The sequence below is a fragment of the Trachurus trachurus genome (genome assembly GCF_905171665.1).
Source record: "Trachurus trachurus genome assembly, chromosome: 21".
NCBI classification, from domain to species: Eukaryota; Metazoa; Chordata; class Actinopteri; order Carangiformes; family Carangidae; genus Trachurus; species Trachurus trachurus.
In genome coordinates, this window is record NC_139899.1 from 19,496,713 (window position 1) to 19,556,715 (window position 60,003).

The following is a 60,003-nucleotide window of genomic DNA, read 5'->3' on the forward strand; positions in this document are numbered from 1 at the left end:
CGACGAGATGATCCTTCATTTTTAAAACGTGGGAGATCACAGACGTGAGGACAGTATCAACATGTCGTTAGCTGGCTGTCCTGGTGTGCACTCTTTTATGCAGTAAAAAAGAAAACAAACAAAAAAGAAAAAGAGAGAAAAAGATTATGGGTTAAATCCCGCCTGAGGAGACATTATTGGTGGTGCATCTTATGCACTCTGCAGCTCTAAGTACACAACATCCAGTTAGTGATGCTTCCCAGTCTTCTTGCTTGCTCTCATTGGCTGTTGTGGGTGTTTCCATCGGAAGCAGCCAATCTGGAATCAACTGGAGATCTATCAAGGCTTCGGCTCAATCAGGAGCAGTAAAATAATCATTGATCCAACACACTTGAGGATTATTTGGACAAATAATCATTGGGGACAAGGATTGGACAAAACCGTCCCAAAATCAGGCCAAAAAACTGTCAGTGTGTGTCGCCAGCCTTACCGACTCCATGACTGTCATCCTAATGCTGCTGCTGCTAACGCTATGTTAATGTTTTAGTATGGTTATATTTCTGTCACAGTCTCACGGCCACAGTGGATGCCTAATATCTGTTTAAAGTTTGGGAGCACACATAAAGAATTTGGTTTAATATGTCGCAAAATAGTGCCGATCTAGTGCACAGACTGAATGTAACCACTGTTTATGGGTGTTTGAGAGAATCCATGTGAATATTGTGGATATTTCAACCGTGTCACGAAGCCCTCGTCCAGTCTTTAATAAGTGCCGTATGCAGTTTGTGATTGATGTTTATTCCCCCATCAGTTCCTGATTATAGAGGGAGCGGGCGGATCAATACAGTGTCAGCAGTAATGCAGGAGTTGTGCCAGACCCTTGCGGTGGAGAGGGAGCTCAGCCAGACGGCAAAGCTTTCGATTTACCAGCCGACCTACATTCTGACCCCTCGCTCGATGGCCATGAGCCGTGGATAGTGACCGAAAGAATGAGACCGCAGGTGCAAGTGGCCAAGATGAGTTTCCCGCCGCAGGATGGCTGCGTGGGTTTCAGCCTCAGAGATGATGACTGTTGTGGGCAAGGAGCTCCGACGTCCAGGGTCGATGCTGAGGGTAGAGCCACCGCTCCTTCGTGTTGACAGGAGACAGTTGATGCATCCTGGGCGTCTTCTGTTGGAGATGTTAGGACATGCCCGACTGGAAGGAGACCCCAGGGCAGACCCACAACATGCTGTAGAGATATACAGTATATAGTACAGGACAGGTGCATCTCAATAAATTAGAATATCATGGAAAAGTATATTTAGGTCAGTAATTACATTAAAAAAAAAGTGAAACTAATACATTATATAGATCCATTACACACAGAATGAAACATTTAATGTCTTTATTTAATTGTAATGATTAGGCTATGGTTTACATTTAAAGGGATAGTTCAACATTTTGGCAAATTGGCCCATTGCCATAATCCCTATAGTTTTAGGAGTTGGTTTGTTACCTTTATTTGTCGGTGCAAGCTATTTTTAGAACGGCGGAGCAGAGTCGTGAGCTGCTCAGAGCTACGCTACGGAAGCTAATGGGATTTCTTGGTTTCCCTCATCAAACTCATCAAATACACAATCCAACAACTCCAAAACGCTCTCGTGGACAAGTTGTGACCTGCACATTCACCACGCTATGAGATAATAACGGAACGTTATGAGACAGAGTTGTTTTCGAGGCAAATGCAGAGACTGCTTGCCGTAAAACTGCTCCCGACGGGAACGCGCATCAGCGGTTTTGCATGAATTTACCTCAAAAACAACTCGGTACGAGATAATAACTGAACATTACGAGACGGAGGTAAATTCATGCAAAACCCCTGATGTGCATTCCCTTCAGGGCAGTTTTTCGGCAAGCAGTCTCTGCATTTGCCTCAAAAACGGCTCTGTCTCATAATGTTCTGTTATTATCTCATAGCGTGGTGAATGTGCAGGTCACAACTTGTCCACGAGAGCGTTTTGGAGTTGTTGGATTGTGTGTTTGATGAGGGAAACCAAGAAATCCCACTAGCCTCCGTAGCGTAGCTCTGAGCAGCTCGCGGCTCTGCTCCACCGTTCTAAAAATAGCTTGCACTGACAAATAAAGGTAACAAACCTACTGCTAAGAGAGAAGGATTATGGAAATGGGCCAATTTGCCAAAATGTTGAACTATCCCTTTAATGAAGATCTAAAATTCAGTATCTCAAAAAATTTCAATATTACAAGCCAAGGCCAATTAAAAAAAACACTTTTAATATGGAAATGTTGGCCTTCTGAAAAGTATGCCCATCTAGATGTACTCAGTACTTGGTTGGGGCTATTTGACTTTGACTACTGGAAATTGACTTTTCCATGATCTTCTAATTTATTGAGATGCACCTGTACCTCCCTTAATCTCTGAAGGGAATGCCCCGGGAGTGTTTCTTGGAGTAGGTTCATTGTCTTTCTTCTCTAACCTGCTGCCAATGTGGCCTGACCCTGGGATGTCAGGAAACAGACGGGTGCAGGAAGAGTGAGACAGAGACAACAGGGGATGGACAAGCTTCTCTCATTCACCACTTGACCTTGTGAGTTGTCCTGGATATTGGTGTTTGCTCTCAGGCCAGTATTAGCGTTATGTGCTGCTTGACGTTGGGGTAACCAAATACACATTCACAGACTTCCAGTTAAACCAAGTCGCACTGTGGCTGATTTCCAGTTTCCAGTTAGCAGCGTGTCGCAGCTGGTTCAGGTCCGACAGTCACCACTTTCATTTAGCTCTGCTGCATTTTCAACCCAAACAAAACAACAAACACCTCGGGGGAAAACAGATGTTTGTTGTTTCAATCACAAGAGTAAAAAACACAGTGATCAGTGGGGAAAACAATGATATAGCACCACACACACACACAAAAAGCTAAAGTAAACACTTCAAACATCTGCCCACAGCAGTAGGATGGTGTATGTGACACACATCAGTCCTTCACTGACTCACACTGGCTCCCTGTTTCTTTTAGAGTTGACTTTTAAAGTCCCTTTAATCACCTATAAAGCTCTCAAGGGTTTAGCACCTTCAGACATTTTTTTTTGGATCTTATCACCCACTAAAGGCCCTGAGCTGCTCCAGAGCTGCTCTTTTGATTGTGTCTTTTGAAAGCACTCCACAGACAAAGTGGTGGAGGCTGCTTTTATGAACTGAGCACCAACCTGTGGAGTGATCTGCCCGTGAACATCAGACAGGCTGCATTATAAAAAAAGAAAAAAAAGAAAGAGCTGAAAACATACAGTAGGTCTAACAGAAAGCTTTTAGTCTTAATATCCCTTAAACCTGTTTTTTTATGAGTTCTACCCTCTTTTCTCTTTTAATTTCAATATATTTTATGTAACCTGCTATTTTAATTTATCTGCTTTATTTGAGTAAAGTATTTGGAGCTTAGTAGATTAGCAATTATTATTATTATTATTATTATTATTATTATTATTATTATTATTAAGTCTTGGTATTATAGTATGATGTTGTGGCTCTGCATGTGTTGTTATTGGCAAAGACACCGAAGAGCTGCTGTTTCTGACAGGGCTGTGATTTACAGAGTGGTTAGATCCAAAGCTTGGTGTAAAATGCACAAACCCAAACCTCTCTGTGATGTTAGAAGGTAAAAACAAAAACAAATCCTCCACTGTGTTTGTCAATGAAACCATTAACATTTGAAGGTTTTCCTGCTGGAACAACACTCCACTATTGAACTAGATGCAGCTCAGGCCTCGGCCTCGGCTTCTGACTTCAAAGTCACATTTTATCTGTTCCTCCCTCCACCCGCTGAACGTTCAGTAATGACTGTATTTTATGTTCATCCTGTGTTCATTTCTCATCCGCATCCACTTTGCTCTTCCGCCAAACACGTCCTGGCTGCTCTCGGCACACCTGTGGTCTGTAATAGGCAGATTGATTCTGCTGTCTGCGAGCCCCTGCCACCTGCAGAAAACACCACACCAACTGCTGATGAAATGCCACACAGTTACGAAAACACCAAGAAGGACCATGATGTGGCTTTTGTAGCCATGGCGTCCCGAGTTTTTGCTCAGACCCTGTGACAAATAAATGACCCATTATATACTCGGACGACACGAGCTGTGAATGGTGGCGGAGAAGATGAAAACCTTCTTCACGCTGTGCTGAGAGAGCAGCAAAAGTCGGCGTGCTTCCCTCTGAGATGTCGTTAGTGCAGGGCTGAGACGTGAGGCATCAGAAGACAAAGTTTTGCCGTCTCCTCGCTCGTGTTTGCTCAGGGCAGAGAGAGCGGGAATGTGTGCTGTGTGTACTCAGGGAGGGCTGCGTCGGGTCACCACGCCTACTGCAGCACTCACTTCAAACTATGAGACAGAGTCGGCTCTTACAGCACAACTATAATATGTTGGAAGCTCGGATAAATATTTGTTTCGCTACTGTATATTGACCTTGTTGACTGAGTGTTAGTCATGCGTGTGTCAGGGGTATTATGTGGCACAGTGTCTCGGCTGCCAGGAACTTGTGTGTTGTTATAGTCTGCTTTTATATTTCCTGCTTCCTATTGATAATTTGATTTTATTATAAAATCTACATATTCTGTTATTCTGATTTCGCTTTATTATGTCTGAAGTAGGACTGGACAATTATGGTAAAAATCGTAATCACGATTATCAATATTGAAATCACAATTATTTAGATGATTATGTACAGTAGGTATATGGGGGAGTTTAAAGGGATAGTTCAAAATTTTTGGCAAATTGGCCCATTGTCATAATCGCTATAGTCAAAGCAGTAGTTTCGTTACCTTTAATTGTCGAGCGCAGCCGCAAGCTGCTCAGAGCTACGCTACATTTCTTCTTGGTTTCCCTCATCAAAATCATCAAATACACAATCCAACAACTCCAAAACGCTCTGGTGGACAAGTTGTGACCTGCACATTCATCACGCTATGAGATAATAATGGAACGTGACGAGACAGAGCTGTTTTCGAGGTGAATACAGAGACTGCTTGCTGAAAAACTGTCCCTGAAGGCAACACAAATCAGCGGTTTTGCATGAATTTACCTCTAAAACGGCTCCATCTCGTAACGTTCCGTTGGGCCAATTTGCCAAAATGTTAAACTATCCCTTTAATGAACCAGCAACAACAGGCCAGAGGAGCTAACTTACTGACTGTAGTAGAAAAATGACAAAATAATCGTTGTTCTTCAATTTATATAAGTTTTGAGATAATTTGGATCCAAAATCGGAATCATGATTAAAATTCGATTCATTGTCCAACTCTGGTCTGAAGCCCAGATCGCTGACAGTTTGAGGATAATTCTGTCATATATAAATGTGCTTAAATTGACCACTTGGACTTCGATTCAGGTGCTGCATCACATGCAACCTCCAATTAATCCTACAGCCTTGTTTTTTCATGGGCAAGTGAGGATCAACACTGCTCAGAAGCTGCAGTGGTCGAACCGATCCCAAGATTCACTGTGTGCTGCTGGTAATGAAAGCAAACACCTCTAACAGAGAGACACATCGTATTTCAGCCCCGGTGACAGCTCAGCTAATGGTTCAACCACTGTTAAATCCAACAGGAATTAAGCCTGCAATTTTTTATTTTATTTTTTTGTGACAAAAAAGTTACTGTTGTCAATGTTGCTAGGCGACAGGAGCTTTGGTTGGCGATGCAGGGCGCAGCGTCAACCCTTTGTAAAAACCACCAGACCTTCTCTCTCTCTCTTCGTTAGCGCTCCACCACCACAGCTACGAAGGGCCACACCTTTGAAGACTTGACGTTGATGATATCTGACTGTCCCTGCATGTCTGTGCTTTTAAAAATAGTTGAAGTTTTAGGAAAAATAAGTAAGGAGAAGAAGGCATCGTTATATAAGTAACCAAGTGTTTGTTTTCAACCCCACTGGCTCGATGGACGATCCACAATCCACGACCGCAGGCGCTTGTTCCAGGAAAAGTCACCACCTCTGTCAAAGCTGGACTGAAAAGCCAGGAGCCGTCGCAGAGATAGTTCAGAAACAGAGAAACAGAGATATTTTCAGACAGTGTCTCCTGGAGGACATTCACAGAGCGGCGCTCCACTGTTTGCATGAAAACTGAAAGCAGTAGCCGAGCGAGAGAGAGTGAGTTCAAACTGAATAAATCTTCCCATTGGCTTGAGTGCAGCTGCAGTTCAGTTTAAGACGCTATAATCGCTGATGTCACAATGAACCTTTGGGTGCAAATGAAGCTGAGATGATGTCTGCTGGTTCATTAGTGCTAATTCATGTAAAGTGAAGGGAAGAGGCGAGAGGAGAAAGGACAAGGATGAAAGAGACGGTAATGAATAAGGACTGAAGGAGGCTGGTGTGAGCCTGTGCAGATCTGCAGATCCTCTACTTAACTCAATTTTTATCCCTCAACTCCTCGTACACAAGCACAGACTGAATTTTGTCTCTCTCCTCGGAGTCTTATATAAAAATTTCCCTGTATGTAATAGGTTCTGATCTTCGTGGTTGATTTTATTGACAGTGTGTGGGGAAAGCTTATTTCTGTGAAAATCAAGTTATTCACAATTTGCAGCCGCAGGATGTTGAATCGTATCTGTCTCTCTCTCTCTCTGTGTCCATGTGTCGTATTCAAAGCCGACCGTTTCCCTGCATTCGAGTCGCCCTAAGGATTCAGGGCCACTTAGCGTCTTCACAGCACATGATGGGAATGACATTTCCGTTGCTTCGCTCTGCTCCCTGTGGACCGTTAATCTCAGGTGGTGGGTCCTGGGTTGATGGTTCGATGTCTGGTTTCCTCCGGTCCATATGTCACAGTCAGCAAGACACTGAACTCCAACCTGTTCTCGATGGGTGTGTTTGCACAGCGGGGGGAGTCCACAGCCACGCCACTGTCTCCATCCGGCTGCACCCATACACAATATATGACGCATGACATTATATCATGAGCGATGCTGCCAGAGATAAGGGGATACCGTATATTAGATCTTACAGTATGGATATACAGTATGAGTAAATACAGTAAAAAAAATTGTACATATATCAAAAATATGAACATTTATATGGTATAACCTGTAGCAAGCATTTGTTTTAACAATTTCGTCATTTCCACTACTTAAATTGTAACGAACTCGTCCTAGGGATTTTACTCAATCGTCTTCAAATTTATATTTAAAAAAAAAAACTATAGTTTTTGACTTGCTGTATCAACAGATAATGACTGAATGTGAATTTACAAAACATATTCCCACTACTACAAGCATGCATATGTGACAGATGTTGTTGGTTCGGACTTGCCCTAGGCGAGGATTGAACCCGCGGTCTCCCGCACCGCAGGCGACGATGCTAACTGTTTCACCAAGAGGTTGACAATTGCTTGGCAAGTGGGTTAGCACGTCTTTTATGGGTGAGTGAGTTTACTTCCAGTACCGCTAACTGCCACAACCTTTCACTTCTCCTTACTGGTACCTCGTGACTGTGGCACATCCGCGGACCTCCGTTACACATAGCTACATGTATGGGCAAGACATATCACATGTCAGTATTTGAAGTGGCTCCAATCTCTAACAGGTTTTATATATTATTTTTGCGCCTATGTCTATTTAAAGGAGACATATTATGCCCCTTTTCCACAGATTAAAATAGTTCCCAGGTGTCTTAAAGGCATATCTGTGACATGCTTTGGTCAAAATACCCCAAGCATCAAACATCACAGCTCTTTTCATCCGCTCAAAACAGCCCTGTTCAGAACGGCTGGTTTCAGTGCCTGTCACTTTAAATGCAAATGAGCCACTGCTAGCCCCGCCCCTTCTACTGGTACCAGGTAGGGGTGGGGTTATGCAAATTTGAAAACTAGTTACATCACTGGAAGACAACTGAGGGAACAGCTCATAAAACCACGTGGATTTCAACATAGGGAGCCTGAAGATTACAGATTTTTTTGTCAATTCTCGCATTTTGGGGGACAAACACCCAAATATATGTAAAAGAGCCTTCAAAAAGTGATATTTCCATTATATGTCCCCTTTAAGAACATTGATTTTTATTTTATATGTACATATACTTCATATGTAGAAATTCAATTTGTGCACATTTGTGTACACTGGGAAAGCTCTGGTTTTGGAGACATTTTTCTCTCTGAGCTACAGAAGTCGACCTCAGGGGATCAGTGAGGTGAACAACAGACCTCTTTCCTCTGGGCACCGTGAATCTCTGCACCAGATTTCATGGCAGTAACAACGAGCACTGATGAGATGTTTCCGTCTGAACTGACGGACTCTACCATCCCTCAGACGTGTGTGTTGCTGCTCACGTGAATCAAAGCTTTAGTCAAAAGCATCTGCCCAGGGAATCTAACGTGGCTGTGTGTGCTGGTATGCCGGTGAGCAGGTAATTATTACAAGCCATGTTGTGAATTTCAGGGCCAGACAGAGCTTTGCTAATGGAAGCTGAGAAATGTGGGTGTTGTGCTCTGAATGTCAGACTCGGAGCCTAATTGGGAGGTTGTTAAGCTGCTGCGGAGCTGTCAAATGTCTACCAATTACGTACGCTTCTCCTTGTAATCCTGCAAATCATTGTCTTATTTTTAATTAATGCTTATATTGCTGCAGCCAGAAGACAAGCACATTAACCTGGACTTCCACTGCCAATCCATTTGCAATAAGTTATTATCGTCAGGTGCGTTTTATTGACTTTTCCTTCTGTCTGTTTCACATTGTGTAGGATTCCTGAACGTCAGCTTCTCCAGAGACACAGAGGATTAGAGGAGGAAACACTGGATGGGACACTGGGAAAGTTCAGACTATGCCAGAGCTAAAAGAAACAACAACCCATTCGTTAGCAGAAGAGAAACTGGGGCACCTTGCATCATAATGTAGTTTTCTTCTGACTCCCTTCGATGCAACCTCTTTGTTGGCTGTTCTGACTGTCTGGGTCTAAGAGAGGGATCAATGGAGCAGGCCGAGGAGGATCTGAATCTCTCCTTTCTGCTGGAACATGAGAGAGACATGATCCTGAAAGTGCTGCAGAAGGACGAGAAGCTGCGGAAACGAGAGGAGAAGAGGATACGGTGAGGGCTTTGCTGTCGCCATTTCAACTAATCTCCATCTCACTCTGACTTTTCTCAGTTTCTCTTGATGTTCTCTCCTCTTTCTCTTTCTCTTTCTCTTTCTCTTTCTCTTTCTCTCTGTCTCTCTCGCACAGGAAGCTGAAGAATGAGCTGCTGGAGATCAAACGAAAGGGCTCCCGTCGGCCCAAGGAGTTGGACGAGCGACAGTGCGCCCGCTGCCTGAAGGCTCTGGGCCTGATTTTCGATCGCGGGGATCTCTGCGAGGAGTGTCAGCTGCGCATCTGCAGCGACTGTCGCGCCGAAACTCCCAACAGACGCCAGTGGAAGTGCAACGTTTGTGCCAAGATCTCGTAAGTGTTGATGCTCGCCGGGGAATTGAACGGCGTTTAGTGTTTGGGAGAGGAATGGACTCCAGATGGTTTGAATTAGATGGTTAATGACACCACATCTGTCTCCATTTGTCTGGGAGGGCCTCAGGTGTTTCATCGTTGGGATCGTCTCCAAAGCTACAAGGAAAAATCCACCCCAACCTCACAAAAAAACAAAAAAAAATCCACTGCAGCACCATTTATCAGTGCTGTTTACTGTTCCCACACCACCCCTGTTTGATATATGTGCTCCACACACAGTTATGATAATTAGTTTGCTAAATGTATTTATTTAGTTTTTCTCAGAAGTAAAGATAGCTCACATATATTTGGATCTGTACACTCTATGAAAAGTGCATCCCCTCTCTTAGTCACTTGAAATATTCAGTGCATTTCCTCCCAGATGACAGTTGTTTTGCAAAGAGTGATACTGTTGCATATGCATTTCTCCTTTTTTTTTTCTTCACTTCTTCTTCCTGCAAACGAATCGTTCAAGTGTTGGACTTCCACCTTTCCCTCTTCTTGTCTCCTTATGGTTGTTTCAGTGGAAACCCATCAGCTCTGTTTACGATAACAAATCTTTCCATTGCGGCTCTGGTGATTGCTATCTTTGAAGGCATGTTGTTGAGTCACTATGACAACAGGCGACTGTGAGGCGTCATCGCAGATCTTTGCTGTTAATTAATGGCACTATTAAAGCATTTTTAATGAAGTGATGTTTTAAAGACACAACATAAAACTGAAAGTCATCTTGTTTTTAATGATGAAATATTATTAAAAAAGGTTGAGTAAGAAAATAAGTATACATCAATCTTACAGCACTTTTAGTGCAATTAGTTGTCATTTTATTAGGAACCTCTTGTGAAAGCCAGTGCAGTCTAATCCAACAGTAGATACATACCAGTTGACTATCAACAAGGGCAGGTTAAACACAAACACCTCTCTATATACTGCAATACATCCAAAATGATCATATAGTTCAATCAACAACAAAATAATTTCAGTTTTGTCACTCACAGCACTGTCATATGAGATTATGTACTTTAGTTGCAGCTGTGTGTACCTAATAAACCGGAAACCGGCTTTATCCTCGAGACAAATAAGAAATGTGAGATGTTTCCAGCTCAGCCACAGTGGAAACGATTAGATACTAAACTAACCACAATGCTACTCATGAGGCTAAACATTAGGGTTTGATGTGTGTTCTTCAGAGTCATTTAGCAGTGGGGTTTTATTTCTACTCTCATAACACTCATAAATGACTGATCAATGATTGATGGTATTGAAGAGCATGAGCTGACCTTGGTGTTTTGAGAGGCTGAGTCGGCGGTAAGCAGCGGACTGTGTGTTTGCAGGGAGCTGAAGGTGGTGACAGGAGAGTGGTTCCTGGAGGAGCGGTCCAAACGCTTTGAGCCGAAGGTGCTGAGCAGCGACGTGGTCAAGCAGAACATCCTGAGCAGCCCAACCCGTGAGTCTGACCACTGACGCACTCAACATATACCCACATGTAATATACATATATATGAGCTATATATGTTAGGGTTATATACTGTATATAATATATGTACATACTGTATATTGAATGTCCTTATATGAAATATATACATATACATATAATGTAATAACATGTCAAACGTTCATGATATGAAACCTATTGAAAATAGACACACACACACACACACACACACACACACACACACACACACACACACACACACACACACACACACACACACACACACACACACACACACACACACACACACACACACACACACTTATATATGAACTATATGTTAACCAATATACATACCGTATGCACATACATGTATGTTAGTGCGCATGCGTCGACTTGTGTGCCACCAGTTACAAACGCTCCTGATTTTTTTCCACTATTTTTCATGTCTTATTCTGCTTTTTATTTTCGTAATAATAATTTATTTATCTACGTATATCTCACTTTGTGTTGATTTCTCTTAGAAATCAGGAGTTTGTAACAAAGAAAAACTTCCCTCCGGGGATAAATAAAGTGATTCTGAATCTGAATCTGAAGTTTATGTATATTGAACATATACAGTACATGTTAAGTACACAAACTGTATATCCATACCAAAGTCAAATGGTACATGTAAATATAAAAGATGGAGATGTATGTTCAAAATTGATAAGAAAAACATGTATAAGCATATATTATTGATATGTTGTTTCGATAGATTTGCATATACAAATAAAACATACAGGTGTAGGATAAATATTGACCGTGTTAAGTGATTTTTGTTTTGATCACAAGTCACAGACAAGAAATCGACAGAGAACCTGTCGGCTCCTTCTGAGCCGGAGAAAACCGACACCCCGAAGACCCACAGGAGCAGGATACTCGGCGCTATGGACGGCGCCAGGAGAAAAGGGTAAACTGTGAACACGGAGCAGCAGCTCAGTTGACGTTCATGCAAATAAACACTCGTCGTGAATTCAGCAGGGTTTTACTCGCTCAATTATTACGTAACGTGAAAAACAGGAAAAATGAATGAACACAGGATAGAGTTAGCACAAACCCAAATTTTTGAAGAAGCCTGCAGTGTGATGAAAGCTCACTTCAGCACGAAGGCATCAGAACAGATCAAGTGGATGCTCATTTGATTCTTGAGACCCTGAATGCATTTTAAAAGACATTTGGCGAAGCAACATGGAAGTAATTGGATTGTGCCGTCTAACATCACTCCACAACTTGGCTGCACTCTAATGGTTCCTGAAGGCATCACAGCGTTTCAGACAAAAAGCAGACAACTCTGATGAACAATAGACGCTTGTGCTGCTCTGCTCGCACAACGTTCGGCTGCTTCACTTTCAAAATCTCACGGAGCAGCAGCAATTATTTTATCAGAGCGGTGCCTGCTGAGTACTTCCTGTCTCATATATTACATAACCCATCATTAAGAAGAAAACAGTGACTACAAACTGTTCATTCAAACAATAATGAATTAATTCAAACATAAATATTCATCATTTCTTCTGAAAGTGCATCTTGTTTGCAGAAATGTGTGATACAGAAAATTGTGTTTCTGTATTGTTTCATAATATGGAAGCAAATCTGCATGTGAATATAAATCTTTATCAAACTTAGACAGTCCTATAAAAGATAGATAGTCATGGGACCTGTAAGCCAGAATTTAGAAAATAAAGGTGTGTTTCCAGTCATCGATTTCAGGTTTCAAACCTTTATTTATTCTCGAAAGGACATTGAGGTTTTACCCTCATTTGCAATGTCGTCGAGATCACAGCAGTAGCCTATTCAAAGCAAAACACAATGCACAGCATAGGATAAAACACAGTTAGAAAATTTAAAAACAGTTACAGACTGTGGTAAAGAGGTTGGAGATGATATTTTTATAATGTTGATAGGATGGAGGGGCATTCATTTTAAGTGTGAGTTGAAGATCGTTCCAGGAGGCAGGGGCATCATAGCAAAAAGCAGATTTACCAAGTTCAGTTTGTACCCGGGGGGCTTTAAAAGTAAGCCAGTCATTGGAGCGAGTTGAATATGAACCTTGATTTAAATCTAACAGTGTTGTAATGTATGGTGGGAGTTTTTCAGTAATGGCTTTAAAGATGAAGAGATGCCAGTGATTGTTGCGTCTTTCTGACAGGGAAGACCAACCTACTTTTGTGTACAGATTACAATGATGAGTGCTATAACTATCGCCGGTAATGAATCTAAGAGCAGAGTGATAGACCACATCTAGAGGTGAAAGAATTGAAGGGACAGCATTCCTATAAATAATATCAACATACTGTAGTCCAACACTGGCATAAAGACAGCTTCAACAATCCTCTTTCTGCAGATCATAGGGAAAATATATTTATTTCTGAAAAAGAAGCCAATTTTTTGTCTAAGTTTGCTAGTGAGGTTGTCTATGTGAAATTTAAAAGTGAATTTTTCATCAAGCCAGGTACCTAGATATTTAAACTCAGTGACTCTCTGAATAGTAGAGCCATTTAGCGTAGATAGGTGCAGGCGGTTATATTCTGTGTTTTTGGATCTAGTTAATAGCATGTATTTTGTTTTATTTGAATTTAATACAAGTTTAAGTTTGATGAGAGCTTTCTGCAAGATTTGATGGACTGGTCAGCAAACTAATACTGAAAAGAAAAGAAAAATCCTGCAGCTTCTGAGCAAAGTGACCAAATTTCACTAAAATCTAAATATAAGCATGGCTGAAAACAACATGGTTGGTAAGAAATGAAACAAAATAATTCATACACCAGGGAGAAGCGTCTCTAACGAGGGCATGTTTACGCCAGGCTGTAGCGTGAGTGACCATACTGACTGTGGATAACAGCCTGTGTGTTTGTGTTTGTGTGTGAGTGTAGAAGGATGAAGATGGATAAAAAAGGCAGCCGACCCACCTTGAAGCCGGAGAACGGAGTCGACACCGTCAGTGTCAAATCTGCCTCGGATGGAGACGCTCAAAGTCTACGAAGTGTTCACTCTGCTCCGAGTCCACGTTCAAACAGGTGACCATCAGCAGCACAGTGTCAACATTACAACATGTCGATCCTCATTTTTTAACACACAACTACACAATGATTTTCTAAGATATATCACAAAGAAAGCAATAGAGAAAAGCTCTTACTCTATCTCATATATTAGCTCTGTTTGAAGGGTCAAGGTTGTGGTTTTATCTCCACTTTGCAGATTAAGAGACTTTTCTCACTTCCAAATAATTAAGGCATCAAGATTTGAACACTTGATTAAATACAACTCAGAAAGAAACATGAATTAAGGTAAAAAATAGATAAGTGAGAAGGCAGAGTTCAGACACATTAAAGTATCTGTTAAAGGGATATTCATATTTTAGCAGGTGTTTTTACTAACCCACAAAACGTGTTGTTGATAATGTTGTATTTGTTGCTTCCTGGTGTTCAGGAGCAGTGCGACGGCCGTGGAGTCTTCAGGGATGCCCACGGTGCCCAACAACCTGCGATCCCAAGCTTCAGACAGACTGTCCACTCCCAGCGACAACCGGAGGGTCAGGGTCAGCAACCGACACACACACAGACAGACACACAATGCATATCAACACACACACAGCTGCACGGTGGAGGAAACCATCCAGATTACAGTTTTGTTTAAAGGGCTTTACAATTCCAATCAAAATTTGGATGTACTACAGCTTCCGCATTGTTCATTTCCAGGTCAGAGAACAAACGCAGAGTCCCTCTATTTTGATTTAATTTAATTGTAAAGCAAATTTACGACGTTACTTGCGACCACAGAACAATTTTAAGATTAATTTGATTGATGAGCATTGAAAAAATGATAGATTCTTGAACAAAAACAAATATAAACGTCCACACGCTGCAGTTGGGAGTATGGATGGTATGAAATGAACTGAGGTGAACATTGATTACGACTGAAAATTCCCTTTTAAAACAGTTTTGGTTTGTGTTTTGTGTTCGCCAACAGCCCGATGGAGCCGAAAGCGTCGCCAGCTTGCACTCCAGTGACTCCGCCTCCGAGCAGAAGGCCCCAGCCAATCACAGGAGGAGCTCGGGCACCCCCACCATTTCCGTGTCGAGGGCCTCGGTCTCATCAGGTACTTACTACGTTACAACCCAGATACAGCTCCCCGCCTTTTCTGTCTCGTCTTTCCCCCACCCTAAACTGATGAGACTCGACTCCTGCTGTCGTCTCACAGCTTCGCAGCCTCACTCACAAACATTTCGATATCCGAGTCACAGTTTGAGATTGTGTCGGTGGCGGCGGTTTCATATCAGAGGTGGTGTCGGAGTCTAATCATGGGCTGTGCAGAAACGCTCAGCTCCGGCTCCCACCGCTAAGTATCTTGTAAAGGGAACGATTCCACACGCCAGATGTCATGTCTCCACCAATTACACCATTAACTTACACCCCCTGTCACTTTCCGCTGCCGCTCCTTATGTGTCAAAATCTCCACTTTTTTAACTATGATCTCCCCCACTTTGTCTCTGTCGGTGTGAAACCTTTTATCTCCATTAGTAGCAGCTGCTGAGAGGTGTGTGGAGATTTTAAAGCAGCTCTGGATCTTGACTTACCCACAGATGTGTCCGACCAGAAATTCTTAAAACCAGTCTGGTGATGAAATCCTTTGTCTTTTGTTCTATTGTATCTACGGGCTTTGCATATTAAAAAAAAAAAAAAAAAAAAAATCATCACTTGTGCTTGACTTTATGGTTGATGTGCTCCAAAGACACAGTTTGAGTCCTGTGATCCTAAAATCTTGGACAGTTTTAAACCCAGTTTTGGATTTTATTATGAACACTTACGAACATTATTTTACATTTTATGCTTTTATTTGATGGGAATAGTTCGGACTTGGGGATAAGCAATCCCAAATGTGCATTTTAAACATTTAAAGGATTATATTTGTTTTCTGGGAAAGTTAGCCGTGAAGACGTCACGCTCATTTCCCTGTACGGAGCTCGAGACGGAGGGGAAATATTTGTTTAGCGTAAAAAAAGACTGAATGACGAACAGAGAAGAGCTCTTACGGTTATCTCCAAAGTTCAAACACACGTCTTTGAGCTCTGACGCTTCATAAACAACATCTCATTTGTTTACACTGTCTTTTTAAAGCCTGTTTAAAACTAAAAACACGTGCAAAAGTGTAAAGGAAGGATTAAACTGAGTGCATCTGCTGGGATGTAAATTTCAGTCATTAGTATGTCTGACTAAACATACAAATGATAGTTTAAGGTGTTTTTGTTTGTTACCTATAGTAGATATTAAAAAGCTCTTCAAAAAAGCCTTTATAAAGTCATAAATAATCCATTAATTGATGTGTTGAGGTGTTACTAAAGGGTAAATCTGCTAATTAATCCCTTTAATTAGCAAACACAGAGGAAAATCATGACCTAGACCAGTCTTGGCTTTATAACCCTCTTTACCACCTCGTATTCAGCTTTTCTCTCATCAGTCACTTTGGAAAAAATGTTGTTCCCAGAGTTTAATCAAACCACCATCCGCTACAGCAGCTGCTAAGAGGAAGTGAAGCCTTTGTGATTTCGACGAAGCTTAATAATGTTTACTTTGGAAGAACAGGGAAAAGGTTACGGTTGTGCAAGAGCAGCGATGTGGGTACTTATCCAAACCTGCTCATCTAAACCTTCTTATCTGTGATCCTAAGACTCGCACAGTATCCAGTTTATTCTCTCCAGATGTGATTGCAGACAAGTCCTAGCGAACTGCCGCTCACTCTTGATAATTTTGCTGCGTTCACACCAATCTGTAAACCAGAGAAGGAAAAAAAACTGTTCACATCAGTCTCACACCATTTCTGACTTCAGTGACCGTTGGTGCTTCTTGTAACTCATCATCTTCTGTCATTGAGTCTCTCTGCAGCAGCTGCTTTCCCCTCGCTGCAGGGACCCCAGGGCATGATGGGAAACATCAGACTGTAGAGTTGATTGGTTTAGATGTTGGCTCGACAACATGACATTTTGTTCAATTGGAGATAATTTGATTTTGTGTGTGTTTTACTCGGTCAGCGTTCTGTGGTCTGTGGTACATTTATTTATCAGTCCGAGAGGTTGATACAGGTTATATTACAAACACAGTACATCACATAAATATGATATACAGTATGTAATAGACTTGTAGTCAAGACCGCCTGAACCGAGACCAAGACACTACCAAGACCAGAGAGTATCAAGACCAAGACAAGATCAAAACAGACAAAGTCAAGACTAAGACCAGTTGAGCTCAAGACCGAGACCGAGTACGAGACCAAAAAGAACTAGTTACACCATATTTTGCTATTCCGCATGAGTTGTAGAACGCAAGAGGACAAGCGCCAATGTCTGTCACAAAATGCATGTGATTGGTACCACTTGAAGGGGGTGTATAAATGATATCCAAAAAAAAAAGCATGCCTGCCTGGATATTGTAGGCTACAAATCCCTTCGAGACCGTTCTGCCAGTCCGAGACATTGCGAGACCGAGAGACCCAAGACCGAGACCAAACACTGTCGAGACCAAGACAAGACCAAGACCACGAAAAAGTGGTCTTGAGACCAAGACCGGTCTCAAGAAGTACAAGTCTAATATGTAATGTAAAAAATGATTAATACCACTTTTTTCTTGAGAGTCATGAGATGACATGTTGATTGCTGAGAGTAAAAATGACACGTAAAACAAGAAACGCTGACAATCCCAGAACCCACGTTGCATTTTAATAGTCCACAGTGTCCTGCAGGAGGACATGATTGAAGTAAATGATTATTGGAGGCTGAGTAAAAGCAGATGTTTTTGGTTTTCTGACAATTTATTAAATCAGAACCTAATGGATCTAATGGGACGTGAGTGTCCTCGTCCTCCCTCAATGAGTGACGCACTTAATCTCGAACGAGCCGAATGAAACCAGGTCCAAATGTCAAACACTAGTAGCTGCGTTTCTTGCGCATTAGCTGGAAAGTAAATTAAGTTCCTCCTCCTCTTCCCTCCTCCTCCTCCTCCTCCTCCTCTTACTTCCTCTACATCCCCTGTTTCCCTCCCATCTCTCCTCCACACCAGATCACTGCCGCTCAGAGTTGGACCTGTCGGCTCCGGGGTCTGAACCCAGCGACGACGCCTTCAGCCTCAGAAGCCGCTCAGTTCCTGGACTCAATGACACAGTAAGCGCCGTCAGCAGCCCGTCCCTTCCTTCTTCCTCCTCCCCGCATACAGAACTGATCTCTCTCTTACATTTGATTCCTGCAGCAGCTTCACCACAGATAATGTGTGAAATACAGACTGAATATTCACTCCATGCCCCCCCCCTGTTAAATCCATACATCTACTACGCTGCGAGTCCACATTGAGCTCTGTGGCTCTGTGGCTCTGTGATGCATCAGATGTGGGGCTGCATGTTAATTTCACTTCAGAGCCCACTTCAAAGAGCATGACAAGCATCTAAACGGCTGTAGGCTGAGTACAGGTGGAGGACGCGGCCGCGGTGGTCAGTATAGGGCCTGCCTTGTCTCTTGTGTTTACTGAGAGCTCATTTGCATTTAAAGAGCTGCTCAGAAACACAAGCACATGGTTGTACTCACACACACACACACACACATGCTCACAAGATTTTAAGCATCAAACTACTCATTCATTCATGCTGTAAAAGTTTACTGTAAACCCCAATGATACTGTGATTTCACGCGTGACAAATGAGTAAACAAATTACCACGCTCTGTCCTGACTTGTCTGATTGAATTTATGGAAGCTGGCTGCACACGCCCCCACACAGAGCAGCTGTGTTAGAAAAAAGAGAAGAAAAAAAACTGCCAAGTACAAAGACACTAGCCAGCTTCCCAGATCCAGTTTCCTTTTGATTAAATCTGAACACTGTCATCCGCAGGAGTTTTCTGACGAGGATGCGGAGGAAGACATCGATGCCCTGATGTCGGCTCAGAGCAAGACCGTCAGCCGACGCCTCAGCAACGCAGTGTCAACGGTAATAACAACCCATGTTAAAAGCACAGGAATAACAAATAAGGAAGATAAGGGGAAGAACTGTATGTGTATGCTCATATACAACACAAACACGTCGTCCATGCACATACTCTGTATACACATGGACATTCAGCAGCACATGATCTATGAGTCACGACCGTAAGCTCTGGTGTTGACTGTGTAAACACAGTGTGAGCTGTGAGGGGCCAGGGGACGGCTGGTGTCCTGAACACCTGCAGCACAGTGAACGCATCGCGCCCAGGAAACCTGCTGCATTTACATAAACTAACTTGACTTCTAGTATGATAATGTGGAGCGTTGCTGCTTTGTTTATAATGTGTTTTCCAGGGGTATGTAGGTTAATGCAAGAAGTCGTCTGATGTGAAACTTCACTGATGGTTAAAACTTATTTTTTTCTTTTATCGCGCAGTTACAGATACATATACTCACATTAAAGAAACATTCTCTTGATCTGAATCTGTAGCTGCATAGTATATTTTAAGCTTCTCCTTTATCAGCAGTGTATTAAATGAATGTGTTTAATGTGAAATTAGGTCGAGCATATACAGTATCTGACTGCAGTTTTCTGAGCGAGCCTCTCAGCATCTTTCAGCCCATTGTTTTATACGTATTTCCAGCCCACAACTTTATTGCTTTTGCTTACTCTTTACTCTCCTATCATTGTTTCCACCTGCAGCAGACGGCTGCTTTCACAGTTTTTCTACCTGTGCATCTTTCAACAGTTTAACAGACAGTAAATTCATTAACAAAGGAGAGCTTTTGGCAGCCAAAGAAGTAGGTGGTGGAGACCAAAAATGGAGCTAAAAGAGAACACATATTAGATGTAGATGTAGATTTGTCAATTGGGTGCAAACGTTAATATTGCTCCATATCTGCTGTTTGAGAAATAATTTACCGTAAATAAATGTTTACAAATTCATCAAAACAGCTTTACAGGGTGATAATATGTCAGTAATGTATAAACATGCACCATCTGTGCTGTTTTGAATTTTGTGCCTCTTTAGTTTGTCTTGTCAAATCACAGAAGCAAAAGCAAAAGTCATTCATCAGCCCAATAAAAACAAACAAAAGACGTTGATAACATTATGGACTCTCAGGGGAGCTGTAACATGTCAACAGCAGCATCTCTTCCCAGAAACAGTGAGCTCTGCTGCTGAGAAATCGCTCCTGTCTGTTGATTTTCTACAGTCACAACAAGAAGAAGAAGAACTGTGTAATTGACGGCGAATTACGATCCCATCGGTGCCACAAAATCAAAAACTGTTGTCACGGGTAAATTTAACACAGTCAAACTAGATTTTTACTTTCCCATCTTTATACCCGTTGACCTGGTCGTGTGTGTAATGACACGTCACACGTAGTTTGGCAGAAAATCCAGTTATTCAGATCATGAGCTAAATAAATGTCTTGCGTCGTGACTCATGCCACCGTCCGCGCTTGGCCTGCGTGTGTGAGTTTGTAATTTGAGAAGCGTTGAGGTAAACGGACGAGACAGACGTCCTGCCTGTCACATTTATTATGTCATCTCTTAACAGCCGTCAAACTGAGCTGCTGTTGTTAGTATGAATGGAAGTGGAGAGAGATGATGAGGGGTGTTGTACAGATAGTCGAGTCCCTCATTGATTCAGGCTCTAATGTACTCTGCCCACTAAAACATGAGTCACTACATGGAGGGCTTTCAGGGTGACGTGGCGTTAGTGCCATTTACTGTAGTGCTCATAGTGCAGTCTCCATTATCTGTTAGATGGTGTGTGTTGTTGTTTTTTGAAGAGAAACCTTTATATTTATTCTATTTTCATTTTTAAACAAGAAACATTACCCATAATACTATTCTCTAATCCTATTCACATCACAGTGTGAATGTGAGTCTCTTTATGACAGTCCTGTGAAAGACCGATGACCTGTCCAGGGTGTGAGTGATCAAACAAAATGAAATCTATGTTACTGATCTTTACTCAGAGGACAAACAGGGCAGGTCCTCAGTCCTGTAGGTCGTGGTATCATTTGTAGGGTCTTAAAGACGTTTATCCTCTCAACCAAACCAGTTAAAGAGACCCCAAGGAGTTTGCTTTTGGTTATAAAAGAGTCTCATATTAATGTGGATGAATCTACGTTACCCACACTTGTTAATGGGTCCATATTCGATAAATATATCGTTTTGTCTTTATAGTTATTTTGATATTATTATTTAGTGGTCGCTGCCCGGCGGGTCATGGGAATAACGCCACCGGATCACTACTTGGCATCGTTTATGGTCGGAACTACGACGGTATCTGATCATCTTTGAGCCGCCGACTTTTATTCTTGATCAATGAAAACATTCTTGGCAAATGCTTTCGCTTTCGTCCGTCTTGCACCGGTCCAAGAATTTCACCGTGCATGTGGAGGCTCATGGGAAATGTAGTTTGAAAACACTTTGCTTTCCGAAACTCCTCGTAGTCCCTTTAAAAGGAGATGAAAAAACTAATTAATCCAACAGTTGTTGAGATGTTTTAGTTTAGGTTCAACATTGTCATTCCCACCAGTAGCCTGGCTAATAATAATACGTACGACAATATAATATCAGAATCAGATTCAGAATAGCTTTAGTAGCCAGGTAGTTAATAGACCTACAAGGTTTTTAAGTCAGTATAGTGCAAATAAAAACAAAAATCTAAATGAGTAGAAAAGTTAATGGCAACAAAATGTAAAAACAAAAAACAAACTAAAGAAGAATTTAATACTAAGTAATATATACTATCATAGTTGTTATAATTAATATATTTATTATATTAAATGTTTGTTATAAATAGTGAACACCATGGAGGAACTTCACATCTTTCTCATTTTGTGCGTGTGTGTGTGTCCGTCCGGAGCGTCCATGTTGATTTCACAGCTGATTCCAGATGAGTTGTAATCTCTGTGGCTTCATCTGATAATCACCATGGTAACAGTGTGTAATGTGCTCTCTGGCTGTGCTGCGGTAGTCGGGGTTTCTGCAGCTCCTCCTCAGGGGCCGGGGGGTCTGTGCTCAGGGGTCTGCCTCTATCACTAACACATCAAAGAGCTCAGATCTATCTCTCTTTCTCTTTTTCTCTCTCCTCCTCCTCCTTCTTCCTCTTCTTCTCTTTCCCACCTTCCCTCCTTCGCCGGTTTCTTCTTATCGCCCACCGTGTCTTAAATGAATCGGCTGCCAGTCCTCCACCCCTGGCTCAGAGCGGAGGTGGGGGTACCTCAATATCCCCGACTCGGATGCTGAGACTGTGAGTCTCCTCTTCCACCTTTGTGCATGCGTTTATATTTTATATTCACCACTGCATCATAAAACAGCAGAGGTTCAGTAGGATCCACTAATAAATCCTCATTCTTCCTCCAAATACGCCACTATCTTCTGAATTAACCTGCATGTTCTCTGTGTGTTTGTGCCCGTCGTGGCCTTTTTTTTAATGTTATTTTAGCGACATCTATTTCCATTAAGCCTAAGCCCTTCGCATGAAAGTGGTCATTTATCATGCTGGCTCCCTGCAGGAAATAAATTAGGTAGACTTTCCAGTAGAAGAAGCACAGTGTGGCTCAACGCTGCCGTCTTGACTTCTCTATACTCCTCCAAGGACAGGAATATTGTTATCAGTGGATTATACCAGTTAAATCCTGTCCTGAGCTACAACAGTTATGTTTTGTTGAGAAATGCTCTTGTTAATTACCTGCTGTGGTTGTAAAAGTCTTTTATTCATGAGAAAAAAATGGCAGGTTAAATGTGGCCAGAATTTAAAAACTTTTTAATTTGCCTATCTATGAAACTCAGGAGGTGCAGACACACTGGTTGACACTGTTTTACCAAGACAGTGTGTGCAGAGTTAACTGGAACTTGACGGGTTTCACTCCATGGAGTTTGTCGCCTGTTTGCCTCTTGGGTTTTAATTAATCTTCCTATCTGTTCTTCTGATTAGACTCCACACACTCCATGTTCCTTCACTCAAATCTGCCTTTTTTTGTGTGTGTGTGCCTCGCAATCAGGGCTGAGATTAGTCTGCAATTCACTAAACAACAGAAAATTAATCAGCAACTGCGACTTCATTTTCATACTAAAATGAGAAAAATTAGCTCCAAGATAGTTACAGAAGATCAGCTGCTGGTTTTTTACTTTATCTGCAGTGATGGTAAATTTAGTATCTTTTCAGTGTCGGACCAAAATAAGTCATTTGAAGACGACACTTCAGGGGCTTTAGAAAATAAATACATAGATTTCAAAGAGCTGTTGATTAGTAGGTTGAGAAAATAACTGGCACATTGATTGACAAAGGGTTAAATTATGTGTTTTTAATCCTTTCATTCATGCATTTTGAAAATAAATGCCGAACGTTTGCATCATGTGAATGTAAGGGCTCCGTTTCACATCCTATCTGACACATCTGATCCAAACGCTGCCTAAAAAGTCATGACTGATAATAATGTGTTATTGTTTTCTGAGCCCAGAAACACAGATGATGCAAACTCCAAAAGCTGCGATCGGCACAATACAGCGTCCTCAGACATCACAGATTTACTGGATTTCGGTCTACACTGCATGTTTTATATGTTTTTTTTTCTCCCGAGAGCAGCACTCCAGTTAAAGTGGTGTAATATTTTCAGTGGCACATGCTTTACTCCTCATCTTACTGTGTATTGCCACATATTTGATTTAATGCAAATCCTGTGAATGTTTTATTTCTACCATATTTCATCATTGTATCCACTTCACATGTTATTTCCTTTGGTTGTTCTGTGTGTTTTGCTTTTCTCTCTCTTTTACCTCTTCAACTCATCTCTCCCTCGTTTCTCTTTTACAGAGTAGTATAAACAGCATGATGAGCATGTACAGTGAGACCGGTGACTATGGCAACGCCCGGGTGAGCGGCGAGATCCTGTTGAACATCAGCTACAGCTACAAAACTGGTGCGCTCAACGTCCTGGTCAAAGAGTGTCACAACCTGGCAACTGGAGACGAGAGGAGGCAGCGCACTGACGCGTAAGAGTTTGTGTACACACACACACACACCTACACACACACACAAATGCAAACACAAAACACAGACAAAGACAAACAGATTCTAAAGTGTCATTTGATATATTTGTTCATCTGTGCAGACCGAAACAAAACACAGTGCATTCATGTCGGTATCAAATATTCAATATGCTGCTTTTTAATTTTGCATTTCATCACATTTTGGGGAATTTTTTTTTTGAAATACAGACTACAGTACACATCCATAAACATTTATTTTACTGACTTTTTTTTAGTGAATTGTTCATTCTTCATTAATAAAGACAATTAGTGACAACTCATAATAGAAAATTATATAGAAAACACCCACCCGCTCATTAAATGGCAGTGTTTTAATAATGTACACTAATCAAAAGTGTAGATACGTATTTAAATCGTATTATTGCATTACAATGCAGCTACCTCTACTTGTATATCAAACTTTTCATCTAACGCCTCATAAGCCTGAGATGCTTTTAAGTTGAAAGGAGCTATTTTTTGCTATTGCTTAAAAGCATAGCAGCTGTTTATTCACAGCTGTTTACAGGTAGAGATACTAACAACTGTGATGTAATAATTTATTTTCTCTTTAAAAAAAATCATAAATTCTCTTTAAAAAAAAATCATAATTGTCATTAATTGAATTGATAATTAGTATCTGGCTGTTACATGTCCTGCCCCAGTGATGTCTTCATATCAGTGTTTCCATGATTTCACGACACACGTACGAAAGGGAATTGATTTATATTTCTCTCAGGTAGCCTAATAGTGTTATTAGTGCTCATTTCAGAAATCCCTGATTGACTCTGCCAGAATAATAAAGTAATGAAGTGCAGGGACGGGAACAGCCTCTTCCTGTGCTGCACGACTGAGTCACTGTGTGGTTTTCACGGCAGCTATGTGAAGACGTACCTGCTGCCAGACATGTCACGACAGAGCAAGAGGAAGACGAGCATCAAGGCCAACACCATCAACCCGGTTTTCAATGAGAATCTGAGGGTAACTTCCTTGTATGAACTCTACGTTTAGCTGAATTTAAATTGTTTTATTCACTGAACTCACTTCTTTTATATTCCTGTCTTGTGCAGTATGTGATCAGCCACTCGCAGCTGGAGACACGAACCCTGCAGATCTCTGTGTGGCACCACGACCGCTTCGGACACAACAGCTTCCTCGGAGAAGTGGAGCTGACCTTTGACACCTGGGAGTTCGATTCCCAGCTAGAAGAGTGGTATGCACTGCAGCCGAAGGTAAGGGAACCAGAATACATATAAACACACACACATATGAGCACATGAACTCACCAAGGCCGGTGTCTGAGGAATGTGAATGATCTGTGTAGGTGGACAACAGCATAGACTGTACAATGCAGTATAAAGGAGAACTGACCGTGGTGTTGAAGTATATTCCTGCAGAGAAGAACCTCACGCTGCCTCTGGACCAAGTGCAAGGTAGGTACAGTCGTACACCACTGTCATAACCAACATGAATTATGTATTACGCTCCAACATATACTGTATCAAACTGTGCCAGGAGGCAAGAATAAAATACACGTGTTGCACTTTAAATCGTTTTATTCCAAATCGACAAGAAAAAATCAATCAGGCTTTTTCCCACACAATACTGAAGTTATTCTTTTGCTTTATACTCCTCAACTTTTTTGCACACTTTGTCGTGTTGTAGATTTTAATTTTAAATGTATAAAGTCTGAAAAAGGAAATTTAAACTCAAGATATTCAGACCCTGACGTCAGTATTTTGTAGAAGCCCCTCTGGCAGCAGCTACAGCTCAGGGTCCCCTTGGGTGAGTCTGTAAAAGCTTTGCACACCTGGATTTGAGCAGTTTATCCCGTTCTTCATGGCAGATCCTCTCGAGCCCTGTCAGATTGGATGGGAAGTGTTTGAAGTGATATATCCAGGTCTCTCCTTAGAGGTCTTAAGAGCTTTAGGACTGGGCTTTGGCTGGGCTACTCATCAAAATACTGAATAAATTAACGTCTGAATCAATTTGTATTGTCTGTTGTAAATTATACAATAGCCTGTATTTTCTTGCCCACAATTCACCTTAATTTATTATAATAATCTGTTTTAGTTGTGTTTTCTCACATTTGCATGATTTTAAATGGTTATAATAAGTGAGTCTCCTTTATTTTGTGGTTTTCTTGTTTTAGAAAAAAAAAGACCTGCTCATTATCATAAGCACATGTCCACATGAGTGCGTGTGCTTGTCAGTGTACATACTCAGTGCACGCGTCCGTCTGGTCTGTGCATGTCATTTCCAGGAGTAAAGCAATGAAATGTTACATAAATAAACCTGAACCTGTGAATTGACGTCTGTTTGTTCTTCCTCTCCCCAGTGAAGAAAGGATTCCTGAAAGGCAAGAAGACGAGCAGCTTCACTCTGCCTAAAGGGGGCATGGTCGAGCTGCTCGTCAAAGGAGCCAAAAACCTAACTGCTGTCAAGTCCGGAGGCACTTCGGATCCTTTTGTGAAAGGGTGAGAGACGCTCCCTCCCTGGTTGTTACATAACCAAAAAAAACAACAAAAAAACACCGTAGCCAGAACATGGTGCAGTACTGTAAACATTTTCCGCCCTCAGGTACCTTCTCCCCGACAGCAACAAGTCAACCAAGCACAAGACGGCGGTGGAGCGTCGCTCGGTGAACCCACAGTGGAACCACACCTTCACCTACTGCGGCCTGCAGCCGGGAGACCTCAACAACGTCTGCCTGGAGCTCACCGTGTGGGACAAGGAGGCTCTGGCCAGCAACGTCTTCCTGGGAGGAGTCAGGCTGGGAGCCGGCACAGGTGTGTGTCTCTGTTGTTAGTCTGTGATACATCCATCCTCAAGCTCTCTTCTCCTTTCTCTTAAATTTGTTCCTGCACAGAATTTCAAATACGATGGTAAAACGTTTGAACCGTTCTCGGTGGACTTAAGGGGCTTTACAGGAACTCTGAGCAGGTTGAAGGATGCCTGTCCAATTTGTGCTGTAATGCAGCGTTTTATTCAAGTTAAGAGAAGTTGAGTTTCATAATATCTCAGTGAAGCTTAAATCACACATACATACACACACATACACACACATATGTATATGCATTTCCCAAACGATAATCTTGTTTTGTCTGGAAGCCAGAAATCTTTAGCTGCACAACTGAGAGGCTGGTATTCCTCCTCTGGCTATTGAGGTTGGCAGCCTGAACGATATTCAGAGGAAACAGCTTGTGTGTGTGAGAGCTGGGTGATTAGGAAGAAATGGAGAGTGAGGCCTATTTTCTCTTCTATTGTACATATTATGATTATTTAAATGTCTGTTTTCCATAAAGAGGCTCAACGAAGGCCCAAAGTGTTGAGGCATACAGATAAGTTTGGTTCTTCAATTTTGAGTCACTTTAACTTTTTCTTCAAGCCTGGAAATAAAGGAAAGGTTGACAGTTTAACTATTTCTCTTCCCCAGTTTTAAAGAGTGAATGCCTATTTTTCTTCTTAAATTTTGATCTAAAAGGATTTGAGGGTTTGGGGAATGAGTTTGTGCACTTTCTTTCTCGTACAAAAAATATGATGCAGGTTAGCGTGGCTTAGCATAAAGACTGGAAAGGCAGAAACAGCTAGCCTGTCCAAAGCTAACAAAATCTAACACTGCAATTAAAGGTAGGTTTGGGGACCTTATTCTGTGGCATTTTTTTTACTGAATTGCTTGAAATCCTCTCCACACCCCAATTGCTAACAAGTAATTTAATGCTTTTTCACAAAAATGTAAAAAGTCAGTCACCTGTGGAGCGAACAAACCTGGAAAAACAGCATCCAATCATGTTGAACGCGACATTTACAATATGTGCAAAAAAAGGCAAATATCTACAATACCAGTTTAAACCCTGATTTCCAGTTTTCCAAGCTAAGCTAGGCTAACGTAACCTCTGGTTCCAGCTTCATATTTCTCCCTCAGAAAAGACATGGATAAGAAAGTGAATGAGTGAATCTCCAAAAAGGTCAAAACTGTTTCTTAAAATTGTCAGTTTCTTATTTATTCAGTTCATGCTTCACCTGTAATTCATGAATTTTGTTGCAGTCAGATGAAAATCTGATGGTGAAAATGATTTAAATCAAATAATTTCTGAACCCTTGTGGTGTGAAAATGTTTAAGCAGCACTGTGGTTTTGGCTCATATAAAAATGTGGTGCTTTGTAAACTCATAGTTGTGCCTCAGTCGACAATAATACAAACTGTAATTTGTGAATCCATTTACTGGTATTTTTAATTACAGATATCAGTTAATCAAATAGTAAAGAGTGGAGTGCTGAGGTCGTGTCGTGTTTGCCTCCTCTGGCTCTTCTGGTGTTTCTGTGAAAGTAAAACAAATGTTCATGTCACTGTTTCTCCCCCGAAGGAAAAAGCTATGGGAACGAGGTCGACTGGATGGACTCATACGGCGAGGAGCAGCGGGTCTGGCAGCGCATGATTGAAAACCCGGAGGTCCCTCACGAGTGCACGCTGATGCTGCGATCGAGCATGCGCAGGTCTAACACATGAGCGGACAAGAGCACAAAACAGAAGAGGAAGAGGGAAAAAAAGAAGAGAGAGAAAGAGAGACGTGGTGGAGTGGAGACGCCGTCCTTGTCTCTACCCCCGTTCAGATCCGCTCTCCACGTCCAGAGCAGCCAGTCATGCCTTACACACTCATCTACATGTGCCCCCCCCTCCCCTTTTTTGCCCCTTCAATGCATCTAGTCTTGACCAAGCACTGCTGTTTACTGCTGTATATGAAAACAAACAAACATGTATGTACGTAACTTTACTGTAGCCACCAGATAAGCACACGGTGTGACTCCCGGCGTGTCCGTCCTCGTCTCTGTGATTCAGAGTCTTGTCTGCATGTAGTTACACAGAAGAGAGGCGGTATAGACGAGGCACCGATCAATAAAGTAGAGACTTTTAGACATTCCCTTTTATGAGCAAGCTCGCTGCATCCTGCTCCTGAAGCACACACACGGTAACGTAACGCTGAGATTCATCCCCTCATCAACAGCAGCTGTGTACAGAGGTGGAAAGTGACCGGTGCCAGTACGACTGTTACGACCCACTTGACTTATAATTATCGCTGAAGCAGAGAGATTGACGACTCAAGTGAAATAGCAGCACTTTGGAGATTTCTCAGAGCACTTCTACACTGTATGGTCACTGTGGAAAAAAAGAAGTATTAAAGCAACATAGAGTCATTAAAAGTAGAAAAACTTAGGGTGAAAGTAGAGGAATATTACATATAACCTCAAAAAATAGAATAGAAACATGATTTTTCCTATCGTATTTTATAAAATAATGTGATAAATAAATTCCCTGGAGACATACGGAGGTGGTAGATGTCTTCAAACCAAACCACCAACTTTTGAGTAGCTGGGATCATCAAATGTTGAGCATCCAGTTGTGTCGCTCAGTCTGTCCAACATATAATAGCCTACTGGTCCTGGCTGAAATAGATAGTTTTCACTTTTCACCCAGTCAATTAGACCAAAATTTGTACTGGATGAATTGGTACAATGTCGTACAATACAGACATTCATGAACCTGACTTACGTACACTTACGTTCTCTGGTCAAATATCTGAACAACTATTGTATGAATGTCCATCAACATTCATCGTCCCCCAAGAATGAATCATATAACACCTTTACTAATTTCTGTATCATTAGGTCAAAATTTAAACTGTTTCAAAAACTTTAAAAACTAGTGACATCCCATTAGCTGTAAAGCTGACTGAAAACTTTAAAATACCTGTTTAGTATTGTCATTGTGAGCAAGAACAAGTCCTCGAAGAAAGTACTGCAGTAACATGAGTACTCACACTTAGTTACTTTCCACCTCTGGTTGTCTGAAAAAAAAAAAAAAAAAAAAAGAATCAATCTGTGGCACAAATTACAGATTAGATTACACAATTTAGACCAGCTTCAATGTAAATTTACATAACACTGTATCAGTGTGACGATAGAGAAACTGCATGGTACTGTATTAGAGAAAACAGAGGTAGAAGAACAAACAAAGGTTACATAAAGCACTGACAATGACATCACTTTACACTCGGAGCAGCAAGTGTGTTTCCCAGGAACGCCGAGGCGGTGGCTGTGTGTTTCCCAGGAACGCCGAGGCGGGGGCTGCGTGTTATAGAGTGAGTCAGCACTGAGACGAGCTGCCTTCATCTCAAGTGCAGCCTAACGATGAGTCGTGACCGTCACCTTGTCCCCGTCACCGAGGGCTCCGTGACCCACCATCCTGTGATGAATCACGCAGTTCAGAAAAAGAAAAAAAAAACCAACAAAAAAAATAATAAACCCAGATAACAACTTAAAAAAAAGTGGTTTTCAACCCCGTCGGATCATTTCTCATGTGAATGCCTGTCCTGTCCGCTTGTCCTTGGAAAAACGCTCTGAGCTCCCAGGGTGAAACGTTTTCACACCCCACAAATATAGTAATAATGCATAGTGTTCACTATACGATATGTTTTAGATGAGAGACCCGTGCAATACCTGAGTACTGAAGAAACTCTTGATGTACAGCATGTACTACCTGTCAGTGGTTTCCAAGCATCAGATTTCACTGTATCCAAACCTATTTTGTCCCAAATGTGTTACAGGAATATTTTGAAATAAACACATCTTTCCATAGACTGACCGCTTTATTTATTTATTTATTTATTTATTTATTAATTCATTTGTTTGTTAAACTTCTTTTTTTCTTCAAAAGTTTAGTTCCTATTTTACATTTTTATATGACTAAATGTTGTCTTTGTCATCAGTTGTGTCTGTTAAGAAATTCAACTTGGAAAAGTTTAAACCACTTCATTTTTGGGCAGTTGATGTTTGAATCAATCAACCTTCACATTTAAAGACCCATCACTCAGGTTGTTTACAGACTCAGTGATGTGATAGCCAACAATACTCTTCTTGACAGTACATAAATAGTTATAAGGATAAAACTTATATAATGGAGCTGGTGACCATTTATACACAATGCTCAAAAGAGAAACTTTAAAAAGTAAAAAAGACAATCTGACAATATTTCCAGTTTTATCACATGGAGTATATTTTCAGTAACATAATAATAATGTAACTTTTGGTTTCATCTCTTTGTGTGGCCCTTTCACACAGAGGATCATTAGCTTCCACCTGCTCACCTAATTATCCAATATACGATACTAACCCCTGACTTTTATTAATACATGACCAAACCTTTTTATCATTATTATTTTATCATAACTCCACATACTGCTGCTTTTCTATATAACATAACCTGAAGTTGTTCTTTGGTGCATTTTAATGATTTGCACCACTTTTTTTTCTTTTCTTTTTTTCTCAAGCACCAGTGTTGCAGCATGCAACATCAAAGCTAACAATTCTGATTAATGTTGAAGGTCTGTCAGACACATTATGACCAAACAAAGAGCACAACTCCATCACAGCGAGCTGGGTGTTAATTATAGAGGAGAAAAACATCATTACCTCACAGGAGGCTCCACTGGGTGTTATGCACTGGCAAGACAAACACAGTCTACAGGCATGTTAGTACTGTACTGTGTGAGGCTGTAATTAGCCACAGTGGTGCTTTAGTAAAAAAAAAAAAAAAGCTTATGTCAGCTCCACAACATGCTGCAATGCTTAGATGTTGTTAAGCAGGTACAGTACTATGTTTACTGTGTTAGTTTAGGATTTGTTTAACAACAGCGACATCTAAATACAGTTTGGACTGAAGGATTTTTTTTAAATCGTAAAACTGTATTGGACACAGCTTCATGAATTGTACATCTTTTTAGTGATGCAAATAAAATATTTTACATGATATGGCATTTTCTTACATCCTATTCCACCCTTTATATATAATATATAAAAAAAGTTTTCATGTTTGATAAAATGCGAATTGAACATCATCAGAGTTGAGTATTGGAGGACGTCATCTTATGAGCTTAAAGGATTTTTTAAAGTCTTGGGTAGTCAATGTGTAGAAAATGACGGCGGCCTGATTGCACTACGTATGTGACTTCATTTACAACTCTGTCTTCCTTGTGATATAAATAAACTGTATTTATTTATATGTTGCACCACGTTTTGAGAAAAACTACTCGTGGGAGAGCCAAAAAGAGCAAATAAAAAGGACAGAATAGGGGAAAAGAAAAACCAACTAAAAGCCATTCACCTCTGCACTGTAGCTGCTGCCTTTGTATTCTTTGCCATTTATTTTGCTTTGGTTGCTAACAAACTTTGTTAACAAACCTTGTGTGTTACTTTGTATTGAGTATTAATTTGTGCCATAGTGCCATTCTGTCACTGTTCATATTAAGTTGAATGATATCAAAGTACATTAAAGGGATAGTTCAACATTTTGGCAAATTGGCCCATTGCCATAATCGCTATAGTCATAGCAGTAGGTTCATTACCTTTAATTGTAGGTGTAAGCTATTTTCAGTACGGCGGAGCGCAGCAGCTGGCTGCTCAGAGCTACGCTATGGAGGCTAATGGAATTTCTTGGTTTCCCTCATCAAACTCATCAAATACAAAATCCCAAAACTCCACAGCGCTTTTGTAGACAAGTTGTGACCTGCACAACCACCACGCTATGAGATAATGACGGAACGATACGAAACGGAGCCGTTTTCGAGGTAAATACAGGGTAAATACGGAGACTGCTTGCTGAAAAACTGTCCCTGAACGCAACGCGCATCAGCGGTTTTGTATGAATTTACCTCGAAAACGGCTCCGTTTCGTATCGTTCCGTCATTATCTCATAGCGTGGTGGTTGTGCAGGTCACAACTTGTCTACAAAAGCGCTGTGGAGTTTTGGGATTTTGTATTTGATGAGTTTGATGAGGGAAACCAAGAAATTCCCTTAGCCTCCATAGCGTAGCTCTGAGCAGCCTGCTGCTGCGCTCCGCTGTACTAAAAATAGCTTACTGTAAATGACCTTTAATATGAGCATAGTATTTTTATAAATGTGTTTTTATGTTTACTTAGTAACATTCTTAAAAGCCAGGCTTTTATTTTTTATACATTAAGCAGACGGATATTCAGGGCTTTTATTTTGAAAGCGTCTCGCTGAGACCTCGTACACATCCGGTGCTTCGGAGTTTACCGGCAGAAGGAAAAGTGTGTCTTCAATGCTAAAAGCAAGCAAAGTGTGTCTAACCCACATGAAACGCCCTAGCACCTGGCTAATAAGGGGCACAAGGTTTGTTTTGTTACCATTTCATGCTATATTTATGTCCGGCTCGAGTTTGGTTGCCGTGGATATTTTCATGCATAAAGCGTATTGTGGTTAGCGGTAGCTACTATTAGCATCGGCGAGCTGCCGTGTCGGTCTGTATTGAAGTGAGATGAAGCTATAAGCTAACTCGTAGGTTGTTTTATTAATGCAACAGGACGTATTTTGTCTGTTTTATATGCGGTCTGCTAAGGTTAAAAACTGTTTATTGGGTTAAAAACGAACGGTTAAAAATGCTAATTTCATGTCAAATATTGTTTTATATTGCACTCTATGTGAGGTTGTCTTTCAGTTAAAATGTGAATTTTCCCTCATGACTGTAACATCAATCGTAGCAGTTAAAACATATATTTAAATTCATGGAGTAAAACCTGTGAGTCTACAATAAGTTTATTAGATAAAAGGTCAACTTACATGATTGTGATAAAGGCAGTTAAAGGTAATTTCAAGTAAGAGTAAAGGTAACTGTATTTTGTTTTCTTCTTTTCATAGCTCTTACGGTGTGTTTGCATTGAATACGGTCCAAGGAATAAACCATTGTGAACCATCAGTTTGAGAGTCCGACCATCATTTAGCCGGGGATGCTACACTTACACCTACAATTAAAGGTAACGAACCTATTGCTATGACTATAGCAATTATGGCAATGGGCCAATTTGCCAAAATGTTGAACTATCCCTTTAAATCTGTGACCTGACAAGGCACTTACTCTAACTTAACTTAACTTAAACCAGCACTAAGTAACTTTTCAACCTTCATAAAATATTTTCATAACTTTTGTGATGGTACATTGACTTACAACAAGTTGAATGACACCTCTGTCATGGTCTGAGGGGGTCTGTATCTCTTTCTCTGGCACTAAGCAGCTTTGAGGAGCATGGTAGGAACCCGGCTCTCACTTTACTTTCACTTTCACTTTTGCGAGTCACAACAGGGAGGGAACAGGCAAAACGGCACTTTAGCAATGGATTATGTTTGTGTTTTCACTTTGAAATGATCCACTGGAAACAGAAACTTAGTTTTGATGTCTTCTGTTAATTTTAATGCAGGATATTTACAGGGCTTCACGCTAGTGTTCATGGGAAATGGAGTCTTCCTTCAGGCAAAACACTACCGCTTTGGTCCACAGGCGCCGCCAAACTCAACCAAAACTGAAAGTTCTTTAGTACTGCTTTAACTTCAACAAAATATACTGGTAATCCATTAAATAGTCGTCAGGACATTTTACTAAAAGACAAACCTCTTGGTGGCGCTGGAGAAAAGTAAGTGAATCCCCAAAGTCATTCACTGCCCATTAATCTTAGTCTACAAAATTAAGTCAAATGTCAAAAGATCATGAAGGTCATTAGGGTTCATCCTCTGGGGGCCATAACATCTCTAGACAAAAGTTCATCCTTATTTATCCAGTTGTTTGGATTTAGTTGTCTGTTTGGTTCATGAGTTGCAAAGCAAAGCTGAAGACATCATCTTACAAACTAACTATGAGTTAAAAGGGCACTTACCTCCACATGGTTTATCCCTCAGGAACCATGAATGTGAAAATGCAACACATTTCGAATTCCACTGAAGACAAACCGACTCAATTACGGCAAGAAATTTCAGACAAGGAAAGGGTTGAGATCACATCCTCTTGTGGAGATACTGTATTTAATCAGTGTCTTGTAATTTCTGACGTAGATGCACACATGGTTTTCTAAAGAGTGTCAGAGTACATTATAATTAGAGAAATGAGACATAAATATTAGACAGGTGAAAAAGTTTTCCAGTTCATACAGTAAAAAGACTTTTGTACAAAATAGTAAAACATATTTCTGATTTGAAAATATTAATAATTATAATAATAATAATAATAATAAAACACATAAAGAAAGACAAGACTCAGGAATCAATATGATTGTAATGTACTGTATGACCCATTCCTTTTGTAGCTTCTCTCTATAAAGCTTCTTGCTTCAGATCAGCACCATGACTGGCATCCAAACTTTTGATGGCACACACACACACTTTACACACACTTTACACACAAACACACACACACACAGACGCACGCACACACACACACCTTCAGGATACAGGGTTGAATGAGTTCAGGTAGGAGTGTGTGACATGTGGATAGAGACAGAGGATCAGAGCAGGTCCTGTCTGCTGTGACTGGGGGGAGGAGAAGGATTGAAGATGGCTGACGGTCCGTTAGAAGTGCACCGAGAGGCGAGGAGGGAGGGAGGGGAGAGGAACGAGGGGCTTAGGAGGGGTGTGGGTGGGGGGTTGTTTTTATGATTGACAGGTCTGACCCGCCTCCTGCTGTAGCAACATCTCATCCTTGCGGGCGGGGAAAGTGTCGATGGTGGTGAACAGCTCGGCCGCCGTGATCGGGAACGGGTAGCGCTGCTTGTCCATGCCCTGCTTGTCCACCAGCACCATTTGGAAAGACCTCTGCGGGATCTGGAGCAGTAACCTTGGAAACACATCAGCTCAGTAAGCAGCTGTGGTGAGCATGTGTGTGTGTGTGTGTGTGTGTGTGTGTGTGTGTGTGTGTGTGTGTGTGTGTGTGTGTGTGTGTGTGTGTGTGTGTTAGTGTGCGTACCTGAGCTGCAGGGCCAGGCCTGGGGTGAGCAGCCTGTGACGAATTCGTCCAATCTGAGCCGGGTAAGTCCCGACCAGCTCAATTACCGTCACATGCCTCAGGTCCAGTCCACACTGAGCGTGCTGTCGCCACGAGAGACACGGAGGGGAGACAGACAGATCTATGAGCTTTATAGGTTTGGTATCGATTCCCCGGTGAGAAAAACAAAACTGATTGTACAGGGGACAGAAAACTGTGCTGAACAGAAGATATAGAAAACACCAGGGCTGCAGCAGGTAACGATCACTTTCACAATAGATTAGATAGAGATAGATGGATGGATGGATGGATGGATGGATGGATGGATGGATGGATGGATGGATGGATGGATGGATGGATGGATAATGAATGCGTCTTTTTTATCTCCATACATTTCTTGCGACCTTACTGACTACGTGCAACCAAACATTCGACTTTTCGCTCACGCCCCAATAATTTAGCTACTTTTAAGAGTGCTGCATCCATCTGAAAGGCATTTTACAGATTTTGACTTTTCAGAGTCTGTTATAAATCTCTTTTTTGGCCCATTTTGTCTGAGGTAAAGAAGTTGCCTAATAATTATATAACTATAGATAGATAGATAGATAGATAGATAGATAGATAGATAGATAGATAGATAGATAGATAGATGTCTTGGCACTTAAAGGCAAAAAGCCCGCAAAATACTTGTTTATAACACATTTGTCCGTCCTGCTAATAAATATCAAAAAGGTGCAAAGAAGAGTTGTAGTAAGGTCCATCACCGAGACGTTGTGATAAAATAGATTCACAGTGTGCAGGAGTTTATATATTGTTTTGGATCTGCTTGTCCCTCTCCTACGCACCTGTCTGGAAAATAGATGTGCAAAGTATTTTTCTCTTTGAAGGATCTTTTGTATAAAATACTCCTAAATTTTTTAGAGCCAAAGGAAGACATCACTCGTTTTTGTCTGACCAAAATCCAAACGTACTCCATTACACTGACACGATATAACACAAGAGAAAAGCAGCAAGTTTTTCATTTTTGAAAAGCTGGAAAAATGAAATGAACTATTTGACATTTTAGCTTGATAAAAAAAAAGAATGACTCAGAACATAGTGATGAGAGATATCAGAAACCAGCGTCCAGGAGACGTCCCTATCACTCACTGCTCACAGTGTCGCTGTCTTTTACCGCTGCTTTGTCTTTCAGCTGATAACCCAGTCGACTCAGGCCTTTAAACTCAGCTCTGACTAAATGGTTTTTCCGACGACGGGAGCATCATCCAGCTCCAGAGCAGCCTTATCAGAGCCGGTGTCACTGTCATTTTTTCATCGGCTTGACATTTTCTGTGCACAGAGACGTCCTCCCTCCTGTTTATTTGTCTCAGTGCTTTGTCCTACTTGGGGCCGCTAAGCAGGAGTGAAAACCAAACACACAGTCGTCCCTCTTTGTGAGCAGCTTTACACACAAGAGCACAAATCACTGCAGTATTGACCTCTCCCACTTCTTCTGCTTCTTCCCTCCATCTACTGTATCCTCACCCAACATGTTCCCTCCGTGCGTCGTGCCTCACCTGTAGGTTAGTCATCTGGAAGCGATAATTATGATTGGCAGCCGTCGGCGCCGAGATAATGAGGAGCCGCCTCTTCTCATAGAACTGGTCCAGCAGTGCAGCAGCCGTCCGCACTCCCACGTTGATGTTCATGGCTGCGATGACATTAAATGTACAATTAAGTGAGAACATTAAAAAGGCACGACACGCAGTAGCAGACGCAGACTATTTATTACTGCGAGATGCGTGAGTGTTATTTTATTCTTTCAGCTGCTCTGCAGATCAAATCCAATAAGAAACTCATGCCCCATCAGAAGTGTATTCAACAGTGAACTGAACATGCACAATTGAGTATTAATTGCTGATGGTCTGCTGCACAAAAGCTGCAACACTGTCTCTTTCCATGTACTACTTCTTCCTGTCTCACACAGACATTCAATAGAGGGGCGTCCAGTATTGATCTCATCAATCGATACATAGCACCGAGGCCATTTTCACCTCCACTGAGCTTCTCTCTGGGAACCAGTTTAGCACAGGTAGACAAAGTTTATGTAACTTTCTGTTCTGTGTGTCGCTGCTGTGGGAAAAGACTGTAGCACCTATACATTTAAAGTCTAATTAGCCTAATCAGATACAAATGTAAATCTTCATTGAGGAAAACAGTGTGATTTTACAAAGAAGCCAAATAGTGTTACAAGTCGCCAGGTAACACTGCAACAAATGTAAGACTGTCCCCATCGGTACTGATGTAAATACTTTGAGGAATATGAATTATCATCTGACTTTAAACCAAATTAGAGTCGAAAATGAAACCAGATCTGACAGGAGCCTGCGGGAGGAAATGTGGAGAATAATATTCAAATTATCCTCCTAATTGTTTCGGTTGTATAACAACTTTAAGGCAATTCTTCTTTCTTTCTTCTTAAAAATAATGAAAATTCAGAGAAGTTCATGTGAATGAGTTAAAAGCTGCAGATCTGTGGAAGCAACACCACGAGATTGTGGACATTCACACTTTTGGTTACAGTCAGTGTTAAAGGAAGTGTGTGAAATGTAAAACATTAGTTATGGATTAAACCAGAGGGGAAAAATACTTGAATGACTAATTCATTAGAAATAATAATGTTAGAGCTGAGTCATGATGTATAAGTCGTATTCCTCCTCTTTTTTATCACTTCTTCCATCTTTTATTTTTCCTACATTTAGTTTCTGATTTTATTTTATTCTATTCCTGCATCTGCACTTCTACATTGACACAAAAGAAAAATAAATGAATGAATAAAAGCTGGTTTGTGTGTCTGTTGGTGTGTACCTGTGCAGGTGGTGTCTGTGCCGGACCAGGTGAGCCCGTACTGACACACTCTGGCGGCGCTGCCCTGCAGATCGTAGCCGCCGGTGCACTTGAACTCACAGTTGGCTCCGTAGTTGTCTTTATCACTGTCACACTTCATGTAGCCGTTGTCTGGGGGAAACAGTGGGCTGCAGCGGCGCACTGCACACACACACACACACACACACACACACACACACACACACACACACACACACACACACACACACACACACACACACACACACAGGTCAGGAAATACAGCAGGTAACAACAAAGCCTCCACATAAACATGTTCCACAGACTCTCAAATGGAGAGAATCACACGTCAACAGGAGGAATAAGGTTCACATTTCTTAATCAGAGAGAGTAGTTGTGTCTTATTTCTGAAGCTAGATCATTTGAAATGTGTATGACTGGACTAAATAAAGAATTAGTCATAAAAGACTGACATATCCTGTGTCATTCAGAAGCCTCTCACGGATGCAGCTGTGGTCTTTCTCAAGCCAGGAAGTATCACATTATCACTTTATATCTACCACTGATTTGATTCAGTCTGTAATAAAAGCCTGGTGAATATATCATAAGAAAAAAAAAACTGCAGGACGGAGGAGGCCTGACATGAATCTGTTATCTGTTAAATCTCAGGTACAGAAGTTGTATGGAGACATTTTTCCATTAACTTATTTCACTTGCCCATTTGCTTTATGCCAGAAATTGTAGTTTGAACTCCTCCAGCTGCTGAAGGCTCATTAATCTCACTGTTAGTTTTTGTCTCTGTGAGGCAACACAAGGCAGCAGCTCCAGAGATGAACCTGTCACCTCTGCAATTACACAGCCTCCTATAGGAAAGCTTGTACTTTTATATCCAGATAATGTCCCTGTAAATATCCTGCAAATAACTGTTGAATGTGGTACAAACTATAGGGAAGTATACAAGTTCCCATAAGAAAACAGCCCTATATGAAAAACATGTACTTTACAATTGCAATTAATTTGATATATTCAGGAATGTAACAATTGAACACAGTCTCTGCTTTCTAGGAGAAACAACCCCTGAGATTAAAGTGTAACTGAGACGCTGCTTCCACACAGAATATCAAAAAGCATCTGTTCCTCACTCACCTCGCACTCTGACAGTGAAGCGACAGGATCCTTTGTTCCCTGCACGGTCAAACACGGTGTAGGACATCTTATGGAGCCCCTCCGGGAAGTCGGATTTTGAAGGTTTCCCTTTGAGGATAACGCTGTAAAAGACAAGACTCGCGTTTAATCTTTCACTGCGACGTCTCTATTGAACAAACAGAGCCGAGTGCTATGAAGCAAAAATGCAAGAAAAAGCTTGAAAAGAGAGATGAGACGGACTCTGTGAGGATGCCATCTGCAGTGTCGACGCCCTCTGGTGTGTCCCAGGTCACCCTGGCTGTCAGTTTTGTCGGCTCTGCCCATTTGTCCTTCACGGTAGGACACTTGATTTTAGGGTGATCCATATCTACAGAGAAAAAAGGGGAAGAAATGAAAAAAAACCCAAAAACTCTCAATCACATCACAAGATGCTCCATCGTAGGAGCACAGACACAAGATCACAGCCGCGTCTTTTAACAGAAAAGAAACACAGAGTTTGTGACATTCATTAGTGTCTGCAATACTTTCCATCAAATCAACTATTTTTTTTAAATCTTTTCCCTACATTGTTGTAGTGTTTTAATTTCTCCATCCTTCAGACATCCTCCAGTCTAACAATATTTAATAAACAGGAAAGCAGCTAGAAGCTCTCGGCGGCTGGAGTAGCATTTATCAACAAAAACATCTGGACACCTGAAATATTAGGTCCAATGGTCGAGACAGGTTGATGTGAAAAGTTTAGAGCATTAAAGGGGTTCTGGGCTTTCAATAATCAAAGCACGATTTCAAGCGAAGTGCATCTGAGACTCTGAGGGAAATTAGTCTGGCTGGTGTCCTCGCAGACAGACGTAGGAGACCCAATGTCATCGCACAAACAACACTGGTGAGGACACGCTGGCTCTGTTTCTGAGAGCTCTGAAGGAGCGCGTGCTGACACCGACGACTGGTACCAAGGTCGTTAGACCACTCAGCCATTTACACAGCTCAGCTCAGCCGTTCATGAACGACAGAGTCACTTTCAGCCACAGATTCAGGCTGCGAGTGAGAATAATAATCGGGCTGTGTATATCTAGATATCTAGAGACCCTGTTTGTTCCAAGCATCAAAAATATAACTTTTATATTGTGGGGAACAGCCATTGCATTTTTCAGCACTTTTAAAACACTAATCTGCAGCTGACATTGTGCCTTAAGTGAGCAATTACCCCAGTCTGTCTCCACAGTGGGGTTTTTCCACTGCAGCCCAGTCGTCTACAGGCTCCAGGCCTCGGCGGGAGGCTAAATTGTGCACAAAAACAACAACACCACACACATACACACACACATTCTTACCGACGCAGGTGGGAACACCGGCGCTCCACACCTTGTTGTGCTGGCAGGTTGCCGTCTTCTGGCCCTTCAGACTGAATCCAGGGGAGCAGAAAAACTCGCAGCGAGAGTTGAAGTAGGAGCCGTCGGAGCACTTGTAGCCGCCGTTAACGGGCATGTCCAGCTTGGGACAGCGGATCTCTGTCGGAGGAGGAGAAGGAGGAAGAGAAGGTTTCAGTCAGTGTTTACATCCAAACACTAAATTCTTCCACCCGCCAGCAGAAGCCACACACTGGTCGCTTGTTAACGTTATTAAATTATGACATTCACAATTCTTCCTCTGCCAAAAAAAGAAAGGATACAGGAAAGTGTTGGTTATCCAGAGCAGCTCAAACTGTCTCCAGATCCTGTTGAACTGAATATGAGTCTCTGTATGAAAGGCAGCAACCGGTCTGTAAAGAACCAGTCTGTAATCCCCTCTGAATCCCACAGTATCTGGACATTGATTTGTTAAATGAGTTCGTTTTTTTCTTCCGAGGTAATGTAAACGATGAATTGCACTGATAATCCGCAGATAAATCAAGCTGTAGTGTTTACTGAGCACACACTTAACCCTCAAATCCCTCCTCCCACACATGGCGAGAGAGATTTCTCCACCTAACTCAGTGTTTGCTAGTGATTATGAGCTTCTTCTTTTTTTTGTCGTCTTTATTCTTTGCAGATAGAGATTGGTCCTGATTGGTCGATATCATCATAAGTTCTGTTTGGTTATTGCATAATAATAATCAGCCCTGCTCTGTCTATATGTAATTTGTGATGACTATGTATTTATCTGTGTGTGCTATGTGAGATCTTACTGCGTCTGACTCTGACCTTTTGCTGCAAACCAAATTGCCCTGCGGGAACATTAAAGATTTTCAAAAAAACAAATATATGTGGCCTTTAACACCTGAAATTACTCAAGAGCAGATGTGATACTTAAAGTATTAGTAGTAGTGGCAGCGATTTTCCACCAGTATCCTGAGTTACAATGGAGCAGTTCAGCGGTTTAGTGTCCCATGCTCTAGATAATCGTTATTTCCAAGGAGGCTTTATGACCTGCCAACAAACAACTTCTGGGAACAGTAATAGACCCGTGTAATTGTGTACAAATTTGCTGTATAAGTGCGAGCTGATGAAAAAAACAAAACAAAACAAAAAACGTCAGCTGCAAATAGTTGGACTCCCATGTGCAGGACTTGGATGGAAAATCTCCAAATGAACAAACATCCTCACCCCAAAGCTGCAGATTGTGTAGGATCAAGAATAAACATTGATGCTAAAACCTGTGAGGTTATCTACAAAAATCCACATTAGGCAAATCTAGTGTGTACATGCAAGACTAGGGATGTCACGATCACTTGTTTTCACAATTAATCGCGGTATTAAACGCAACAATTAATTAATCGTAAATCGTCACTTCCCAAAAAATATTATGTCGGAACCATATCGGCAGATGTGCGGCAAAATAAAGGTAAACGCACAGATACTGGTCCATTTAACTAACGTAGCATTGTATTGGTAGGAATTTAAATGTTAGCTTGTTATTTGTATTAAAAAAAAAAACACAAAATAAAACAAAAAACGATTAAAATAAACGTAAACATTTGGTATAGATGACAATTTATGACCTGAATATTTCAAACGCTTCCCCTGGGGGGTTAATAATTGGTCATATATTATTAGATACTTGAAATATTTTGTGTAAATAATGAGTAATGTAATTATATTTTGACTGTAGTTTATTTGATTTTACACATTCATAGTGTTCGTAACACCGTGGTTATTTCTTTGACAATAATCGTACCAAGAAAATTTGCAATCGTGACATCCCTATGCAAGACTGAATGTGTGTGTGTGTGTGTGTGGTCACCTCTGCAGGCGTAGTTAGATGACCAGTGCTTGCTGGCCATGCACACCACCTCCGAGCTCTGCGACTCGTATCCCTGCTTACAGCGGATTTTACAGCGGGTTCCCATCACGTTCCTGTAGTGGTCTCCTCTGGGCGTGCGACAGCTCACGTCGCCATGTTTCAGCTTAATGGGCGCGCACCACGGAGTCCCTAAAAATGGAAGTAGAAGACAGCTGCACTGACCTTTTTCTCCACCACATCGAGGCATTATACTTTATTCATGGCGTGACCTTAAACTCAGCAACAGAAAGTGGGAGAGAGGATTGTTGGTATCAATATTCATCATAGAAGTAGAATAAACTCTTACCTGGAGGAGACTATAAAAGCTATGAAAGACTTCCTTAAACTGTAAAGTGTGAAAATCCACCCATCACCTGAGTTCAGACGGATACGGTGGATTTCTCGTTACCTTAACTGTGACTTCTCTTAATCCAACAGAGTCTCATGAGGCACAGAGGGGATTCTCACTTGTGTAGAAGACAAATGTGTGATAACGTGTAGAGGCCACACTAGTTTCACAATGTGTGTGTGTGATAGAAAGTGATGAAATATCCTCTTAGCTCTTCACTGACCCTGATCACACCACTGATTTGAACTCTCAGCTCTGATTACTAATCCATCCCTGCAGCCACTTTCATCCCCTCCAAGATGTTGTCAGTCTGAAATAACGATGCTGATTAGACCGACCACAGATGTATCAGCTTCATTTCAGCACAACAGAGTCCAGAGTAAAGTACCTGTAATGCATGTTTTCATCCACTGAGAAGAGTCAATGTATTAACACTGAATGTTATGTATTATGTTAATGTATTAACACAGATCTGATGATTCTGTCCACTGCTATTTTTAATTTCTTCTGTGAAATGGAAGCGATTTAGCGATTTATCGTCAACTCTGCTGCTTTTATTCAACTTTGCTAGTGCAGATGTTATCACTGATACACAAATTACCACCCAGGCCAAGAAGTTATTGTAATGTTTTGACTTTTGATCCTGCCAACAAATAAGGAAATCCATTTCTAAAGCAGATGTATCAACATGTTGTGTCACATTTGTTCACCCCAGGCAAAAAACCTAAGAGTGAAAATGACATATTGCCATTACATGGGGGATTATGTCATGACCATATCTCTGCCAGCGACCAACGGAGAGTGCAACAAGTTACCGGTTCTCACCAATAAATAGTTCAGCAAAAAAACATATTTCCTACAATCTCAAACTATTCTCCAAGACAGCTATGATTTCTGTCGACTTGTCTCCTCCCATGGCGGATACCTCTGCCCATCTCCCAAATGCTTGTGCAACAATCCCTTGTTTGATGCCAAGTTTGAGGGGCTGCGAAGTCCGTCCGTTTCCAATACATGGAAATCAGGATCTGCAGTTTATTTCCTGCTGGCTCAGGACGAGCGCTCAGCTCTGTGGTCCAACACACACACACACACACACACACACACACACATACTGTATACACACACTTGGAGAGGAGAATACACATCGGGCAGGCTTAGGCTAATTTCCAGTTGGAATAAAAATGAGTATTCATTACACAGCAAGCCTCCCTTGCTCCCTCTCAGTATGCGTGTGTGTGCACTGGCAAAGTCTCCAGAGCCGCTGAGTTTGAGCTTTTACTCGAGAGGAGAGTTTGGTTTGGCCTGGACGATAATGTTCCGTGTCTAACTGACCCCGAAATTAAAGCGGGAAGCTAAAATGACACATAACTGTGTCATTTTTACGTAACTGGCTCAACTACCTGCCGTTAAATTGTGGCTCTTTAAAGACACAGTAGCATAAAATAATAGTCTTTCTAATTTTGATCTTACGTCTCTGTGTATTAATGCCATGGTTACAAAAAACAACCTTATTCCTCTTTCTGTCAAACATAAAATTATTTCCAATGACACATCTGAAACTCTAATAAATGAAGGAATCCAACTGACTTTATTTGGGAATTATCTTTGACTGTTGCTAGTTTATCTTGCATGTTTGGATATGATCCATCAAAAACTTTGTATAGAGAGTGTATGGTTGTGCAAAAACTTGCGTATGATCTTAAAATGCTGATGAAGGGAGGTTTGGGTGCAGGCTAATTGCTGGATATCACTACAGCTGGGTATTGGCTATGCTAGCAATCAATCAAAATCTGAAGAATCTTATTTAGATCCTCAAAATCTGTTTGAAATTTCTGCTAGAGTTGCTCTGATTGCAATTTCATTGTGACTATAAAAGGAATTTATTTAACTCTTGGGGCTGAAACACTCACCCTATCGTTCTCTAAATAAACTCTACCCCTCACCCTGATGATCCTATGGATGAAATCTAAGTAAAGTCTCAGGTTATGTGTGTTGGTCTGTGTCAAACAAAGCATGTAGTCACCTTTATATCTATGAGAGTACCAGTCCTCATCGTCTCCGTAGCCGTACTGTCCTGATCCTGGGGATGAAAGACAAAAAAGAAGGAGAAGAAAAAAGCGACTAATACAATGACTATAGCTGCATCCAAGATGTTGGGCAATGTTTGAAAGTGTTGTCCTGGGCTGAGTTATGGGATTTCTTTTTTTTTCTTACAATAAAATAGCACAAAGGACAGGCTTAAAAACATTGCTCAACTTTTCATTTCAACCACACTCCAGGGGGGTGATCTGGATCTTTTGGACAGGACACATGCAGAATAGAAAAAACAAAAAATCATCCAAAAGATCCAATTTTTCCAGCTGGTTTGGAAAAATTAATCTGTTTAACACAAAGTTTCACTCTGTGGCCCCACATTGTGATTGGTAAAAAATGAATGAATGAAAGGAGATTAAGTGAGTTTTGTTCCAAACAGCTCCCATGGATCATACTCACCGGAGACAGACAGCAATGTATTTTCAGTCAGGCTTTAAACAGTGAACACATTTCTCAAAGAGCAGAATATATTCAGATCATAAAACAGCAGCATTCGAGAAGAACTGAAGTGTTTCTGAGTGGCGGCTGCAGAGCTGGCGGAGGACACAGCTGAATAGCATCGGTGAAAAGACAAATGTGAAGGGAATTGTGATGAGCAGGGAGGATTATTTTAGGAAAGAGGAAGAGGAGATGGAGAGAGGAAGGAGGGGGGGTGGAGGTCAGGAAGCAATAAAAACAAGAGAGGAAAAGGGAAATAGGTGAAGAAGGGGTTAAAGTAGGAGGAGGAGGAGGAGGAGGAGGAGGAGGAAGGAGGGGGTGGGGGAGGGGGGGGGGTCTTCAACCTTGGCCCTGGGATGTTATGAACCCTGGTGTGAATGTATCCTCTGTTTGGGATCCACAAGGGACGAGTGTTCAACCTCCTCCAGCTTCAGATATCAGCCACATGTTGGTCAATGAACCTGATACTGTGAGCACATCTCCCCCCGTCCGTCCCACTCCCCATTCCTCATCATGACTTTAATAAAAGCTGTCTGGCCCATTTTGCTGCAAGTCATCTCTAAAACACACGCACACACACACTTACTCACTCACTCACTCACACACACACACACACACACAAGCTTTGAGGTTTTAGATGTCAGATCACACAGCATTGATTGTACAGAGCAAACCCACAGACCGAGTGAGTCAGATTTAGCTGCCTAATGGGAAAACTTTTACTGTCTGCTCCTTAAGCGCTTATATCACTCCTGTGAGCATCTGCAGCAAAACAAACAATAACAATTTACACCATGGTAAATGGAGACTACTTGTCATCGTAAACAATGACTCACTTATTCTCCCTGTGTGAATCTCAGGTTTTAATATCAATGTCCACATGATTCACAGACTGATGCTTTTGCTTAGTTCCTGTTTCAAAGTTTTACTTTTTAATGCACCATAACCTTCTCACAACTGTCACTACTGTACTACTGTGAGGTCAAAGTCTATGACCCTACTGTATTGGTTTTAACAAGCCAAGAAAAAACATATCTGGAAAAACCAAACTCTGGACCGAGCTTGAGGTGCAGCAAAGGTAATCCATGTTGTTCATTGGGAACAGATGATAGTGTAGTGTAGATCCTGTTATTAAAAAAAAAAGAAGGTATTTACAGTTGTAAAAAAATCCAAATTAGGCATCAGATAAGAAACTAAATTCACAGAGAGTGAGAATCACCACCAGCAGATGAACAATTTACAAGTACAAGATACATAACCCTCAGCTTGGACACATGATCAATATCTCTCCAGCAACAGAAGAAAAGAAAGAAAATATCTTATAATAAAACCACAGAGGCCACATCATCTTCTAACCCTAACCCTCCAGCAGACATCAAGCTCGTGTTGTAAGTCCAGTTTTCAAGCTTTAGCTCCACTTCCTCTGCAGATGAACTCTGACCTGGACGGCCGAGAAGAAGGAGAGCGGGAAAACTCAGCAAAGCAAAAACATAAACTACTGAAGAATTTGTAGATGCTTTTATATATTTTTTCTTTGATTACTTGGGTTTTTCAGGCGCTATAATAATAAAGTATTTAGATGTCCAAAGCTGGAGATACACAAGAGATATGTAAACAATAACACACAAAACACAACTTAAAGGGATACTTCACCCAAAATCAATAATTCACCAATTTTCTACTCACGGTCATGCCAATGAAGGGGTTGGAGAACTTTCTGAGTTCCAGGGGGGGTCCGGCTGGCAACGGATTTTCATATAATGTGGCGGATAGAATTCACTTTAAAAAAAAATTTGATCTCTGTTTTTAGCCTTGTTGTAGTAGCAGCTCCCAGTGGCTCTGTTGATGTTTGTGCGCATGCGCAAGATTTGCTGCGAGATGTTCGTTCGTCGTTGTAAACCATGTAGGATGTAAACACGGAAGAACATTTCGCAGCAAATCTCGCGCATCTCGCGCAGCCACTGGGAGCTGCTACTACTACTACTACTACTACAAGGCTAAAAACAGAGATCAAATGAATTTTTCCAAACAACTTTTTCATGTCGCGGCTTCAGGACACTTGGGTCAGTACGGACGAGCAGTACGGACGTATCTGGATGTTTCATAGTGTGTGTTTTGGACGATTCAAAAGTGAGCACAATTATAGTGAGCACAATATAATCCATTATATGAAAATCCGTTGCCAGCCGGACCCCCCCTGGAACTCCAGAAGCGTTTTCGTAACTCCGGGAGTTCTCCAAACCCTTCCTTGGCATGACAGTGAGTAAATGATTGGTGAATTATTGATTTTGGGTGTAGTATCCCTCTAAGACAGAACCAAAGGAAGAATTTAGTCTCTTTTTCTTTTTTCTTTGGGATTCTTAACCCTGACCAGAAGGACACATTCTCCTTATCTTTCAACATGGTTGTCACGTCTGAAGACACCACATTGGTTGAATCGGGAGCCACAACCAGAGTAGTGCGAACTAGTCTATAAACCTCCTGAACACATTGAACACATCGCTCTCCATTCATGGTGGTGGGTGACGGTCTATACATGATATCGACCTCTGAAACTCTGATACATGCTTCATGTTTCACCTCTACACTGTTGCTGCTGTTTCTCTCCTACAGTAGGTGGTGCAGGCTTGAAACTGATTCACCTGGTTAAACCTGACGAGCCCTCACAGATAAGAGGATTTTATAGTCAAACATGTCAAGAGACGAGAACATGCGATCAGACCAATCTTCACTTGTATCTAATAAACCTGTCAACATGATGATGTGGGATGAGCAGACGGCGTCATCCTCCTCCTCTACTCCGCTACTTCAAAAGAGCTCTCAACGAGAATGATGTCAAAATGTTAATAGTGCAGGCAGCATGAAACCTCTGGGAGTGAATAAGCTTTAAATTACAGAGCCTGATATTCCAATTAGCTTTTCTCTGAGGGCCTGTAATACAAACTGTCACTATGTGGAAGCTCACTCCCCTGTTAAAGTATGGCTGCAGGGTCTGTGGAGTGGGAGAGGGCAGAAAATAAAAAGAAACATCAATTCCTCTTCACTAAACTCAACCTGCTGTGATTACAGAGTTACATAATTTCTTCTAGGGCACTAATCATTTCTGTTCCAGTGGCACTGTACAACCAACGTGTCTGTTGCTGCTCCTTCAGCTCTCTGTGACCCTGAAGAACAAACTTTTGCTTTTTTTAAAATCTCCATTAGCACTTCACAGTGAACTCACCATAGTTACAGTAATAGCGTGATACAATAAATTGTAATACTAGTTAAAAATGACCTTACACAAATCAGCTGCATGTCACAGTTAGTTATGCAAGATAAGTGTTATTAATTAATTAATTTAACATTATAGCTCTGCATCTGACTTCACTACTGTAATCACAACAAAAACCAGAACAGTTATGACTCTTCAAAAATCTCTATTTATTAAATCACCTTGGGGGCAAAGAGACTGATAATGAGTGAAATCAAGGCAATGTTAGCTAATTATAATTGGCTCTATGTCATTATTGGACTTATATGTGTATTTGCCGATAATTATTGGCCAATATCGGGCCGATAATTAGTTACAGCAATATGTCACCTTTGTTTGTATACTTGTTATTTGCCTATTTACACTTGGCCAGTATCCGGTGCTACTTTTGCATTTCTATGAAAGGATCTGTAGCTACAGTAGCATATACAAAAACGAGGAGTCGCACAGAGTTCAACAATTCATCCAAGTGTTCAAGATGTAAACTCACATCCAGAGACAGATCATTATTACACGGCGGCACCTTATTAAAAAAGCATGTATCTGTCTCATTTTAGAGCTGCACTAATCCATGGTTTTTAAACACACAGACTCATCAGCTGGTTTCCCTCTGCTTTGACAACAATTATTTTCCACTGTGCATGAAAACAGCTGTAGGTGACTTACAGTTCTTTAAAAACTGATGTAAAGTAGAGATGCATCATCAAGGAAAGAAAACCAGGCAAATGTTTGGGAAAAATGAGTCAAAGACCTCAAAGACCCTAATGTGCTGCTGACCCCAACCCCAGCTAACCCTAACTAGCATCTACACATTGCCTATACACGAGGCAGTCAACAATGGCTGTAAATTGTAGCATCTGCTTGAAGGTAACATTTATTGCTTTAACATTGCATCCGATATTCAAGTTGAATCTTGACTTAATTAACATCAGACACACAACCTGAACTGAACTGTAATGTTAATGTTGGATGATACACGACTGTTTGCAAACATGTTTGCCAAATTGATTTTGTAATATGATAATGTGACAATGTGTTTATTGCCCTGCTGCCCCCAATTAAGCGTTGTATTGTAGTGTCAACTATATTCTGTGTTGAGAGTTGTTGTTATTAAGTGTGCTGCATGTTGTAATCTCATGCTCAGGCTAAATAAGTTACAGTATGAGACATGATTACTAAGTTTGTTTGTTAATTCAGCCACTACACCAGTTAGGTTTTTATGTTGATGTTCAGCTAAATCCTTACTTTGTTAGACTGGACATGTTATGTTCAGTTGTTTCATATAGCAGCTACAGTATGTTAGATGTTATACTGCATTTCTTAATGTTTTACATTGGCTGTAACTGTTTGTTCTTGTACTTTTCTTACAAATTAAACCCGAGGAGAGGACATTATCCCTGTTTTCTAACCAATAACTCCTTTTTATCTATTCATTAACAGACAGTTAACTGTTCCTCGGGCATTCATTATTCAGAGCTGCACTTTTTTTTTTTTTCCCCTACAGATACACTACCACAGACAAGAGTGGCTGTTCTGCAGGGAAAGTGCTCTATGGCATTTCCCCAAGTTACTCCCTGTGTGGAGGATCTTTCTGCCCCTGACCCACATCATCAGTACAGGAATCATCATGGAAAATGTGATCAAACTTTTACGAGGACTTGCTGAACACTGTCTCTGTTCTTTAAAAAAAAAAGGAAACCCTATCTCAAACATATTTTCAACCCCGTTTTAGATGCACACGCAACTGATAAATGGGCAAAGTGACCCCCAGAACAAACACAATCATACCCCTGTAAAATAAACTCCTCATAAACACACACACACGCCACAAGTACAGACCAGAGTCCTGACTTTCAGCTCAACAAGCAGTTTTTAGTCTGTCAGTGTAAATCTGCTCGGCAGCTTGTGTTCATGTTTCAGCCTGTATGATCATACAGCAGCGGTGAGCCACTCTCCAACCATCTACAGGCACATAGCCACAACACACATACACACACACACCCCCACACACACACACCCCCACACACACACGCATGCACACGCATACACACGCATACACACTACCAAACTACTCCTCTGTCCAAACTTTGAGCTTTGAAGTCATTTCAGTTCCTCACTGCAGGCGACAGGCTCTGCTCTGTCTGGCTCCATCTCTCTGTGTGTGTAGCCTATAGCCTGAATATTTTATTTTGGATGATAGCTACCTTAATAATCTGCCAATTATTTTTCAGAAGTGTCCATCACATGTTCCCAGGAGTCTGTGGTGGTGATGCCATTATTACATGTCTTGCACACAGCCCACAGATTCTCCAGTAACCAAACCAAAAAGTCATTAAACAAAGAAAACACACACAAAAATAAAATAAAAGGAAGATGGAACAAAAGCATGAATCACTTGGATGATAAATTGATTATTTAAATGAGTAAATGCAAGCATTACTGTAATCCTACAGCCCTACTTTAGTGTATGTGTGTGAGTCCTCCTGTGTTTACTCTACACCAGGAGAGGAACTCATCAGTAAAGTACAGTGAACACTTCCAGACCAGGCAGCAGATGGTAAAGTCATTTACAAGTTTGATTCAGATGACTGGTGAATGGGTCGCTCTTCACTAAGGCAGGAAACCAAAAAAAAAAAAAAAAACTCCAGTACTCTGCAGCAGCTACAGGGTTTTCATTAGTGCCACAGCCTGAGCTCTGTGCAGACTAGAAACGTCCCCCAGATGCACACTGCACTCCCCCCGCTTTCCACCCCCTCCACGTAAACACAGCCGCGGTTCACCAAAAACCAGCGATGGGGATAAGAAACCCTCAAACTCATGCGCAAACACTTAAAACACAAATCTATCTCTTACCCTCTCCCTCTCTGATCTGATTCAGATCTTTGTTTAATATAAAATCCAGCCTCAATAAAGTGATATCAAACTTTCTCAGCAAACAGCATAAAGAGAAACTGATTGATAATATCATCAATCTGCTGCCAAGGGGGGAGTTCATACTGACTAGTGGTCTTTGCCCGGTGGTCCTTACCTTCATAGCCGGAGCAGAAACAGAGCTGGACGACCAGGAGCAGCAGCAGCCACATGTCCATACTGAGGCGCAGGACGGACGCTCTTCGACATGTGAAGGGGAGCCTGCCTGCCTGCTCGCAGGAAAACTTCCAGCGCATTCCTGCTGCTTTCCAAAGGCCCGCCTCTTGCTCCAGAAACAAGGGAGGATTCTCCTAATACAGTCAGGCCCCGGCCACCGGGATGAGGCGATGAGGCGAAACGCTTCAATAGTGAAGTTTCTGTTGGTAAACTGTGACATGTCTTACTTCGTCATGTCCACTAGAGAAACTGACCCACTTTTTTTTTTTTTTTACATGCATACCCGTGTACTCATAATGTTTTGTTTTTACTGCAATTAAGCAATTATGTTTATAGTTGGGCTACAACATGATCAGATGGTGACATGTTACAAAAAAGCTTAAATTAGTTTTAAAAAATTAACCCAGGGGGTTGGACCCACTAAAAAATCACAGGTTTATGAATAAGGGAGGACATATCTATCCTGCAACCTTTTTGCTTTTCAACCCTTTGACACAAAACATAGTGCATCTCCTGAAATAGCACACCTAAGACCTTGGTTCTCATGGTTACCATTAATAATGCCACAGTACTGGTGTAGCCTATAGATCATGGCATGGTTAAGTGCCATGCCTTGCTCAGGTGATAGGACAGAAAAAGGATTGTAGGCCATTTGGATAGATTTAAAACAAACAAACATGATTTTGGTTAAAATAACAACATATGTTGCTATCGTTAGGGTTAACGTTAACTTTGTGCGCAAGAAAATAAACACCTTCATTGCTAGTTTTGAGTGGAAATCAAATCCCATCTTCCTATGTCAAAGTCCTTAGTTTTATAATCCATTAGCATTGATTCATTTAGTTAAGTTACAGTATATGGCCACTAGATGTCGCCTAACAACAAAATGTAACTGACCTATTGGCTCGTCTCTGAAGGAGGATAGCGCCTAGTTTTCTTCTTGTTTTGTGTCCTTCTGTTGGGAACTTTTACCTTTATTCAACAGCAGATTTTCTAGAAACATTACAAAACAAGAACAGATCTGTCTGCCTGCACCAATCAGCTACCAAAGCAGCCACAAAATCTGTTGTTTACTCATTAGTCGGGTAGCGGCCTACGTTTAAAGTCGGTTCTAAAGATCGTTATGAACATCATTGCATAGTAATATCCCAGCATGTTAAGCACATGGAAAGATAAAGATATGCTGGAGAGTTTAATCTCTGTCAGCAGTAGGCAGTGCACAGCTGTAAGATCTTTCTGTATCAAACAATCCTACAAGTTTCGCTGTTTGCTAATGATGTGGAATATCTTACATGAAGTCGTGCTGGAACCCAAATTGTTCCCTGGCAACGCTTTTCTGATTAACTGCCCTATAGTAACCATACTGTATTTTTATTTTATTTATTTATTTATTTATTGTCTACAGGGATATAGCAGAGGGAGAGATGATAGTTTGTTTCTGTAGAAGAATTACTTAGCAAAATAAATAAAATCTGTCAGTAAGTTGTTATCATTATGTTTCTGCACACTTACACAAATATGCACAGCAGGAAAGCTGGGTGAAAGTACAGTGCTGTCAAACCACTGCTTAATTTTCTTCTACTGCAAAGAGTGTGTGTGTGTGTGTGTGTGTGTGTGTGTGTGTGTGTGTGTGTGTGTGTGTGTGTGTGTGTGTGTGTGTGTGTGTGTGTGTGTGTGTGTGTGTGTGTGTGTGTGTGTGAGGGGGCGAGTCAACACATGAAGGTGTTGAAGTGTTCCTTGTCTTGACGGGAAACAGGAAAGGGAGGCGTGTGTGGGGATGTGACTTACTCTCTAGCTAGAGGATCTCCTGAGCTGTAATTACATGCGGGGTTCAGCCAACTGTTACGCCTGCATTAGCTGAAATGCCCCTCTCAGGTCAGGTGAAGAAAGGGTTAACCGGCTCCGTCTTTGTTCACTTGGCTCTGAGGGATTAGTCTGACACTTTGATGTGGTGTAAAAGGCAATGGTTTTGGATAAGGAGGGTCTCTGGATTTTTGTTTTATTGTGTCTAACTGTTGTTTACACAGACTTCTGCGTATCTGGTGTTTTCTTTGTGTATAATCTAAAGAATCTTTTAGGATTTAAACCGCAGAGCGACATATTGGTGTTGGTGTAAGTGTTTTTAGTGCAATAAATAGGAACTTTCCTCCTATAATGGTTCACTCTGATGTTGCAATGGTGTAGTTTAAACCATAGATGATTTTGAAAATATCCAGACAGAAACAATTTATATGAATGCATTTATAAGAACACAGAGAAACCATATTCAGTGACACACAGTACTGAGGGACACAATGATTTGGAGTCACACTTATATTTTAGCAGGATGTTTCGTGATATTCTATATTTTTCTTTTTGTCAACAAATCCCATGAAAAAACAAAAACCACCAGTGAGCTGACCCACTAATAACTGCCTATGTAGCCAGTGCTTGATATAGCTCATTTCGTGTGCTGAAGAGATCCATGTTGCTGTGAGTCAAAGGAGATGTGCTGTTTTTTTTATGCATCAAAGTCTGTTTATATGAGACTACTGCTGCACTGTATGGAAATAAGTAATATCGTGTCTCCAGTGGGAGATGTGTGAAGTCTGAGGATGCGATTTTGAAAATGGAAAGGCAAATATATAGTTTCCAGACCTCTGTACAAAATGACAATGTGAAACTTGTACACTGTGACGACCCCTCTGAGAATTGTAAATTAGCTTTACAGAGCTTTATAGCAGGTTTCAGCTTATTGTTTTGTTTTGGCTGTTTGCATTGTATTAAGGTAGACAGCAGGTAGCTGTTCTTGGTGGATGAGCACCAAAACACCAAGAGACACAGTTAGTGACAAGCAGGAGAACACAGTGAAGTGTTGAGCAGCGATGGAGCCTGATGTTTCCCTGAGGAGGTGGTGGAGACCAAAATAGAGTTAAAGGGAGAATGAATGTTTGATTTATATGTCAGGTTCCCACATACATGTCACCACGTGTAGATAAGGGACCACTGATGTCAATATTGTATCCACAACTTTCCACTGCGCCCAAAGTGACTACAATTTGTTATATTAAAGGGGAACAATGTAAGTCAGTCAAGTACAGTTTCAAAGTGCATATTTTAACTGTTGTAAAAACTCACCGCTAACCCTCCTCCCTCCCCCTCCGGCCATGTGCATTTGTTTTCAACGAAGCCGACAAGAAGGCAATCTGTGGAGCGATGTCTATGGAGGTGGGTAACATTAACAAGAGATTACGGATTACAGGGTGTATTAGTGTCGTGCCGTGAAGCAGTCCTTGTTTCCCGCGAGATGAGATCTGAGACACCGGGTCGGAGGCGCTGATCTTGCAAGGTTTGTTTTCAGATGCTAGGTGGAAGAGAGTCTCCATTCTCCCAGAAACTAGTCATTGGACCATCACAATTACTCTGAAACTGTTTAATTAAAGGGATAGTTCAACATTTTGGCAAATTGGCCCATTGCCATAATCCCTATAGTCATAGTAGTTGGTTCGTTATCCTTTAATTGTCGGTGCAAGCTGTTTTTAGAACGGCGGAGCAGAGCCGCGAGCTGCTCAGAGCTACACTACGGAGGCTAATGGGATTTCTTGGTCAAACTCATCAAATACACAATCCAACAACTCCAAAACGCTCTGGTGGACAAGTTGTGACCTGCACATTCACCACGCTATGAGATAATAACGGAACGTTACCAGAGTTGTTTTAGAGGTAAATTCATGCAAAACCCCCAATGTGGGGGGCGGTGCGTGGCGCGGTGGTTGGGGCGGCCGCCCCGTGTGGAGGCTACGGTCCTCGGCGCGGGCGTCCCCGGTTCGGGTCCCGTGTCGGGCGGACCTTTCCTGCGTGTCGTTCCCCCTCTCTCTGCCTCCCCCTTTCCTGTCTATCTCACTGTGCTATCAAATAAAGGCAAAAACGACAAAAAATATACTTTAAAACCCCCAATGTGCATTCCCGTCAGGGGCAGTTTTTCGGCAAGCAGTCTCTGAATTTACCTCGAAAACAACTCTGTCTCGTAACGTTCCATTATTATCTCTCTCTATCTGTTGGATTGTGTATTTGATGAGTTTTATGAGGGAAACCAAGAAATCCCATTAGCTTCCCATTAGCTGCTCTGAGCATCTCGCGGCTCTGCTCCACCGTTCTAAAAACAGCTTGCACCGACAATTAATCTAAAAACTATAGGGATTATGGCAATGGGCCAATTTGCCAAAATGTTGAACTATCCCTTTAAGGTGCTAATCTTCTCTTTAAGATTAAATCAGTCCCAAATACATCATTGTGTTGCAGTAAATACATCATAAAACCCAAGTACCAACTAAACACGGGCCTTATTTTTTCTTTTTTAAAGTGCTCTTCCAGTGGAATTAGTTGCTGCCACCTTTCATGCAAAGGCCTAATCGCAACATAGCTACCACTGTTAGTCCGGCCACTCTCCAGAGCAAACAATTGTAAAAAGAAAAAAGAAAAAATTGCAATTTGTAGTCTTAGTGCTCTGACACAAGGCAGGGCTTGTTTCTCACTGATCTAGTGGAATTAACGCAAACCGACTGTCGGTTTTAAATCCTTTCAAGTCCCGGAGCACCAAAGGCCCGTCAGTCAGTCAGTCAGTCAGTCAGTCAGTCAGTCAGTCAGTCAGTCAGTCAGTCGACAGTTCATAACGATATCTGGCCTGTCGCCACCTTTTAAAAAACAAAACCATCATGTATCGAGAAAGAGTTGATCGGTGCGTTTTGCTGACAATGAGAAAACTGTTGCTTCAGTCCACGCTGCCAGCTGACTGGCTCTGGTCTGAGACAGTTTGTTCTTCCAGCCGGCTGCTCGCTGTGTGGTGACTTCACTGCAGGTCCAGATACTGAGGCAGAACGTCGTCCCAGAACTGCTGAGACTCTTCTGGTTTCTTCTCCTCCGCTGCAGCAGCTCTCGGCTTCGTCCTCGGTGCCGGTTTGGGTGTTTCTCTCTGCTCTTTCTCTGCAGCTTTAACCGGCAGTTTCTGTTTTGTTGATTTAACTCTTTCCTCTTCTTCTTCTTCCTCCTCCTCCTCCTCCTCCTCTTCACTCTGTTGCTGTTTGTTTGCAGCCAGCTTTGTGCTCTGTTTGACCTTTCCCGTTTCCTCACTCTCTTCTTCCTCCTCTTCTTCTGCTTCCTCCTCCTCCTCTTCCTCCTCCTCCTCCTCCTCACCGGCTTCCTCTTCCTCATCTTCACCTTCCTCAGAAACAACGCGTTTCTTTTCTTCTGTCTGACGTTTGAGTCTCATTTCTGTTTTCGGTTTAATCTTTGTTTCCTCCTCCTCTTCTTCCTCACTCACCTCTTCCCCCTCCTCCTCTTCCTCCTCCACCTCCTCTTCCCCCTCCTCCTCTTCCTCCTCCACCTCCTCTTCCTCCTCCTCCTCCCCACCTCCACTTGGTCCCTCCTCACCTTCTTCTTCCTCCTCTGCAACTTCTTCCTCTTCTTCACCCTCATTTTCTTCCTCCCCCTCCCCCTCTTCTTCCTCCCCCTCCTCTTCCTCCCCCACAGTTTCACCCTCTTCTTCCTCCCCCTCCTCTTCCTCCCCCACAGTTTCACCCTCTTCTTCCTCACCCACAGTTTCACCCTCTTCTTCCTCACCCTCCTCTTCCTCCCCCACAGTTTCACCCTCTTCTTCCTCCCCCTCCTCTTCTTCCTCCCCCACAGTTTCACCTTCTTCCTCCTCACCCACCTCTTCCTCACCCTCCTCTTCTTCCTCCTCCTCCACAGTCTCACCTTCCTCCTCCTCCTCACCCTCATTTTCTCCTTCCTCCATGGTTTCATCTTCCTCTTGTCCCTCATTCTCTTCCTCCTCATTTTCTGTGTTGCTTTCTTCACCCTGTTCTTCATCAGCTTCACTGTCACTTGCTTCTTCCTGTTTCTCATCATCATCATCATCATCATCCTCTCCTTCGCTCCTCTCTGTTTCTCCGTCTTCCTCTGAGTCTTTCTCTTCATCTTCCTCACTCTCAGTAGAACCAGTTTCACCCTCTTCCTCTTCCTCTTCTTCAGCCTGTGCAAACTCTCCAGAGTCACTTCCCTCTCCGTCCTCCTCCTCGTCTTCTTCACTCGTGCTCCCGGCCGAACTCCCTGACTCTTCACCACTTTCATCCTCTTCCTCTTTACTGTCTTCATCACTTGACGCTTTACTTTCACTTCCTTCTTCCTCCTCCTCTTCCTCCTCTGCTGCTTCAGAGATGCTCCCTGTCTCCTCACTGCTCTCTTCTTCACTTTCTGTAGCAGCACTCTTCTCACTTCCTTCCTCATCTTCCTCGCTGTTCGAGCTCGACTTCTCCTCACTTTCAGATTCAGCACCTTGCTCTTCCTCACCCTCCTCTTCACCCTCTTTAGCATCACTACTTTCGCTTCCCTCCTCTTCTTCCTCTTTGTCTTCCACGTCGCTCCCACTCCCACTCTCCTCCTCATCTTCACTGGAGACCTTGGAGCTTTTCTCATCTTCATCCTCCTCTTCTTCACGCGCTTGCTGGGAAGTTTCAGTGTCCGTGCCGCCGTTCTTCTCCTCTGTTTCTGAACTGTCTTCATCCTTGATCTGCTCGGACAAGTCGCTTTTCGCCACCTCCTGTTCCGACTGATCTCCAGTAGTATCGTAACTTTTTTCAGCTCCACCTTTTGACGACAAATGTGACGACGTGGAGGAGAACGAAGGCTGAAAAATCACACTTTGCTTCACGAATTGCCTTTTGGGGGTTCTTGACGGTGTTGAGGTAGTTGTGTCACCGCCTGACTGGAAGGCTTGTACGCTTGTCACTGCTTCACTTAGGACTCCCATCGCTGCACCTGCCATCCCAACAGCTGGAAGAAAAGTTGCTGCGTTGCTGAGAACTTCCTCCCACCTTGGTTTGTCCTCCTCCGTCATACTCTGAGTTTCCTCTTTATCTCTCCGAGAAACGAGCGGATGTGTATCAGCAGGTTCGGAGCCTTGCAGGGATTTGGCACCGCTGACGGAAACTTGTGTTATCTGAGGGCTTTGCGAGGAAATTGGGTTACACATCACTTCAATAGGTGTATCCTGCTGTGGAGATTCAGTCTTATTACTCCTCATCTTGGATTTTGCGTTATCTTTAGTGTCTGCAGCAGCTTCACCTTTAACTTTGATCTGCTCTCCTTCTCCCTCTGGCTTTGTCAAAGCCTTCGGTTTAGATTCCTTCACTTTCTTTTTGTCCTTCACGTTCGCACTGTCGTCAGGTAACTTCTGCTTACCTGCATGTTCAACTTTTGTTTTTTGAGCTGTGTTTTTTGAGTTTAACTCATCTGCTCCTTTTCCTTTGCTTTTACTTTTAACCAAAGTATTTGCACTTTGATCTTTGACCGGTTTGGATTTGACCTGTTGGAGCTTCCCTTTGACGTTCACAGGTGTAGATGTCGCACTCTCAGGTGGTGTGACATCTGTGGTTTCTTTTTTCACTGATGACTTAACATTTTTACTTTGACCTTTTCCTGTCACATATTTAACCTTGTGCAGTTCTTTTGTTGCTCTTTTGAACTGGATTTGTGCACGATTGGTGTCTTCCTTTGCAGCCTTTTCTGTGGCGAGTTGTGATTTAGTTTCCTCCATTTCCGATGTGCTTATCAAGTCTTCATTTAAAGAGCTGTCTTGCATCTCTTCTTCGTTTGTATTACCATCTTTCAGATTTCTATTTTTCCTGTCTTTTTCCTTCATTTCAGTCAGTCTCTGCTGTGCTCCAGTCAGTGTCTTCAAAACTGACTGTGAAGTCGTTCGGCTCAGCTCTGATGGTTGACTCTTCTCATGTTTTGTTGATTTAAATTG

At 41.8% G+C, this 60,003-nt stretch overlaps 2 protein-coding genes across 2 annotated transcripts; one reads left to right on the plus strand and one right to left on the minus strand.

The window, feature by feature from the left end:
* Positions 1 to 8,930: 8,930 nt before the first annotated feature.
* Positions 8,931 to 28,433, plus strand: sytl5 (synaptotagmin-like 5; the record flags this gene model as incomplete). The annotated part of the gene is made up of 17 exons (XM_083996525.1): positions 8,931 to 9,049; positions 9,184 to 9,399; positions 10,773 to 10,885; positions 11,708 to 11,825; positions 13,789 to 13,932; positions 14,345 to 14,453; positions 14,885 to 15,014; positions 17,969 to 18,069; positions 18,789 to 18,884; positions 22,081 to 22,146; positions 23,713 to 23,891; positions 24,803 to 24,905; positions 24,995 to 25,156; positions 25,249 to 25,357; positions 26,263 to 26,401; positions 26,505 to 26,713; positions 28,291 to 28,433. 17 exons carry the CDS (start codon positions 8,931 to 8,933, stop codon positions 28,431 to 28,433), a joined length of 2,256 nt encoding a protein of 751 aa, XP_083852651.1.
* A 6,380-nt stretch (positions 28,434 to 34,813) lies between these two features.
* srpx (sushi-repeat containing protein X-linked) lies at positions 34,814 to 52,234 on the minus strand. Its single transcript, XM_083996147.1, has 10 exons — positions 52,159 to 52,234; positions 45,369 to 45,425; positions 42,958 to 43,146; positions 41,070 to 41,246; positions 39,979 to 40,105; positions 39,739 to 39,860; positions 38,596 to 38,775; positions 37,305 to 37,438; positions 35,731 to 35,852; positions 34,814 to 35,601 (listed from the first exon to the last, which is right to left on the minus strand). Exons 1-10 carry the CDS (start codon positions 52,217 to 52,219, stop codon positions 35,418 to 35,420), a joined length of 1,353 nt encoding a protein of 450 aa, XP_083852273.1. The 5' UTR covers positions 52,220 to 52,234; the 3' UTR covers positions 34,814 to 35,417.
* Between the last annotated feature and the right edge of the window lie 7,769 nt (positions 52,235 to 60,003).

Coding starts and splice junctions, on each gene's coding strand:
- srpx (XM_083996147.1), bottom strand. CDS start 52,219: ATGGACATGTGGCTGCTGCTGCTCCTGGTCGTCCAGCTCTGTTTCTGC. Junction 41,247..42,957: donor ATCTAACTACGCCTGCAGAG/GTGACCACACAC, acceptor CTCCTCCGACAG/AGATCCGCTGTCCCAAGCTG. Junction 40,106..41,069: donor CGGTGTTCCCACCTGCGTCG/GTAAGAATGTGT, acceptor TTTTCTCTGTAG/ATATGGATCACCCTAAAATC.